The 72,089-nt window shown below is 39.3% G+C and overlaps 4 protein-coding genes across 9 annotated transcripts; 2 read left to right on the forward strand and 2 right to left on the reverse strand.

Annotated features, from left to right (window-relative positions):
* The first annotated feature begins 2,297 nt into the window (after window positions 1-2,297).
* On the forward strand, window positions 2,298-11,225 carry LOC131222368 (plant intracellular Ras-group-related LRR protein 9-like). 2 transcript variants are annotated; one of them, XR_009160016.1, is made up of 4 exons: window positions 2,298-3,133; window positions 6,008-6,174; window positions 6,274-7,067; window positions 11,068-11,225. XR_009160016.1 is itself a non-coding variant. In XM_058217412.1 (3 exons), exons 1-3 carry the CDS (start codon window positions 2,345-2,347, stop codon window positions 6,920-6,922), a joined length of 1,605 nt encoding a protein of 534 aa, XP_058073395.1. In that variant the 5' UTR covers window positions 2,298-2,344; the 3' UTR covers window positions 6,923-7,180. The 2 variants fall into 2 exon arrangements, 1 of the variants encoding a protein (XP_058073395.1); XM_058217412.1 differs by lacking the exon at window positions 11,068-11,225 and having other exon boundaries at window positions 6,274-7,180.
* On the reverse strand, window positions 7,320-10,975 carry LOC131222370 (cysteine protease XCP1-like). Its single transcript, XM_058217413.1, has 4 exons — window positions 10,235-10,975; window positions 8,959-9,194; window positions 8,392-8,532; window positions 7,320-7,596 (listed from the first exon to the last, which is right to left on the reverse strand). The coding sequence occupies exons 1-4, from the start codon at window positions 10,704-10,706 to the stop codon at window positions 7,381-7,383; spliced, it is 1,065 nt and encodes a 354-aa protein (XP_058073396.1). The 5' UTR covers window positions 10,707-10,975; the 3' UTR covers window positions 7,320-7,380.
* Window positions 11,226-14,412: 3,187 nt separating the features above from the next.
* On the reverse strand, window positions 14,413-25,155 carry LOC131222372 (CMP-sialic acid transporter 2-like). Of its 4 annotated transcripts, XR_009160019.1 has the most exons (17): window positions 25,020-25,155; window positions 23,908-23,971; window positions 23,525-23,588; window positions 23,304-23,415; window positions 23,023-23,102; window positions 21,030-21,105; window positions 20,836-20,936; window positions 20,058-20,177; window positions 18,513-18,584; window positions 18,202-18,250; window positions 17,521-17,562; window positions 17,267-17,388; window positions 16,488-16,547; window positions 16,358-16,406; window positions 14,961-15,055; window positions 14,766-14,874; window positions 14,413-14,675 (listed from the first exon to the last, which is right to left on the reverse strand). XR_009160019.1 is itself a non-coding variant. In XM_058217414.1 (16 exons), the coding sequence occupies exons 1-16, from the start codon at window positions 25,044-25,046 to the stop codon at window positions 14,823-14,825; spliced, it is 1,185 nt and encodes a 394-aa protein (XP_058073397.1). In that variant the 5' UTR covers window positions 25,047-25,155; the 3' UTR covers window positions 14,413-14,822. The 4 variants fall into 4 exon arrangements, 3 of the variants coding, with proteins under 3 accessions (XP_058073397.1, XP_058073398.1, XP_058073399.1); XM_058217414.1 differs by having other exon boundaries at window positions 14,413-14,874; XM_058217415.1 differs by lacking the exon at window positions 25,020-25,155 and adding an exon at window positions 24,712-24,847 and having other exon boundaries at window positions 14,413-14,874.
* Window positions 25,156-56,200: 31,045 nt separating this feature from the next.
* On the forward strand, window positions 56,201-60,539 carry LOC131222374 (plant intracellular Ras-group-related LRR protein 4-like). 2 transcript variants are annotated; one of them, XM_058217417.1, is made up of 5 exons: window positions 56,201-56,691; window positions 56,953-57,811; window positions 58,658-59,571; window positions 60,007-60,199; window positions 60,283-60,539. In XM_058217417.1, exons 2-4 carry the CDS (start codon window positions 57,181-57,183, stop codon window positions 60,151-60,153), a joined length of 1,692 nt encoding a protein of 563 aa, XP_058073400.1. In that variant the 5' UTR covers window positions 56,201-56,691; window positions 56,953-57,180; the 3' UTR covers window positions 60,154-60,199; window positions 60,283-60,539. The 2 variants fall into 2 exon arrangements, with proteins under 2 accessions (XP_058073400.1, XP_058073401.1); XM_058217418.1 differs by having other exon boundaries at window positions 56,958-57,811.
* Window positions 60,540-72,089: the final 11,550 nt, after the last annotated feature.

The raw sequence follows: 72,089 nt of genomic DNA on the forward strand, positions 1-72,089 counted from the left end.
GAGACAATGATATTCAAAGAAAACTTCAGGAAAAAAAAAAAAAAAACACATTCATTCATCATTCTTATCTCATACAACCATCATTCTAGTGAAACATGAGTTTAAGAAGAAAAAATAGAATGCAATTTAGTGAAGCACAATTTCAAATTTAAAAAAACTTTTATGAATGAAACTTGGGAGATTCCAAGTTTATCAATGTAACCAAATTGAAGCAATGAATTAAACCCTGAGAAAGATTGTAGATATAAAATGACAATAATTGAAAATGCATATGAAAATTTTAAAAAGAAAAACAAAGAGAATAATATGGGTTTTTAGGTTTTCACTTATTATTTATAGCGGAATGAAAGGAATATAACTTAAAAAACAATAGTATTTTTGTCCAAAAAAGCTGGTCCATATCACATATGTTTAGAAATTGAAAGTAAAGTTTTGAAGGTTTAGTTAGGTTCGCCAGTCAAAAGTGAAATTTACAGATGAAAATTTCTGGTGCTGACCACGGAGAAGGGATTGCATGTGCCTTGAGCATAGAGATGTATGTGTGCCTCAGGCTGTGTGGTCATCAGAGATCCACTCTGCTCATCTATTTTTAAAGGCTATAATAAGAAATGATTCTAAAATCAAGCGTATGTAAAACTCAAGTGAGCCACCAAAACTAAAAGTAGATATAAAATCGTTCACTGAACCTTTGTATTACTGACCATGATGTTTATATCCCATCCAAACCATTCATATGATTATTACTAAGATAAACTGTAGGAACAAATATCATCCCCATACATAACTTCTGTTACCCTAGGCAGTCAATTCCTACTATTTCATGTGGCATGGCCCACAAGAGTTTTGGATATGCCTGATTTTTGGATTCCTATCTTAATGTGGTCTTTAAAAACAAATTAACAGAGTGGATTTGTCACGGACATATATGTGGGCGCCACACAGCCCTACAAAGGTATATCTTTGTGCTCCGCATATGTAATCCGCTCTGATCACAGCGAGGGGTATGCAGATTTGGCGGATTGGAGTGGCTGGATTCATGACGGTGGACCCACCATGATGTATTTATTTTATACTCATGTTGTCCAACTATTTTGTCATTTATTTTAAAGCATGAGCTAAAAAATGAAGTACATCTAAATCTATGATAGACCCATTATAGAAAGTGATTGCATGCCCACCATTAATAACTTTGGACCACAAACTAAAGTTTTGGAGACAAGGGATGCACTTTGTTTTCCCTTCATCCAGGCTTATGTGACTTAATCAATGGATTAGATAGCAAATAAACATTGAGGTGGGCCTCAGCGTCTAGTCACTATTGTTTACGGTGGTGTGGTCCACCTACATTTGGACTTGCTTCATTTTGAGCTTAGCTGACACAATGGATGAACGGCGAGAAGATAAGATACAGCGCGTTGGGCCTACAGCGATGGATCCACCGATCTCGGTGTTCCCAATGTCCACCAAATCCCTCTCCGTGCTAAACACCGGGCATTGAACGCCCACTATACGAAACTGTGGGGTCAGAGAAGTTTTGTATCAGGATGATATTTGTGCCTACAGTTAAGAGTGGTAATAACCTATCAACGGTTTGGATGGAATATAAACACAATGGTCTGTCCTAAGAAAGTTTGGACGGTGGACGTTTCCATTCCCACCTTTTCGTTTGGTGTGGCCCCAATGAATTTTGAATCCACCTGACTTTTGAGTTCTTTTACTATTGTAACGTTGCAAAACTGATGGACGGAGTGGATTTGAAATGGGCATCTCTGTGGCCCCACACAACTTCCGCTACAGGAACTTTCAGTAGTCGCAATCCACGTCCCACTCAAGACAACACAAGCGTTCACAGCCGGCTTTATCACATCCGATTTTGAGAATTATTTTGATACTCTGGCAGAGTGTGATGATACGCGAGCACCTAGAAATAATTCAGAAATTGTTTGTGTGACGTACAATTAGTTTAAATGAGCTGTCCAAATGATGTGTCCCAGTTTAGATGTATTATAAAACAAATATTAACATTGTTCGAGAGTTAACTACTGGATTGTTAAAAATGAAAAAAATCCAATGGTCCTATTTACACGAACAAGTGTCCACGAATCAGAGGCTAGAATTATTCAAACACTCTGATTTCGGGAATGTGAGTCGGAGACACTTGGTTTCACAATTTATCCGGTTTAATTTGAGTTAACATATGCCACGTTTATAATTTTTGGGCGCCAGTGTATCAAGCTTCATACGCTGCCGGAGCACCAAATAACTCCCCTATCATCTTCCTCTCTTCGCCTGCTACATGAACAATACAAAACCCTCTTTCTCTCTCTCTCTCTCTCTCTCTGCAATGGATCCAAACCCTAAAAACTTCCCGATCGTGTCCTACGTCATGTCCCGAATCAATTCCCACCTTCCGTTCATCAAGACAAGATCCACCGTTGATTCATCGCCCTCATCGTCAGAGACCATCGACATTGAGCAGCCGGCACTCGCATCTCCCTCAACGCAACGCCGCCAAGAAGCAGAAGGGGAGCTGGTGAAGCAGATGCCTCATCTGAGCCATCCACGTGTCCTGGCCTCCATGACCAACGCCATCTCCGACGTGGCCCAGACCCGCTCAGTTCTCCAGACCCTCGGGCCCCGGCCTGACCACGAATCCGTCGATAACGCTCGCGCTAGGATCGCTGACATCGAGGCCAAGCTCTCAAAGCAGCTGGAGGAGATCGTGCTGGCGAAGCGGCCCGACGGCGTTGATCGGTTCGAGTGGCGGGCCCAGCAGGCGGAGAGGGAGAGGGAATGCCGGAGGGAGGCGGAGAAGGAGAAGTACCTTTACAAGGCGGTGGTGCAGCTGGACGATATGCATGAGGCGTACGAGAAGCTGTTGCGGGACGCCGAGGAGAGGCTGCTGAAGATCTACGACTCGGCCGCGAAGGCGGCTGACAGAAAGGAGGAAGATTCTGAGAATGTTGCGGAGAAGGAGGAGACAAACGAGGAAGTGGTCGGGATACTGCAAGAAGCGATGGGGAGAGGATTGGAGAGGGTTGAGCTTGCGGGCCGTCAGCTGAGGTTTCTTCCGGAGGCATTCGGGCGGCTTCGTGGGCTGCTGGTGCTCAATCTCTCAAACAATCAGCTAGAGGTCTCTCTCTCTCTCTCTCTCTCACACACACACACACACACACATGTTATCTTTGAAAGGCTTTTGGGTTTGTTTGGATGATTGTAGTTGCATCTTGTTTTCAACACTGCCCATTAGTTAGTTACATGTTCTAGGGTGCTGAATCCAATCCTGAGAATGATTTACTTCTGTAGAGATGATAACTCATCCACCATACACTGTCGTATGTGGATGCCCATTCAGGCTTGGTCAAATTGTGAGCCCTTTCAATAGTACATTTCTAAAGATCGCACTGATCAGACAATCTTGACCTTTGAAATTGGACTACTGACTATTTTGTATCTATATGTCAGTTCGTGACCACTGAATTGGACAGTTAAGATCGTCCTGTCAGGGTAATTTTCAGGCTATTTTCCCTCTACAATGTAGCTTGTGATTTTCATCTGTAGAGATGACAACCCATCCACCATACACATCATATGTGCCTATCCAGACCTGTGTGGATTGTGGGCCTTTGGATGGTACTTAGCCTGATGATCACACTGATCAGAAAAATGTTGACCATTGAATTTGAACTGCTGGCCGTTTTCTTATTAGTTATCCATTTTCCTCCAATTGGACTGTTAAGATCGTCCAGTCCGTGTAATTTGGAGGCTTTGTTTCATATGTAATTTAGCCTGTGACTTGGATGGCCTGGATTGATGTTTCATACATGCCGCATTTAGAAACTGCGGTAGACTAGTTTTGGACCTAGAGACTCTGACCCTTCAACCAGTGCCTAGATGCTATGAGTCATATCTACTATCCAGACTTCACTACCAGACTCAAAATTTTCTAACAGGGGTAATAAACTGTGGCCGTTCCACCGAAGTCTAGCTCTTCTATGATGATGGGCATTGGAATAAGGAGGTTTGCCTCTGTTTATCTTTATCTTTACTTTTATTTTGAGGGTCTGTGTTGAAAATTAACATTCTCAGTCATGATTATCCACCTAAAAGTGGTTAAGATACAAAAGACTGTTTAGGTATCTCAATGAATCTATTATAAGTTTGATGCTTGTTCTGTTTCTTGCACTTGTATTTAGACCTACCTTTTCTTATTAGGAAGGAAGCTTACTTGGTCAATTTATGACTCACAAAGTATATGCCAACTAAAAACTTCCATTTATTTTTTAATATGGGTGGTTAATGTCTCGGGTCTTAAGGATTTTAACCTTTTGTTTTTAGGCTTTTAGCCTTGGTTCTGCTATCTCAGCAGTCCTCTTTTGTATCTCGCACTTTCTTTTTAATATATTCTCGTTGCTTCCAAAAAAAAAAACAAAGTATATGCCAACTAGCATCCACCAATGCTAACTAAGATACACCAATTAAAAACAATGCCAACCGGGATGTGTGCACAAGTTGTGAACCTTTACAGTGAGCATTACACACAAGAGTGTTGTGATGAAATAGAGGGGACCTGCTTCAAGATCAAGAACTTGCTAGTGTATGAAAAGCATAGGGCAAATCAAGGGTTTTAAGTGATCCATGAAAAGAAACAAGAAAAGAAGGGTTTAGAGTGTCGTCCTAGTTTGATGAATCAGTTTTCTTTTCCATGATCTACTTTCTTCAAGAGGTTCAGCCATTGTGTTGTTCTCATTAAATATCCTCACTAATCCTTGTTTTCAGCTGGGAAGTCATGAAATTGAGTCTCCCAAAACCAAATTTTTTCTATGTGTGCAAGCTTTTACCTTCCTCTTTCCAGGGTATTTGACAGATGATTGGTAATTCCTTGTTCTAAGAAATTATATGTGAGGATTGGACCCTTCACACTTATCATATGCTTATACTTAGCTGCTTGTAAGTGGAAGTTATTACTTTTTAGCTTATCATATATTCCTACTGCATCACTTCTAATTAAAGAACACCACCTTATATTCCTATGGTATCACTATCCAAAGCAGGTTGTCATTGTTTTTAGGTCTGTTTGGATGGTGGAGTTGATGAATCTTCTGAGCAGTCAATCCTAGATTTGTGTTAATCTTAGAATTGACAGATCTGTTCCTGGAATTTGAAATTTTGTTGTTTTTAAAAAGAAAGAAGAAATAATCTTCAAAAAAAAAAAAAGAAAAGAAGAAGAAAGAAAAGAGAAATACTATGAGTAATATAAATACTCGAAAATAAAGGGGTGATAGTTGCTCAGAAGGTGGCTAGGTAGCACTCTTACAGTGGTTGGATGGCTGTTGAAGATCAAAGGGAGCGTGGGTGGATGCATTGGTGAGTCTAGTACTGTCAGATGGAAGGATCTGGACAGCCTTGTGGTGTCCGAAATTTTTGTTTATAGCCATCACCATGATCCCTCAAAGAAGTGAAATGAATCATCTTTTAATGCACTGCAGGAGACTTTTGAGGTTAGATATGCTTGTAGTCTCTTGATTGTCAGCATGATATTGCTCAAAAAAAAGAATACATTGCTCGTCTGTCCGGGACTCAGGCGTGCATCCTTCAGTTGGGTTCGAATCTTTGCACATGTTGGCCTCTCATATATTGATGATACTATCTTTCTTTTGCCTCTTTCAATACCTTACTTTGTAACCACAATTTTTATTTTAAAATTAATGCATTATATCAGGTCAGCCTATGAAACTTCAGATTCCATGACTGCAGCTGCACCCCATGTAGCCAACCATATTATATAGTGTGTTTACTTATCCTTTCAAAAAGAATATAGGCTAGTTAGTTAGAGCAGTTCTATTTATTTTTATTTGATACTTGTTTGAGACTTGATATCAAATAGATGGTTGGGAAGAGAATGCATTAACTGGTTGTGATATTGGTAAATTACTGAAATCTTGTTCATTGGGATTCAGCCTCCTGCATCAGTCCTAATTCGCTATGTTTTTGTCCAAGGAAACAGGTGATTCCTGATTCCATAGCAGGGCTAGAAAATCTAGAGGAGCTTCACCTTTCTTCCAACCTTTTGACATCGCTGCCGGACTCCATCGGACTGTTGTTTAATCTGAAGATTCTAGATGTATCGGGTAACAAACTTAAGGCACTACCAGACAGCATCTCCCATTGCAGGTAATTCTATCATTGAGTATTTTTCTTAAAACTCTCTTTCCAAACATTATCAGTTGCATTTTCTGCCAGTACATCTTTATCAGTGTTATTTCAAACCAGGTCATTGGTGGAGTTGGATGCAAGTTTCAATGAACTAACATATTTGCCCACCAACATTGGCTATGAATTGGTGAAACTCCAAAAGCTCTCTGTTCACCTCAATAAGATTCGCTCACTTCCCACCTCCATCTGCGAGATGAAGTCTTTGCTCCATCTGGATGCCCACTTTAATGAGCTCCGTGGCCTGCCGCATGCGATTGGGAGACTGACAAATCTCGAAATCTTGAATCTTAGCAGTAATTTCAGCGACCTGAGAGAGCTTCCTGACACAATCGGTGATTTGATCAATCTAAGGGAGCTTGATCTCAGCAACAATCAGATCCATGCTCTTCCGGATACATTTGGTCGACTTGATAAGCTGGCTAAACTTAACTTGGACCAGAATCCATGGGTCATTCCACCTGTGGAGATTATTAATAAAGGGGTAGAAGCTGTGAAGGAATACATGGCAAAGAGGTGGGTTGACATTCTCATGGAGGAAGAGCACAAGAGCATGCTCGAAGAAAACAACCAAGCTGAAACAGGTTGGCTGAACCGCAGCACGTCATGGTTGAATGGCTGGGTTGCTGGAGTTTCTGAGAGTGTTTCAGGATTCTTGGGGACCAAAGGGCATTCTCAGGGAGACCCATATCTTGATCAGCAATTGTGATTTCTTGATCCCAATGGAAGCTTCTTCGTCTTCGGTTTTCTTAGCAATGTACAGCTGATGATAAGGAACTCTCGGTATAGGCGAGAAAAACTCTTGATGTGGGCGAGACTGTGAGAAACTTGAGAATGCATTATAACAAATGAAGGTAAATAGCTTTTAACAGTTGTCTTGGTTTTACTATTTTCTTTGAAATTTTCATAGAATTTCCATGACTACAAGTGAAATGAGTACTTGCCATTTAAATGTTCTTGTGATTCATTTGTTGTTTCTTCTCTCGAGAGTGTACCGTGTGTGAGTTTTACTATCTTTAGAGATATGTGTCCGAGTATTTTTATTCAAAAGAAATATATGAGCGAGTCACATCATTAGAACTCCCTCAATACAAATTTAAAAAAGTAGAATGCAGAAGGAAACAACACATGAGTGAGATTACTAGGAAGAATCTGTTGCATTGTTCATCACTTCTTTTTGATGGGATAAGAAGCCATTTTGTTAATTCCGCAGAGCCCTTCAGGTATTCCTATGCTTCTTTTCATCCTTACATACCCCTTCTCTCCCCATTTTGGTCCCCACGAGTTCTTTACGATGATGTAATCCACACCCTTGGATGATCCATATCCAACAGCGGTCACTCCATGGTCAAGTTCACTTCCACAATGCCCGTCAAAAACCCCCTGGAGAACAATACTGCCTTAGAAACTACATGTTGTAATGTCATTTTGATAAATATAGGAGGTTGTACATGATGTTTTGCAGTGGTTAAGGGTGCTTCAATCATTTTATGCTAGAGTATTTTGATCATTTGTTTTCTTGGCATAGTACACATATTTCCGGCTTAAGACAGACATACATACACCCAATGCAAGTGTAATATGTCCAGTGCGTCATGCACGTCTATACACAAATAACCAAGCATTTCTGGTGTTTTACGTTGGGGCATGTATCAGTTGGGTGCTAGTAATTTTGTGCATATAAGGTGATTGCATCAGTCAAAAATCTTCAAATATACATGCACACAGGTCATGCATACATAAGCTTGCATGCTCATAATACATGCAGATGGGTGAGCCATGAGTGTACAATGTGCATGTGTATGTCCGCATTCATACATGAGAAACCAATGTAAGCTGCTGGTTTCTTCTCTCTGCCCCTTCACTAGGACGCTTTTACCTGGCCATTTGAAACCAGCTAAGATTCTGGTTTCTAGTGGTGCCCCGCAGCACCAACTAGCATCCAGACTGTTCATATAAGATTTATAAGTTGTGTGCATGCTTTCGTCAATTCAGATTTTTCTTACCTACCAGGCATGCGTGCATGATTCATGTTGGTCATTTTGTCTCAAGTGGTTCATACATGGATGAATGCAACATGCATTCATGATCCACACGGGCCTCGGTACAATATGGCATCCACAACCAACTGCATGTGCCTGATATTTAACATCAGATCTCAGGAAAAGCATAGCATACCCCACTGTAGAATTGGAAGTTTCTACCGGAAGCCTCAATGGCAACACTCAAAGGTTGGTGAGCAAGTGCTTTCAACAGGCTCTGTTCGTTGTTCTCAGGCACATCTTCATAACCGCTAATTGTTACTACTTCCAGTTCTCCCTGAAAAGAGAAAATACCATCCAATTCAGTCCCCAGCATCATCCAATGGGAAGAAGGGACATATACTGTATATGAGAATTGAAGGGACAATTTGCAACACATGTCATTTGTCAATGTGGCTCACATGTGTGAGACCTGGCTGTTCATTAGGTTGGGTTCACCATGAAAAAGCCACGGCCCAAAAATCTGGATTGCCCAACCATCAGGTGCGTCATACGTGTATGAGGGAAGTGGATTCAACGTCTGTGTGTATCCCTCCTGATGAGCGGACCTTGAATTTTTTTTACAGGGACATTCACGGCATGTCCCTACTAATGAGTTGGCCAGATCCTGCAATGTGTACCATGTTGCATGCATGCCGTGAATTCCATTAGATCTCTCTTGTGAACTTTGCGCAGCATTTTTCATTATATTTATATATAATACCTTCTTCTCCTCGCATGTGCTTTCCTCCATGAGATATGGATAGTCGTCTTCGGTGTGGAGACCACCGTTGGAGACAATGAAGGAGAAAGCATAGTCCATGAGTCCTCCATTGCAGCCATTGTTGTAGGGTCTATCACAGTCGATCAGCTCTTGCTCCGAGAGGGAGGTCAGGTTCCCAGTTACAATCTGGTTGATGCCCTCCACAGCAGCAACAGTTGAAAATGCCCAGCAACTGCCTGCATATTTACCACTAGCGTACTTGAACAGTGGAATGTTTGTTTAATCTACTGAACCTACCTTTGTTGACTTCAGTTCATATCAGAAAAATAGGTATTTGTGACCAACTTCCCATCTCAAAAATTTGCCACTTATACTAGCCTACTTCTAAAGGTAACCACAGTTAACTGCTCTGGCTAATTTAATTGACTGCTAAAGAGCATGTGTTCAAGGGAAAAATACATATAGTCAGCTTGTCTCCTCTATTTTTTTCTCTTGTTTCTTCTTCTTCTTCTTCTTCTTCTTCTTTTTTGTGTGTGTGTGTGTGTGTGTGTGTGTGTGTGTGTGTGTTTTTAACCCTCTCATCGTCATCATCTTAGCCTTATCTCAACTAGTTGGGATTGACTACACGAACCTTGTTCCACCATTCCGCTCTATGAAGGGCCATTCCTTTTTTTTTTTTTTTTTTTTTTTGTTCTGATCATTTTCAAATCATCACTGTCAAACTTGACTGAAAATGCAATTACTCACCCTCTCGACTTGCCCTGTACATGTTCATGGGCTGATTGCACAAGCCCAAGTATCTAGTGGAAATGAGCTGTTTCTTCCAGAAAATTATATTCAGCCATTGTACAAACATGCAAGCACTCCAAAATTTGTATTTTCTCGAGCTACTTGTAAAGTAACATTTTGGCAGCAGTCCAATTGGCTACTAAAAAAATTATATCATAATTAGTTGCATGCGTGTGTGCGTGTGTAAATATATGAAGGTTCTCCTAGGAACCAGTTCTCATGAGAACCCTTTGAGATCTCATCCCATTTGATTTGTGCATGACATCCAATCTGTCCATCAGACGTGTCACCTCATGAAAGCCCCTAGGGCTCAGGAATCAGCCTCCTTCAAAAGTCAGGTGGTCCATGGCAAAGTGGGACCCCCCTGCGTGTGTGAGCGTGTATATACATAGACATGCACATATAAAGTCCAATGCATTCCATGCTCATGCGTGTGTTTGGTTTTCTTTTTTTCCTTTTGGAAGGTTTGGAGCTTCTTAGTCCTTACCACAGGCGCCTTGGTCCTTCACATGAGTAACGGCCCCTTTCTTTCTCCAATCCACTGACTTTGGTATGTCAGCTGCATTCCTATACCTGAAAGTTTCATGACACTTAGAAGCTTCTCTCCTCTTTGACAAGTCAGGCTTTAGTCCAAGATACTTCTCCTTGAACTCTTCATGACTCAAGTCAGCAAATTCATTCAATCCAAGCCAATAGCTACTTATCTTCTTGTTCGTCTCATCAATATGCTTGAGATTGTCCTTGAAGACCTCGAATCTCTGAAGCTTCTCTTCTATGCTTGCATATCTCTTGCTGTGTTTTGACGACCATGATTCAAAGAGCTGAATGAGCCAATCTTCTGATTTCAAATCGTCAGGCGAATAGCCCACGATTGAAAAATCTCTTGCGAGGGCAGAACAAACAATGAGAGAGAGGAGGGAGAAGGAGAAGAGGGAGAGCTTAGAAGAGACGGTGGCCATCTTTTGCTGTTGATGGGGTGAGATAGGAGACGGGTATTTATACAAGTTTTTGTTCCTCTCTCTGGTATCTTCAATGTTGCTTCAAAGCAAAGCACTTGAATTGTTTTTCTACGAGAATACTGAGTCTTTAAGCTTGGTTCTTCAAGAGCCTTTAATTTCAAGCTCCTCCTCTAATGATAGTAAAATAGAGATCTCTCCCGAAAGTATTCAACCTAATCGCGTTTTCCGTTTGCATTACTGTGAAAATTCTAACTTAAGCCTCATGCATTGAACCATTTGAATTAGTTCCTTGTTATGAGTATTCAAGTGTATTAGTAGTGCTGTATTGTGTGGCCTAATATGTATTGGTTTCTTGTTACAGAAATTCTAAGGTCACCCTTGTGGGTGAATGATATTGGGTCCCATCTAGATCATTCAATAGATAGGACCACCTCTTGGATTAGCTATAGTCGAAAAATCTTGCTAACAGAGAGATCCCAACCATTCAATTAATTATATAAAAGAAAACCCTTTATAGCATATTAAAATTTAACAACCCATATATAATTGTCATCTTCATGTTTTCCTTTTGGGATAATTGTAAACGCCTCTCTCCCTGTTGTTTTTATTTATTTATTTAAATTATTGCAGATTTCTCCCCTCTGTTACAGATAGAGGAATCTGTACCAAATGACACAAATAGCCTTGAGTTCTTTTTGTGTGTGTGTGTATTTGTGTAGCCCACCGATGTGTACAAATGACATCCAATCCATCTAGCAGGGACACTCCATAAAAATTGGATCATTGCTATGGTGTGAGGACTGTGGAGCTCACCGTGAATTATGTAGTTTCTGTTTTTTCAGCTCCCAAAATCAAACCATATCCAAACCTCAAGTGGACCACACCACGGGAAACAGTGGGGATTATGACAAATCCACCATTTAAACCTTCCTATGGTGTGGTCCACTTGAGCTCCGGATATGCCTCAATTTGTATTTATGCCCTAAAATGAGCTGGCAAAAAGGACGGATGGTGTGGATAAACTATATACATCATGGTGGGCTACAGTCCTGACACCATGTTACTAGGTGGTGTTGGAGTCTCCACGCAATCCGCGTCCAATCCAATCATCAGGGGAAAACAATGGACAACCACCCCCAAAACCACCAAATTCATGTGGTGGGTCAACTGATGGTTGGATCGGACTTGATTTTTGGGAAGTCCAATTCTCATGGTGAGGTTAGTATGCCATGCACGCACTATTGTGGACCCACACGTCTACGCCTAGTTGCCTATGAGATAGGGGTGAAACGATCAATTGAAACAGAAGGGGGAGGTATATGCAATAATCCAAAACATTGCAGGTGAGTCGTTGAATCAATGTTTTAAAACTGGAATGGACTGGGGTGGTCTCACTCGGCTTTAGCCCGCTCCAGTTTAGTTCAACACCAGCTGCTGAAGGGCTTAAAGACCCCACTCAGATCATGTTGAACCTGTCCAAAACCAGCGGTTGAGCTGATTTCAAACCTTTTTTCACGGTCCAGATTGTTTGAACAAATTTGGACTGAACCGTGGAGATCATATTGAATTAGTGGACGGTGGATGGGGCCACACCCCAAAGTTCTCCTTAGAACGGCAACCCACCGTCCTTTTGATTAGTGGCCTGCAAATAAACGGTTAAGAAGAGAAATACAGCAATTAGTGCATTTCATAAATTGGGGTTGTATCTGATGAATTGATACAGCCATAGAGTGCATTCAAACATTTAAAAAATAAAATAAAATAAAATTATAATGGCACGCGAGTGCTGTTATCTGTCAATTAGATTCAGAATTTTGGTTCACTGAGTCGAGATGAACCGAGTGAGTGGAAGAGGTCAGTTCCTCTACATGTCTGGGCCCGGCACGGTATTGAACAGGATCACTCTACACCATCAATCCATTTTGCCACTTCATTTTACGTCATGAGCCCAAAAATGAAGCACATCCAACTCTCAGGTGGACCACACCACAGGAAAAAATGGTGATTGAAAGCCCACCATTAAAAACTTTTTGGGGTCACAAAAGTTTTGGATCAAGCTTATATTTGTGTTTTCACTCCATCCAGGTCTGTGTGACCTAATCAACAGGTTGGATGGCAAATAAGCATTACAGTGGGCCCTAGGAAGTTTTTAATGGTGGGTGCTCAATCGCCACTGTTTTCCTGTGGTGTAATCCAGTCTCATGCCCTAAAATAATTATCCAAAATGTATGGACAGCGTGAATAGAACACATGCATCATGGTGGGGTCCACGGAGAACCTTCCAGTGTGTGGGTATGCAATCCGTGTCGAGTGTATAATAAGCTGGTGAATCAAGAGGTAAGCAAGCAAAAAAGAAGAAGAGGGGCTCTAACCTTCTGTTTGATCCTCTTAACAGCATGGTAAAAGAACCACCATTCTTACCGGAAGAGATTTTTGCTGCTATACTGTAGTGCGGATCTGAGAATGGGACTAAATGGGGGTAAGCCTTGGTCCTGTCAACAAAATACAAAGGCGTCTACACCCCAAAATTCAATCCCTTGCCCACAGCCTCATTTACTCATCAGGATTAACAGCCCATCTATGCATCCTTTAAAAGGACATTTGATGCATAAGTGGCATTATGAGACAATTATGAGACAATAACTCCAGTCTGTGTTGTTCGCTTAGATGCACTTTTGCAAAACCTGTCTCAAATAGTTGCTAAAATGTTGATTCAATGAAAACCCATGGATGCGGTTTTCATCAAGTTGACCTAAAAAGTATGACTGCAACTTTGGGTCAGGTTGCCAAGGCCCTCAGGTCAGGTTCGAGTTAAAAAAAAAAAAAATCCTAACCTGATTTGAATTTGGGTTGGTCTCAAGTTGAGCAAAATCGGGTCGGGTCAGGTTGGGTTGAGGGGAATAGCATTCATTTGAGTCAGGTTAGGTTGAGTATGGAGGAGCTTGGGTTGGAATTCAGGTTGGGTCCACTTGTGGCCAGGTTGGACTCAGGTTGACCACCACCCCAACACACCTGAGTTGCACCCCTACAAAATAGCAAGCGTGAAAATCCTTTCTGCAGAAACTCTATCATGCGGAAGTGTATCCAAATGGTCCCTAAGATCCTTCTAAGCCACAAATGGGGCTGAACATAAGAAGTAATCAGGCTGCAATGGTATCGTTATCAAACCTCTACCAAAGGTCCAAAGCTCAGACCAGACCTGACAACAAAGCTGCTTTAGACTCGAACCCAACAAAGACTAGACCCATACACTAACGGGTCTGTTATGGAGCTGAAACCTAGACCATGTTTTAAGACTCGGGTGAGTCTGATGCTGCTCATGCGAGTCGACTTGGACTTCCAATGAGTTGATCCAACTCACCGAGTCTTTTAACCATGACCTAGGCACAATTACTAAATGGGTTGGGTCTGGAGCTCCCCTCAATCCAGTCCATTTGCAGCTCTAATCATTCCTCTTAATGAATCAATATAACAGGATAGGCTCTAAGAAATCCCAGCAAGATTTCAATGTGCAAGGTGAGCAACAACAGTCTGTGAGCACACTATCTCCCAGCATCAAAAATGCAAAATTTCAGCATCTTATGATTCATGCCGCCATTATTGGATGCTCAATCACACCATGCGTGTGGCATCTTTACCATAGAAGATGCTGACCTCAATGTGCACGGTGAACAATAGGAGTAGCCCTGCACATTATCTCCAATCATTAAAAGATCGTTGGCGGGAATCCAATATTGGTGGTTAACAAAGAAAATACAGCAACAGTTCCATTCAACATCGGGAGTCTAAGGTGAGTCCACCACATCAACGTTTTCGATCACCGAACCATACACCCCACTTGTACGAAAGCCTAGGCCCAAACATACCATACAATCTCTCTGTCCGAGCATTTGTATAATTCCTCAAAGAACAGAGACGCCCTGTGTGTTTTCCTTCTTGTTCTGTGTACCTATGTTTTCATTTCTTGATCTGAGAAAGCCAGTAATTTCACCCACTGATCCTGATATTAGCAAATCAATGAAAAGTAAAATACAAGAACAGAGAAAAACTCTGTACAACCCTTCTGCACTGAAAGTTCAAAGTGCGGGAAAAGAAACCAGCAGGTCATGACCAAAATTATCTTTGTGGCTTCCCGATGGAATGTAAGTAAATCGAGACGGAAACAACCCTGAAAACATGCCACAAACTTCAACTTCAATATAGTACTGTAGAGAATATGAAGCCGACAGAAGCTAGAACTTGTGGGGTACTTACGTTGAGCCAAGGAAGAAAGCGAGGGAAAGATGAAACCCAAAGAGAAACACGGACACAACCGCTGTTAGAAGCATTGCCACCGAAGTAGAATAAACCTATACATTGATGAAGAACCAAGTGAGTTTCTCAAGAGATTGATTTACAATGCATTTGGATTCTCGATTCTCGATTGAGTTGAATTGTGATTCATTCAATTGAATATAGAGGAAAAGACTGAAGCAGGGGCATCGTTGTTTCAATTCATGATGCCAATCAAACCCCTTATTGCAATTCTGCACACTTGAAAAGTAATTGCAATTTGGGGGTTAGTTCCCCATCATGAATGGGGTGGGACTAGAGTCGGGTAATTTTCTCTTTTATTGAATTTAATTAGAGCATTTCAGTTCAGTTAAAATCCAAACAAAGCCTTATATTTTGAGCAGAGAGCAAGCTTATGAGCACCATGACTGTGTCTGACAAGTGATACCCACACGTGGCCACATCTAAGTTAACATAGTTCTCAACAGAACTGTGAAAGTGACGGTAGGTACTGTGGATGGAGATTCAAATATTCACTCTTTCAGTTGTTATTCTTAACGAACTGCTGAAAGTCGCATTCTCTCACTGTTATGTATTGTTTCTGCTCTATTCTTGGTTGTATTAGAATATCAGTTGGAGAAGCTTTGCCGATGACTTCTGGAGTAAGACACCCTCAGTTGTTATACGGATTGCTCCCCCACCCAGTAGTTGAAGTTTAATAATGATGGGTGGGTGGGGTATTAAGAGATGGTGGAAGTTAGTCTGCTTTGCTTTCTCCAGGTTGGTGGGAGTCTGAAGATTAAATGGGGTAGAGTTGTTTGCTTTGAAGGTTGGATTTGAATTCATGTTAATTGGGTGGGAGGGACAGTGATCGTAGAGGGTGACTCTTGCAATGTGATTGTTCAGGATGGATGCATACTGTTGATTTCAATAGGGGCCCCACTGTGTAATGCAGCTAAAATCCAGGCCATTCAGACCCTTTGTCTGGCCTGGATGAAGGGTCAGGTCCAAACTCAGTCTGTTTCGGTACTCAGGTGTGCCCCAGTGCAAATCAAGGGTGGGTATTCCTTCCATATTTTTCCTTGTGCCGTGGCCCACCTAAGTGTAGTATTGGGCTGATTTTTCGTATCTTGGGTTAACATAAGCTCATGCATCTGTTGGACAGGTTGGATGTCCTGCATACATAACGTGAGACCCATATTTGCCCAGTACCACCATAAGCTTACGGTGGTATCAGTACCACTGGAGTCTTCAGAAAATGGGGTACATTTTGAAATTCTGTAAAAGCTACATGGCACTTTTGTCATTAAAACAGTACGTGAAAACCGTAGACATGATTCTATATGAGGAAATGCAAACTGGCTATTTCCATGACTTACCTTGACAATATTATCAGCATATTTCATTACCATTGATACGGCAATTCCACTGTAGATATAACCATCAGAAATATTAGATAATTGACACATAGAGAAAATGTAGAACAAATAGACTTTGGATGTAAAATACCTGAGAGCATGATTGAGAATCATACAAGTTGTAATCAAAGAATAGCCATGAAAGAAACCCCTGAAGATTACCAAGCCGCACTTAGTAACTAGAAGAATGCTGGGTTAAATGTTTATCTGTTGTCGTCCTTGAGGATAGTATGTATAAGCTAACACCATTTCTCAAAGGATTTTAAAGTTAACGCATTTCTATTTATGTTATTATTATTATTTTTCTCTTCGTCCATTTTTACTTAGTTACCGTCATGTGTCTTATGGGTTTTCGAATTTAGAATTTAGAATTTTTTTTTTTTTTCACAACTAACAATTGCTATGGACCACAGTTTAAAAACTTGAAAAACGAGACCTGACTCTGCTGAGTTGACTCAACTTAATCAGATTCATTAAGACTTGAGAAGATTGGCAACGACTTGATGAAGACTTGAAAAAAAGAAAGAAAGAAAGAAAGAAGAAGATGAAGAAAAACACTCGACTCGACAAAACTCAAAAAAGACTTTATGAAACTAGCAAAAATCGACTTGCTTGGTCAAGAATGAACAATATTTGCATTTTATTATATTTTAAATATTTAAATATTGTCGAGGAAACTCGACCAAGCTCAATAACCTTCTAATCAAGTTTTCAACTTTTTAAAACCATTCAGTGGACAGTCAGTATGTAGAGTCGGGTTTTCATGGTCTTACGCCTAAATAATTCTGTCCATGAACTGACATCATCAATAACTGTGTTCAAGTTAAAAGAACTTGAAGAAATGGCATTGGAAGAGTAGAATAATCTTACTTATTCATCACTGCATCGAAATCCTGAATGAATATCGCAACAGCATTGAAGGCCATCCCAAAGACATACAACCAGAAATTCTGCACATTGATATTTCTTGAAGGACGTTTTTTTATAATAGCCTGCAGAATGCAGTGGTAATGATTACAGAAAATTGTGAAAGCAAATCACCATAAAAGTCATCAAAGACAAATGATGCAGCATACAATGTGTCACAACCAGCATTCAGCACCAAACTGCATTTACCACCATACCTCGGTGTAAACCCCCGCAAAGCCACTTAGTAGTGCCATGATCTGCAATAGAACTTATAATCAATTCAAAAATTTATAATGGCCACAAGTATCATCTTACAAAATTCCTTTTTTTTTTTTTCTTCTTTGAGGTTTTGACATACAACATGCTCCCTTTTGGCCCAAAGACAAATAAGACCCTTATGCGTTTCTCCATATAACACCTTCCATTTTCCAAATAAGGTAAAAAACCACCTTGCCATTAATTTTTTGGATGAAAAAACTAACTGAGGTTTGGTTAGTAAAATCTTTTTAAAAAACAGCAATATTACCTTCTCCCAAATCTCTCAGACCCCAACCCTATCCCTAACCTCTCTTCTCCCTCTTCTCCCAAACCCTTAAGCCTAACCCTGCCCTCTGCCAGAACCCGGATCCTAAATGTAAACCAGTGTTAAAAAGGTTTTTTCCTTCCTCAACAGTCAACTATAACGGCTATGAAATGGTTCCATCATGTTTTTCTGATGGATGTTACCACAGGCTTATTTATGACTGAAATTGGAATGCAGGAGTTATTTGAGAATAATGCATACGGGAGGCTACTATTTGTCCTTGGGCCAAAAGGGAGAGCGCGCCTATATGTCAAAGCCCCCTTTTTATTTCCAACTACTTGAATGCCAGATATTGAAGATGCTCAGCACTCACAATGGCCATCATCAAACCTTGAAAAGGAGTTTGAAGAACATGATCCGAACTGTACAAAAAAGGCTTTTATAAGACATCATAAATGTAAAAGGCCCAAAATAAATTGGAACAAAAGAAATATTGGAGAAGCTGGTTTACAAAACGGTGAGGACAAAGTTGTGGTTGCTTTCTCATACAAAATGAAAGAAAAAAAAACTTACGCTATTAATTAGTGATTATCTGATGTTTAAGTATCATATATTGAGTTCAAAGTGTTCTCATCTTCATCTTTCATTTATTTTCTATGCTCAAGGATGGTGAATTGTGCTTACGAAGAATTAAGCTGTGCCGTAGTGCACCCCATGCACAACAAAATAAAAGCTGCCCATTGGATTTCGCTCAACCTGAAAGAAAATAATTAGTACATGATGCATCATTTATAAATTAGAACACTACCTGAACTTCAGTTTAAACAGTTAAGTTCTTGATCAGCAAAACATTCTTACATACATGCATATGCATGTGTATGTGTATATATATGCATGTGTGCATGTGTGTGTGTGTGTGTGTGTGTGTGTGTGTGTGTATGTACATATGTATTTATGTATGTACAGAAGGTCACCAGTCCAATGGTTTGAACTATAAGTTACAGTCCACCCAGTGTATAACTTCCAACCTTTCATATGCATGTGACATACAACCTGTCCAATACGTTGGCTATATATGAGGATCAACTCGTGCAAAAATCACCAAAATCCACTCATGGAGTGGACCACACTTGTATTTTGCTATTTATTAATGGCTAGACATTGTTTTCTGTGGTGTGGTCCACCTGATGTGTAGATAGGGTTGATTTTTTGCATTAGGTGATGCTCATAATGGAGCCAACCTGATGTCACATGCACTAAGTCGTAAGTTATCTACTGAGTGGACCGTACCTTCCAACCAGTTGGACTTGACACCTATACACACATGCGCGGGCATTGGAATAAGGTTTAGATGATGTGATGATGATGATGAGTGCACGCGTGTGCGCGCCAAAAGAATATCAGCGTGTGCGCGCGAAAAGAATATCATTTCCAAGATTTCCTGTCCCATTTTGGCATGTGGATAGCTGAAAAAGATCACGAACTTACAAAACTCATCCAATAAAATAGGAAGAATACAGAGCAAAACACGTGTCTTGAACGCAAAAAAAAAAAAAAAAAAAAAAAAAAAGCAATACATTAATTCATGGAAGCATTTTACATGAAGGGGAAATTTAAAATGCATGGAAATTGTATTTAGGTCCTTTGAACTCATATTTTATTCAGATTAATCATTTTTGTAAAGAAAATATGGGTCATTTTTGTCCGCACCTCTTCACCTTTTAATGCTTTCTCCTGGCAAAGCAATGGCAACTCTTTACAGTTGTAACTTCCACACCAGATGCTCAAAGTATCAAAGCCTGAACTCAGGTATCAAGCTATGAGAACACTGCTGTTATGATTATCTTTCCAAAATTTCTTGAAACTTTCTGATAACTTGGAACTTGGCTGGGGCAATCTGGTCTAGTTAGACTCCCAGTACTCAGTCCAAGATCCTTTTTTCTAAAGGTCCAACAACACTGTACACCGGATTAAAACGAGTATTCAAGAAAAGAGTTCATTAGAGATGTTGTAAGATGAACCTCTTCACTGCCCAATAATTTACAGACTGAAACGTGGTTCAAAGTTGTTTTTGCATTAAAGCACAGGAAGCTGATGATAAAACATACTGATCATCTTATGCTCTAGAGAATATGGATGGCTTTTCTCAAAACTGGTTACCTTATCAGTTCAAGCATACCTCTATTGCCGATATTATCAAAACTAGTAGGCATGACACATGCAACTCACGTGGAGAGAGGAAGGGAGAGTGAGAAATTGGGAGAGAGAGATAGGAGGAAAAGGATGCAGCTACATGCAGATAGAGGGAGCAGGCCGCATGCAGGAGAGGGTGAGAATGGGTGCCAGCTCCTTGCATAAAAAAAATCCAAAATTCAAATTCCCTAAATACCCTCACCTACATCGGAAATGTGTTCTAACATCTTTTTAAATCCCAAAGTTCATGATCCTCTCAAGAATAATTGCATGAGCAAAATTGTCCATCGCTACTGCGTTATATATGGTAGAGATTAGGAAGTAGAGGAAAGAAAAATTGGCATCAAAGTGCAGTGCCACAAGTTAAAATATGATGCGTGCTTCATAGGGGTTATATGAAGTCTTGTCCTCACCATACAAGTGGCAATCATGATGATCCGGACTGTCAATTGTCTAGGCCACAACATGGGTGGACAATGTGTCAAAAGTCATATTTATTGAACAAATACAACCTTCCAATTGTTGAGTTTTGCAGTTGAATGAGAACCTTTGCTCATCTTTTGTGTTAATTGTCAAGGCCACTGATGGGCTGTCTACCAGAGTTTCTGTCCTTGAATATGGCCCATCTTCATGGTGGCACGCGGAATAAATGTCCTGATTATACACAAGTGCCACGTGTATTATAGAGATATTTTGCTGCACACTTCTTGAGGCTCAATCATGCACACAAGCCATAGTAGCATTCCTTAAAATATGTTCGTGGTAGTTAAATGACACAGATGTTCTATATGAATGCTCATAGCACAGGCCTTACTTTTTCTTTAGAATGATACGATATAACACACCAGTGCTGATAATATTCAGGTTCTTCAGTATTTGGTAACCCGGTGCGTCCACATAGGCAAAGATGTAATACTGCCACCAAATCAAATTCAATCTACTCAATTTTTAAAGGAAAGCAAGTTCAATACTCTTATCATTATTAAAAGTAACACAGGCATGAATTACCTGTAATAAGTTCTTAACAAGGTAGAGTGCCGCAGGAATAGGATAAACAATCACTTCATCCAAAGACGTATACAACCTGAGAAGTGACAGGATGACATGCATAAGAACAGCATTACCAAACATTACTTTCAATTGATGAAACACTAACCCAAATGACTTAAAAAAAAAAAAGAAAGAAAGAAAAAAAAAGAAGCTTCGATCTGTCACGGATCTGATAATTGAGCAAGTTGTCATATTGTATCAGACCAGTCCTACCTATTCTACTGGCATGGTAAGGAAACTACTTATCTGAGCAACATGTAGACAAGAGTCGAAACCATAAGCTTCATGCTTATGTGACATCTAGCATATACGTACTGGCATACATCAATTGCATAGAAACGAATGATTTGCATGCTAGCGGCAAATATTCTTACAGACATGTTATGAGCTACAATTGTACGGAGAACGATGGGCAGAAGCAATGTCAGCTAAATCGCAACCCCCCTACATTTTACATTCTGAATTATTGGTCATTTGCAATCTCAATCACTATTTTTACCAATCTGAAATTATGGTTCTACAATCCTAGCATAGATTTAACTTATAACGTCAATCTATATTTAGAACGTAGAGATTAATACTTTGATTTATGCAACAGCATAGATACATATAATATTATGCATGTGGGACCTATAATTAGAATATTCATCATTTCATAAATAAATTACGACATCAATTCACATATAAAACTATATCATATATGCATGGTATATATATACTGGAGCGATCCACATGATCCTACCCCCAGAATACCACTCATTGGAGGAAGTAACGCACTGTGTACCTCTCCCGTACCATTTACTGGAGTGACCCGAGATCCACATAACGTTGGGCAGAAGGTAAGGTAAGTCGAAACTCAAAACCAAAGATTTTAAAGGAGGACGTAAAGGCAAGGCATCTGCCAAGAGCCGAAAGATGCTTGGTCTGAATGTTGTGATTTTTAGTCATTCCATAAGTAGGAAAGGAATCAGAGAATTGTGGAAAAAACAAAAAATAAAAATAAAAATTGTTTACAAATAAAGAGAGAAAAAAGCAGTCTACTGAATAGGGAAAAAATGTGAGGATGAAATCATTGTATCAAAATAAACTTATCAGAAAAGTCTTTACTGACAATATCATCGGTTGAGAACATTGACCCACCTTGTATAACTGAAGAAGTCACTCCCTGCGAGACCACAAAGCCAATACCAACATCGTATACCAGAGCTACATAGAGCCTTAGTACTTCTCACGATAGGTGTAATATAGACACTGTTGTTTCCACAAAAGCAGCCTCTTACATCCAAGAAGAGCAAGACTTGCACTAAGACTGTTTTGATTGATGTTCTACAATGACTATTCTGATTGGTGATGAATTGGATCACATGTTGGAGGAGGGTGGTAAGACCTACTTCGCATGGCTGTGCAAAATGGTTGCCATGTGGTGCTACCAGAGTGCAAAATCTCATTCAATCATGAAGCAAAGATCCTCCCATATATGGGCTAAACGACGTTATGACTATCCTAAGTTTGGTAAACAACTTGGGCAAACTAACTTAGGGGCTGTTTGTCTAGGGGGGACCAAAAAAAAAAAAGAAAAAGAAAATGAAGCACTTCTCCTTGTTTGCGACAATCTGGTATGTTTTTGGCAAAGGAAATAGTGTATTCCACCAAGCAATCATTATACAAACATCATAGTCATTTTTCACAGGCACAAGATATAGGGTGTTTTTGTGAGAGGAAAATGAGATTTCCACCTGCTATCCAAACAAGACCTCAAAAAATGGAATCTATGTTTCAGTATTGCTCATGCAATCCATGGGAATGCATCATTGGATAATCACTGCACTTTTCTTTTCCTTTCCCACTATCCAAACACCACATTATGTATTGTCCACTAAAGAATGATTAGGAAGAAACACGTGCAACAACAAATGATTGCCACTAAATTGTTGGTGGGCAAAAAGATTACCTGTTATCTTCTGTAACACCCTCATTTTTCCAAATTCTCCCAAGGGCAGCAAGTGATAGTGCACATTTCAAAGCCTCCACCTAAGTCCAAAAGGAGAAAGAAAAGATCAAAGTTCCAAATAGACTGTGGACATTCATGTTATATTATATCGCAAGCTCATATCTCAAAAAGAATCATTTTATTTTATACATCTGATTCTGTTCAAGAAAATAACAGAGTGGAAGCTGTGTAATTAAGGAACTTCAAATAAACTCATCTATTGGGGACTATTATTTTCTCACCGAAAAATTTGCAGTTGTCACGCTATAGTCATACTTTCCAGCCCTTTTGGACCACACAATAAGAATTGCCTGTGAACTTGTCAGCAATGTCAAAGCCATTGTAACAATTGACCTACACAAATAAGAAGTGGCAATTAGAAAACCATAGGCTTGTTTTCTTTCTCTTGATTGGATATCATGCAAAATGCTATTGAAATTTCTCTCCCGTCAACTGTTCTTACTTGAGCTTCCACTTGGACCCAACAATCGAGCTTCCCCCAAAGCTGGCCATGCTATTTACAGGAACTGCATGATCAATGGTAACCATTATAACTAGTGGGAGAAAGACAAGGACTCATGTTTCTAAGACTTGGATGAGGATGAGTCTGATATGACTCATCTGAGTTGGCTCAGATCCGATAGTGCCTGATCTGATTTGATACCACGAGTCACCCATGACTTGGGCAACCTGACTCCAGTGAGTCATGAGTTGACACAAGACCAAATGAGTCGACCCAAGTCACCGTCTGAAAACCATGTGAGGACTGTCAAGCCAGAAACAGCAAAGATGGTTGCCCATCAGGTCCTGCTTCAAATTCAAGCTTGAGCTTTAGTGAAAACATACCGCCTGATGGAGGCTTCCCATGTAGGCCCTCTAAATCATCTTCACCCACATTCCCATCTTTCTCCTACAGTTGCATACCATAGAACAAATTCAATATATATCAAGAGAAAAACATTAGTGTGTGTGTGTGTGTGTGTGTGAGAGAGATTGTTACTTGAGCCAGAATTGCACATGTAGCAAACTTGGATGAGTTCCAGACTGTTCATGAGATGAGCCCCACCATGATTGCCTATCAATACTATCACATGAACGGGCTTTTGCCCGTTGAATGTGGACTGTTAGTTGATTGGACCCTTTTTTGTGTAAACAGTCCATATATTTATGTGATGCTTGCGTGGTATCACAGGAAATGTGCACTGACCTAATGAACGGTCTAGATCAATGGATTGGACTGCATAAGTGTCCCAAAGCAACTAGGAGCACTATAATTGATAGTGCTCTGAGAGCAACGGTGCATTTCTCTTTATCCATCAAGGAGATTTTCGGAGCATGGTCCATCCACAGTAGTACAAAACATAACAACAGTCTAGATCACTGAACCATGGGGCCCACCTGTCAGAGAAAATCTTTGACACTCTGGCAGAGTGTGATGGTTGATAAACAGGCATTGGGGGCATCGTACACTTGGTGAAGTAGTAACTAAATCTGAACGGTCCAAATTGCAGGCCCCCATGTTGATGCATCTAGAAAAAGCTACACTGATCCGACTATTCAACTGGAAGATTAGTGAGCATTTAATGGACGGTTGAGATTAAAAAGAAGCAGTAATCAAATGGGCATTAATCGAATTCTATAAATGGACACCTTGAGGAGATAACATATCCATGGTAGTTCCCCCAATTTGAACGGTTTGATTTGACTCAATGCACTCAACGTTTACAATATCAGAGTGTATCAACCATCACAGTCCGCCAGAGTATCAAAGAACTCAATTCCTCAGCTGTAAAAGGAATTTCCTAATTTCAACTAAACGGCATTTACAAGATTTCAAATCAATTGACAGAAATCGATAAAAGGGAAGCTATGGAAACTCAGATGCAAAAAAGGAATCAGATGAGTAGAAAACCCCAACGAGAGAGAGAGAGAGAGAGAGAGAGAGAGAGAGAGAGAACCTGATCTTTGATTTTTCGGTATTCCATCGGTGGTAGCGACTGATATCGAAGAGAAGCCCCGATCTGTCGAGAGGCAGCGTGGTTTTAAACAGGAGTTATTTATGATGTACTCTGGCAGAGTATGTTTGTTCATAGGCATGTACTTGGTAATTGCACATGGAATGCAATCAAATCAGAAGTGACCATCCAAATTGTAGGTCCCACTCTAGATAGATCATAAATCTAACCAGATCTAGGTTGGTTAGGATACCAATGTAGTTTTTTGTTATCTTAATTTCTTACTTAGATGTTATGCACTGCATCTTTTATACAAAGAGAGGATGAAAAAAGTGCAGCTATACATAGGAAGATCATGCACGATACATGTAAGGGGAAAGATAGATCTGCCATGTATGTCTCAAACTCCATCCTACAATTTCATTATAAGAAAGATACTGCGTCTATTTTGGGGACCAATTTGATCAGAGGTGGATAGGAACGACTCGACCAGCCTAACTCAGCTTGTCGGATTCGATTGGACCCAAGTCAACCTGCATCGAATTGATGAGTCGATCCGAACCAAGTAGGCTTCTATCAATCCGAACTCATATAAGGTAGAGTTCGAGTTACCCAATAACTCAACCCAACTCAACCCAAAACTCGATCCAGGTAGACTCAACTCAATCTGAAACCGACTCAACTCGGATTTGGATATATATATATATAAAATAAAAAAAAACTCCAACCCGAAATCTCTCTTCTTTCCTCATCCTCCTCTTTCAATCCTGGCAACTACCCACCTCCATCACCACCCTCTTCTCTCTCTCCCTCTCCTCTCCACTCCCTCCCACCCTCCTCTTCCACGCCCACCACCATCACCACCACCCTCCTCTTCCACGCCCATGCCCACCACCATCACCACCACCCTCCTCTCTCTCTCTCTCTCTCTCTCTCTCTCTCTCTCTCAATCGAAATTGGATCCGAATCGGTGCCAAACTCAAATTGACTCTGCACTTTTTACTAGGTCAGACTCAGTCCGAATTAGTTCGGGCTAGACCTGGATTTGGATCGGTTTAGGTACACTAGACTTGATACCGAGTCGAGTCGAGTTCGGGTCAGGCCTATTTCAAAACCGGATGAAGTCGGGTCAGCCCTAACTCGGTCTGACTCGACTGGATGCCCAGCTCTATATTTGATACTCTAGTTGACTATGATGCCTTCTATACACACGCTCAGAAACTGCATTCGTAAAGTTAAACTACCTAAATTGTTTCTCCCACTGCAACTAATTTACATTTCCAAAAATCAACCGGTTAATCGTGACCGCTGGTTCTCGGAGCTTGTTCGCTGTGATGGGACGGTTGAATATTTTTCGTTTTGGCTGACTAATAAATGGCCACCTATCAGGTAGTCATATGATCAAAAAAGTGTAATTTTTATTTATGATACATCTAAATTTTCATTTGTTACACCCAGTTAGAGTATTAATGTTTTATAAGAAATGATCACATACAACCCTTGTATATGAACTCTCACATCCATCCATTATTTTACATCCAACATACTGAACCTGTACAATACCCCATGATAATCATCTGGGACTAAAACAAGGTTGATCTGAGCCACACCACAAATATGAGTCATGCCATTGACTAATTTTATCATTGTGTCCCACTCAATGAGTGGGTCAGATCTTACTTTCTGATCATGCAATATTCATATGCAGCGTACATTTTACATGAACCTGATATCTTATGTATGTGGCACTTGTAGAGAAGAAAAGGCTTTATGTTGTATGTGGAGTTCATGTACAGCCATTGTATTATGACCATTTCTCTCTATGTTTCATTTTTTTTCTTTTTACCGGAGGAAGGGGCGTCAATGGGCCGGTTTGGCCTGTCTTGGGCGGTAGTAGTAGACGGTTCGATGCAACGCTTACATGGTGGGTCCCACTTCTACGTTTGCAGAATAAGCTTATGCTACAATGAATTATGTGGGTCCCACCTTGATTTCTAAACCACATCCAGTCCGTCCATAAAGTGAGACTCTCATGTCACACGTAAGGAATAGTTGGGATGCGGAGGACCACTATGATGAACAAACCATCCAAAAATCAAAGCATTTTGAAGCTCATGTGGGCCACACCACATGATTTTAAAGGTTTTATGGATTGTATTATAGGTGTGGCCCACCTGAACTTAGATCATCCATATTTTTGGGCTACAAGGAGATTGGGAGAGTGTCCACATGATGGATGGGTTGGATTTCATTTAATATTTCTTGAATCAAAATATGCCCACTGCACGTGCAAGGCTTAAGTTCTTTGGTCAATCAGTACCATTGATCAGTTAGCCACCAAAGTCCAATCCCCTTGGTTTTTGACATATGCTTAGATGCTTATCCATGTACTGGCCCAATACATCAACGGTCCGGATCACCAGGATGATGCTTCTGGGCACGCGTGGCCCATTGCCATCCCTCAAAAAATCATAGTGATTAGACAATCGTGACCATTGATCGTTGGGGCCCTACCTACTGAATGTGAACGATCGGTACATGCTGAATTTTAACTGTCTAAAGGCCCACAACATGCCATGTCATCGCTGGTGCAGCACAGAAGTGCCCCATGTAAACCGAAGTGGGAGATGCATGTGAGATCTGGACCATTCATGATCAAGAGTTCAAAGTTCACAGGCAAAATCGTGCGGTTTTAATCATCCGATCAGCTTGAGCTTGGGGGTATGATCCACCAATGATGAGGCTTATAATATGGACGGTCCAAATTACTATGCACACATGCCACACGTATTACTGACATTCACCCATGCCACACGTACGCTATCGTGATGGTCTCCATGTGCAACTGCACGTGCTTTTAACTGGTAACAATGATAAAAGCTCGGCTTTGGACTCAGTAGTGAGGAATCATGGGCCTGACACGACTTTAATTGGGCCAAAAAAATGGAGCCTTTGATTGGCCCATTTAAAAATCGGGCTTGGGCGAACGGTCGGGTTGGGTCGTAATAGAAAATTCTGAAAAACCAAGACCAGGCTCGCCCCATTTATTAATCGGGCTTCAAAATCGGGCATGTACATGGCCCACAGGCCACCAATATGGTCCCGGCCTGATGTGGGATCAGATCATTTTAATCCAATCCACCAACTCGACCCGATGTCATATGTACTTGTTTTCTATCCTACAAAGATATCATTCCAATGCTGGGTTAGACAACACATGGATCTTGCATGTAGACCGTTGGTTTCATTCATCGAATTGTCTAATTTTTTGTGCACGTGTGGCCCACAACCCAGGAGTGGGTTAGGAACCTTCAATGAAAAATAGGGATTTGATCAAATTCCTTTGTGCATGGCATGTGCCACGAGCCCATCCGGAGATTGGGCCTTGGCCCTTACAGATGTTTGGGCTAGGAGTTGCCTGGCCCGTCCAAACCCAGCCCATTGACAGCCCTGAATCAAGACAGTTGCACTGAAAAATTGAACATGTGACGCGTGAAGCTGCCCAAGTTGATCGTAACTCTAAAATCAGATTAATTGGACGATCTTAACCTTTGATTAATGAATATTTGTTTTTTGAATGTGGACCACTAACTAATTGCCATTTGGAGGTGCCACGTGTACATTTCTGAGGGACGCGGTGTGGCTAGTGACGCTGCAACCAGCCACGTGGTTAGCGGTCGGTGCTACATGGACCCCACCATGATGTATTTGTTTCATCCACTCCGTCCATACATTCCTAAAGATAATTTTATGGCTTTAACCCAAAAATGAGATAGAACTAAATATCATTCGGACCACACCGTGTGAAAACAGTAGTGATCGAATGTCCACCATTAAAAACCTCCTGGGGTCAACTGTAGTGGTTATTTGACATCTAACCTGTTGATTAGGTCATAAAGACTTGGATTAAGGGAAAAATATATATCATCTTGATCCAAAACTTTTGTGGCCCCAAGAAGTTTTTAATGGTGGGCGTTCAATCAACACTGTGCGGTTCACTTGAGATTTTAATCAACCTAATTTTTGGTCTCGTACCATAAAATGATCTAGAAGAATGTGTGGACGGCATGGATGAAACAAATACATTATGGTGGGGCCCACAGAGCACCGACCACTATCCATTGGCCAGTGGCAGGGTCAGTAGCCAATCCGTTTCTATTTATGAGGGCACGGCCGGAAATCGTAGGTTTTTTGGTCTCTCTAACACAGTAACGCACCATTTCTTAAAGAAAGCTGATTAGTGATTAAGCTCACACCAACCGAGTGGCACATGGGGGTGAGCGTGCATGAGATCCACGGAAGGGGATTTGGCTGATGTACCTCACACCAGCTATATACCTGCTGTAGGTACGTGTCGTGCGAAGACGAGCAGTGACGGTCCTCGAGCTCCCAGTTGTACCAACGGTTCAAAGGAGTTCAAAGTTTTACGGGCCCCACAGTGATATATTTATTATATCTACACCGTTCATCTATTTTTAGAGGTCATTTTAGGGAATATCCAAAAAACAAATCATATTCAAAGATCATCTGGACCACACCATAAATAGCAGCGGAGATAATGATTTTCACCGTTAAAAAATTTGTAGGGTCCACCATAACGTTTATTTTCCATCCAATTTGCTCATAAGGTCACAAATACTTCTTCAAATAACTGAATGAAGAGGAAAAACAAATTTCACAATTATTCAAAACTTTTGTGACCCCAAAAAGGGTTTCAATGGTAGACATTCACTCCTCCACTGCTTTTTGCAAAGTGGTCCACTTTATAATTAGATCTGTCTCATTTTTTGTCTCAAATCGTAAGACGAGCTCTCCAAATGGATGGACAGTTTGGATATAACAGATACCTCGTGATCAGACCCACGGAACTTGCTGACATCAATACAGCAGCTACACAGCAGGTGTGAGGTACACCAGCCAATACGCTTCCGAGATCCACACCGTCCATCAGGTGCTTTGCCTCGAGTTCACCTAGGAGACCAAAAATCAGACCCGTCCAAAACTAACGTAAGCCATACCATACTTGGGGATATGTTGCGACGGACTTCCACTACTAGTTGAGTGTTGGGTACACATTAGCTTAGATGCTATCCAATCCGTTCATTACGAGGGACATTTCAAAAATCAAACTGCTCTGAAACTCAGGTAGCTACACCAGGTTTTAGGTATGATTTTACACTGTTACCTATGGCGAGGCCCACCTGAGTTTTAGATTGGTGTGATGTTCGAGATTAAGGCTAAACATGAGGTGGCACACCTGATGGATGGTGTGGATCTCATCCACATGAAGTCGTTCGCCTCAGTATGTCTACGTCTGGTCACCCAGGCAGTTTCCGATTGGTGTGATTCATACACTGTATAATTGGTGTAAATCTACGTGGATTTGAACCATCTAAATCAGGGGCCTTTCGAAATAGCATACCCCAAAAGTTACACTAACGGGATAATCCCAACCATCCAATCTGTGTCCATCAAACGGAGGGTTAAAAAAAAATAATCAAAATGGGCATTCACATCCAATATTCACCTTCCTGATCTTCGTTTGCCTATCATCTACTTATACCGTATTGCCTGTATGGAGCTTTATTTTTTGTAAAACACACGCACACACACCCCACACACTCACGCTGGTGGAATTTCACCTCCTATGGGTACTCGAACCCTGGACCGGGAGTTGAAACTCCAAAGAGTCTACCACCCGAGCAAGAGTAAGGACCCCCTGTACGGAGCTCACCGTGTCGTGAGTATGCCATCCAACCGTGCATTTAAGTGACCCCACTGTGATGATGGGATGCCTTAAAAAATCAGGCCTATCCAATCACTGGTGGGCCACACCATATAAAATAATTGACAACCACCCAAAAACTTTCAAATTCATGCGTGGTCCAATTGATGGTTGGATCAACCTTATTTTTGGGGCTTTCAGCTTTCACAGCCGTGCGATCCTGGTGGACGGATTGGATGATATACACACACCACGACGGCCCCACGTGAAACTCTTGTAGAAGAAGCTTATTCTACAACGACCTGTAGAAGAACCGGCCTCGGGCAAGGCATCTTAGCCGCTTGATTTTTTTGGTAAACTATATGCAGAATGGGGCCCATGACTTGATGGAATGTCTGAGTATTACGCTGTGGATGAGTCACCACCAGCTATGGAAAGAAGGAGACCACAAAACAGTAGTCCATCCCATCCAATCTTAAACATGTGGGCCGGGCTTTGCTTCATTCATTCATTCACAAGCTTTGCTCAACCCACACGCGTGTACAAGTTAGTTACTGCACACACCACACGTATCTCGTAATGGAATCCAGGCCATCCATCAGGTGGACCTTGCCATCGAGATGTTACTCCCATAGATAAAGGTGGTCCATTCAGTAACTATACCATGAATAAGCAATAAGTTAACCGGTTCTAAAACTTCAGCTGATTTACCACAACCGTACATGTATTTAGCTAGCAATCAACCTGAGTTTTGCTATAGGAAATCTAAATAGTGGGACCCTTCTTATAGATGGTTTGGATGTTACACAAGTCTGCCAGACTCAGAATTTATAGTGGTCGTGTGCATTAGATGAATTGTACACGTGTGTAGACTTAATAAAGCTCTTCATTTATTTCTACATCACCTCAATCAACCATGCACATGACATGTTACAAATTAGGTATGCATGAACTAAAATCATGCACGTTCACATGTTTTAATCGGAAGTATCTTGTGTGACCCGTCCTTTACCTATAATTAAGGTAATGTGCCCATCACTTTATATGATCATGGCCCACCACACATTGCTCTTTATGGAAGTGTGAGGAGATTTGTGAGAGTACATCCCGATGTATGGTAACCTTTGGATCTAATCATCTTTAATCTATTGGGTAAAAAATCAGGCATGATAAAAATAAATAAATGAATCTTAAACTTTTATTTTAACCTTTTGATCACATGGCTTTTTTTGGATGGCTGGCTTCACCTTTCAATAATTAAAGTAATCAAAGTGTTCAAATATATAGATTTAAATTTATTATTATTATTATTATTTTAACTCCTTTAAAAAAAAAAAAAAATAAACATACCCCGTTGAGGATGAGGCCCATCACATAAATGGCTTTGGTCATTGAGATGGGACTTACCCTTTTGCAGTATACAAGAATGCATTCTAGCAAGAGAAATGACACAATACATCATGTTGTATCTTAACAGGGCAAGGCACCAGTGGCAGAATGGCTTGTCGGGTCTTAAAAGCACTCCGGGCCTCTTTAGTTTGGCATAAATATTAATAACGAGCGGCAAAATTATAATTATGATAAATTCTTACCGTTTGAATTTCATCTTGAAAATCAAGAAAAACTCAACCTCGTGATAAGTGGGCCCCACCATAATGTATTCATTTGTAAAAATTTTTTTTAAAAAATAATTTTAAAGCATGAGCTGAATAATTAAGACAAATTCAAAACTCGAGTAAACCATATGTTGATGCAAAAAATTAGCTAGCCTTCCCAAGACCCTTGAACACTTGCACAAAAAACTAATAAAGGAGACCCTGGCTTGAGCAGGGACCCTCTGATGCCAAATTCAGGCTAAAGAATCTAGGTTTAATTGAGAATAGGGTTTCAGGTTTAGAATTGTGCGTACCTTTGTTTGTGGAAGGAGCGTGTATATATAGATTTCTCAGAGGCGGTGTCGTTTATAGCAATGAATTTGCCACTTGATGTTGTATCATACTAGGAAGCTGATTTGGAGGGAGTGTGTGTGTTCTTTCAGGATTCTTGGAGAAAATGTAGGAGATATTTTGGTAGATCCTAGGTGGTGGACGGTCCACTAGAGTGGGGTGTAGGGCCAACCTCGACTTTAAACTTGTGTCGAGCTCGACCTTGAACTTGGGCGAACTGAAGTTGAGATTGAGCTCGAGATCGGACGGGCTAAGCTCGAGGTTAGTCTCAAATTAGGGCTGTAGTTGATGATGGCTAGATCCAATTCGACTTTAAGGTCAAGTGGGCCATGGCTTAGCAATCCTTTAGATGGAAACCATCCTCGCATCCCAAGTCATCCTGGTCGATCCATTTTTACCCACAACACACACCGTAGAAAATACATATATATGAATTGGATGCCTATCATCCTAAACTTCTCAAGGGTTGTCGAGGAAAACTTTGGATAGAGCTGGGCACCGGACGACTCGACTCCCCTTACTCGACTTGTCTGACTCGTTCAAACTTGACTTGACCCAAACCGAATGGGTGAGTTGGTCCAAACCGAGGAGGCTTCGCCCAATCCGAACTCAAATTGAGTTGAGTTCGAGTTACCTAGTAACTCGGCCCGACTCAACCTAAAACTCGATCCGGTCAGCCTCGACTCATATTCAGGTATATATTTAATAATAACAGTAATAATTTTTAAGTATTTCTAACCCTATACGCCGATCCCGACCTCTCTCCCTCCCTCATCCTCCTCCTCTTCTAAACCTGGCAACCACCCACCGCCATCACTGCCCTCCTCCTCCTCCTCCTCCTCTCTCTCTCTCTCTCTCATCTCTCTCTCTCTCTCTCTCTCTCTCTCAAGAAGCATCGACTGGGATCAAATCTCCATCCCTACTGAAGCTCTAGACCTCCTCACATCCGAGAATTGACAGAGAATTACGAACCAGATCAGTGGACTTTGTGTGTTGTTCACATAAGACCTAGTTTTAGAGGACCAAGTAAAGTCGAGTCAACCCTAACTTGGTCCGACTCGACTCGATGCCTAGCTCTAATTTCGGATCCAACTTATTTTTGAGCTCATGCCCTAAAATGATGAGATCAAATGAGTGGATAGTGTGAATAAAATACATACGTATAAAGTTTACCTAACACAATATGAGTCTCTCTTCTAAATCCGGACTTAAGAACATTTTTACTAGCTGAAAATATTGCAGTCATTATAACTTATTTACCCTTATTTACATGCATTTACAACTAACCAAACAAACTCTTGGTTAAAAAAATGTAAAATGTTTTCAAAATTGATATGCCACTTGTCCCTTGCTGGTTGGTTTCTTACCTATTATGGTACCAATACTAAAGTCATTTAAATTTATTCAAAAAAGAAGAGATTAAACTAAGGGCGGCAAAAGAAAAGTTGGAATTAGATTGCTATCTAATCATGGGGTTAGCTTTTATGATTAGACTAGCTATTGCATGGTAATGCCGCTGAAATTTGCTTATTGGCGTTCGTGTAATTGTGGGAGCTCTAGTTTTTGTTGAAATAAGATAAGAACATCAAATTATTTTTTTTTCTAGACATCACTTACTATAAAGACCAACAAATGTAATTCAATTAGGTTGAATGGTTCATCCAAACACAACTAAAACCATGCGAGTAGTTAAGTGCCCAAGGCCATCCAAAGGCAACAAGAAAACCGTACCTAACAAGGGTTGCCCAAAAAGGGAAAATAAAGAAAAATGAATAGGCTCTAGATTAGTTAGTGTTCCTCTTTTTAGTAATTTATTATTAATGTTGCTAACGTGCCAGTGGCCAACTGATCGAAAACAATATTATCCAGTGGCCTACGTCATTTGAAATCATGAAATCATGGACTACCTAATCCAGTGGCCCAGATTATATCGTTCTTGTTTCCTACTGGAGTCTACTACTGGTGCATTTTAGACTATTCCCTTTAATTCTTTTGTAATTGATACATTCAAACTTCTATTTTTTAAAATCAAGCTTAACCTTCATGTGGGGCCCATCATGGGGCGTGCATGACACTAATCCGTCCATCATGCGGGTTCCCTCATGTTCTCTTTGATGCCCAATAATCAGGCTGATTCGAAATTCATGTGGGCCACACCAGAGGGAGAAGTTGAGATGGCCTGGAACACACCATTAAAAACCTTCTGGTTGTTTGTGGGGCCCACTGTGTTTTTATATGCCATCCAATCCATTCAGAAGATGATACCCACCATCATGAGTAGACATACGAAAAACCAGGCCATTTCAAAGCTCATGAGGGCTACACTACGTGATTTCAGAGATTTTAGGCATGGTTTTTTCTGGTTCGGCCCCAGGTTCTACACCATCTGGAATGTCCGAGTCAATGGTCTGTTGAGTTCCACCATGGATTGATCGTGCCCCACAAAAATCTCTCAGATGGGAAGATCTGAGCAGCTAACATTGGGGCATTTTCAGTTGGATGTGTACAGTTTCTTTACCGTTTATCTGTATTCCACAAGATGAAAGTTTAATGTTGTTTTACCGAAGATAGCTTTTAGGCGTGGTCCATCCAGAGTAGGATGCAATAGTTCAACGGTCTAGATTACTAAAAAATGGGCCCCACTTGCCAGAACTGAAAGCAAGTGTATCTGTGCAAAGATGCAGACTGCATCTCAAATGACTCCTTTGCATTAGATAATTGGTGGGTGTGAAGTGTGAAGTGTGAACAGTGGCTCCCATTTATTTCATTCTTCCATTTGGTGATTATAAATGGCAAAATTCGGAATGCTAGATGCACGTCTCCTGAAAAATGTTTCTAGTGATCAAGACCGTTGATCTGGTGAGCGACTATTTAGATCGGCCATGGTCCAAAACATGCAGTGATTAGATATCTATGACCATCCAATTATTAAGATTTTTACTAGTTTAGTAGGGACTGCTGTTCTAACCGTTTAAATAAGCCCATTTATTGGATGGTTGCGGCAGTCCAATCTGTTGTTCTTTTTGCGAAACTGCCTATCCAGGTGGTGCCTTACCAGATCAACGGTTCTGATCACCGGACATATTGGCCACATGCACGGTGTAGATTAAACTGCATGGACATGCATGGTAGCATTCCTCAAATGGATATCGCCAATGGGACCATTGGGAATGCTTGGATAATGAAGATAATGTATGGGGGAGGTTTGCTAGAATACAGCCAACTTATTGCAACAGCACATGTGAGGAGTTTAGCCGTTGGATAAGGGTCTTTTTCATCCGTTTATATGATGGCCCATCAGATTGAAATATTTCAATCATTTTGTTACAAAAAAAGAAGGAACTATTTCAATCATGTGTTTATTCAATAGTTTAGAGGATTGTCAAACGATCAAAGGGTTGCAACATTTCACTGAAAAAATTCTACTTTTGGTCTGCACCCATCTAATGTGGGGCCCATCAAATGAACGGTTCGGATCATTGAAATATGACCCAGATCGAAAGCCCAATGTTGAGATGTATTATACAGCAATATATCGGGAAGCAAATCTGATGCATGGATTGCCTTTCCATGCTTCTCAATGCAAATCCAAAAAAGGCGTTTTATGGCCTGTGATCATGCAATCCTGTTCTTGTCATCTCATTTCCATTTGAAAACCTTTCCACATCATTTCCATCCAAGATTAAGAACATAAACGCCTTTTATTTTGCATAATAAAATTCAATAATGAACACTACATGAAAATGGCATGCACATATTACCAAATGTATAAATTTGTAGAGACCGGAAAGTGGGCCCCACCGTGAAGATCACATGGTGAAAATTCAGGCCAGTCCACTCATTAGATGGATTACACCGGTGGATGGAATGAAAAAAAAGAAGGAGAGGGGATGCAATTATGGTAATTAGACTTTAATGGTGTTTTAATTTAAAATTAAAAAAGATACCCCGTTTCAACACCGAGGTCTTGGTATCGATTCCCCAGTGGGGGTGGCTAATAGTGAAGTGTGAACTGACAGTGGGTATACTAACAAGCTAACAAAAAAATATATATATATATATATATATATAGATAGAGAGAGAGAGGAATGATCACCTGCACACCTTCTTACGTGTGTGAGAGAGAGAGAGAGAGAGATAGAGGGGAATGAGCACTCATGAGCACCTTTGCACATGTGTCATGGGCATGGAATCTAAACAGTCCACATGATGCAGCATCTCTTGAAACTCTATGAACCCAATTTCTAGCCTGATCCAAAACTCTAATGGGACATAGTAAAGATAAATGCAAATCAAGGGGGGAAATTATTTTTTTACCATTGCCAACCAAAGTTTTGTATTAGACTGAAAGTTAGTTTGGTGAGATTTCAAAGGGTATCGCATCACCTGTACCCTTTAGATTTTGTGCCTAAGATACATGTGCAAAGGTGTGCACGGATGCTCAAGTAAGAAGGTGCACAAGTGAGCATTAAGCATTCATATATATATATATATATATATATATATATATATATATAAGCTAGTTGTCCAATGACATCAAGCTAGCTGTCAGATGATGAAACTTTCAAACCACTGGTAGAGCGCATAGTACTTTTTTTCATATATATATATATATATATATGGTACTATGTGGAGCTCTACAGGCCCATTGTGATGTGTTGTGGACATCATACTTTGCATTAGGTAAATCCCCTCTATATCATGGGATGTGCTAAAAATCAGCCAATTTAAAACTCAGGTGGTCATGAAAAATCTTGTATAAAATATTTAGAAAGTATTTGTTAAGGCCACTTGAATTTAAAAATGGCCTAAATTTTAGTATGACCCCTCATTCAAGTCCGACACATAATGGGATGGATTTCTAAATTACATCTTACTAAACTATATATACAATTAGGAAAGTTTCAATGGGCAACATCCACTCCCAACTGTTATCTTTGGTCTAATCCACCTAAGTCATGGATTAACCTAATTTTTAGGCCCATGACTTACTATGAAAAGATGCATTTGATTAATGGAATGGAGTTAATCACACCTCATGGTGGGGCCCACAAAGCTCAGCCTCATAGGAAGCTTCCCATGAGATCGACCGCAGGCATAGTACATTTTCCCATATATTTTTGTCAGGGATACGACAACATTGAGCTGAAAGAACCCAAATATGATAAAGCCATCTCTCTACAGTACACTATATAACAATCCTATTAATCTAAACTATAGCCATTAAAATGATGGTGGAAAAAAAAATGAATATGATCGTTTCTTGGGTTTATTTTTAAAACATAAGATATCCATGGGGGACCAATCTATACATCACTTTACCACGTGTCCTGCATAGAGATGCCTCCACATTTCTATTATTTGCCTCTACCAGTTTCCCTTTTATTACATTTAAGAAAAGGTTAGCTATAGATATATGAATGGCTATGTTTATAGCTGTTAGATCTAGGGTCATGTTGTAATAGTCCAAAAACATTTATAGGATAGGCTGCATTGTAGATGGGGATACCTTGGAAAAAAAAAAATAAAAATAAATATTAGATTTAAATATTTCAACCTTGGATTATTTAAATCTTTTCCTTTGAATTTAAATCCATCTTTGTGAGTCACTGATGGGCTCTTCATTTTTTATTTTTTAGTATTGAGGCCCACCATACAAATGGCTTGGAAAAGTTCTGATGTTGTGTACTGTAGCAAACCTCTTTGGGAAAAAAAGGTTAAGTGCCCATGTGTGATCATTGGGGTTTTGGAAGGTGCAATCAGTTGCTATTTTTTTCTACTCTCCTTTTTCTTTATCTTGGTCGGATTCACGTTCCAACTTAACTTTTTCTATGATAGTTACCTCAATCTCATAAAATATACAAAAGGCCAATCCTCTACAATCTTTGCAGAGAGAGTTTATTCTACAACTTGGTGGGAGCCATGGTGATTTGCATGTAGAATCTAACCTGTATAGAAGGGCTGCCCCACCAAGAGAGAAGGATTCCCTAAAAATAAGGCTAATCAAACCATTACATGAGCCACCACGTGCATTTTGAAGTTTTGAGATGATGTTTATTGTTTTCTATAGTGTATATCCACCTAATAATTGTACGGACCTGAATTTTGGGCCATCCAATTGTCTTGGTTAGATTCACTTCATGCATGGGTTTGATGTCATACACACAACATGATTAACATTTATATGTGGGGGAATAAGTTCCATGCACTTTAATGGGTTTAAGTGCTTTCCTCGGTGGTAGACTATCCGGAGTTTCAACAAGAGGTTTTGAGTTCGAGTTCCTATAGGTGGTGAATTCCTACTTCAGCGTGAGTGCATGGGGTGTGTGTAAAAAAAAGTTTTATGCCAATAAAATTTGGTCGGGCTTGGTTAGATTAGGTCATAGTTTTTTTAACACACACCTCACTTGGGCACTCGAACCCACGACCTCAGTGTGTCAAGCCATGGGTTCAACCAACTTGATGTTGGGTTGAGCTCAGATTGCCAGCCAACCTGACTCTACCTGCCCAAGTTACACCCCTAGCTTGGACCTATTTCTCAGGTTTTCTTTTCACAACATTTCCAGCAAGGCCTAGTCCATTACTTGCCTTCCACGTATCTTTGACTTAAAGGGTCAATTTTCAATAGTAGAAGTGTGATACATGAGGCTCATCACTTACAAATTATATAAAAATTGCATACATGGAATTTAAGGTCATCAACCAAACATTACACTTATTTTATTAGTTCACTGTCTGATTGACATATTTTAATCGAACGGTTAGAATAGAAAATATTCAAACCATCATTTTTCAACAAACAAACGCCTGCAAATCAGAGGTTAGAAATATTTGTGAGTGCTCGTGTATAAAGTGTCATGCACAGCTAAAAATGTATCAGATGACCCATCTGATCTATCGATTGGCTGGACATTGGTCGTAATGAGCATTCAACATGGGGCCCACCTGATGAATTTCTCAGATCTTGATGCGTGAATCCCGTGATAGGGCAGATGCACATGGGCAGCTGCAAATGGCATGTCCACATGCTTAAAGAGGGGCTTGATTAGATGCTCATGTCATGGCTGGTAAATGAATATGGAATGATATGATACTATAGAAAGAACAGGAATATGGTATAGCCATCTCTCCAGGCTATGGAAAATAAGGCCAAATCAAGGATTATTTGGATAATCCAATGAGTGAAATTGTTTTTCATTGTGGACATGAAATATTTTATGGACTTAATGGAAGGTTCAGATCAATCAATTGGACTGTAGATGTGAACCAATACAACTAGGAGCACTGTAATTTCTTCTGCTCTAGGAGCACTGAAGCATTTCTCATGTTCTAGCATGGCACGATAGGTCTGAGATCCAATCCATCCATTAGAAGGAATCTACTATATTGATGCTCTAGCATAAGAATCAGGTTGATCCACCGGTCAAGTTGTCACGCCCCAAAATTTGGGTACAGAGTATGCACCCTCAGACTCGAGTTTTAGTTTGTCAATCGTACACAAAGTGTACTAATTTAATTCCTTAATCGGTTTAATCAGAGATAATAATTATATTCAATATAAGGTCCACCATAATCTCAATCACAAATACATAATACTTAGCACCAATCAATTAAACATATATAAATCTTGACGACCCTTAAAATAAAATGAACCTTAAAATCATTCACTTATTATATCATTATACTATCATGATATTTATTTCATGCTAACATTATTTCAAAGAAATAAATCTAAATAATTGCTTAAAGTCTCAAAATAAATACTAGTATGCATTATCAAACTATGCTAACAAAATAAAATATATAATAAAAAATTGTCTAATGCTGCCACTTCATCTTCAGATAAGTATGCCCATGTTTTAGGTGGGTCTTGTTCAGGTACAGTAAATTCTTCTGGTTCTTGCGTCACATCATTTGCTAATAGCTCGTCTGTATGATTTTTCCATCAATAAAAATGTAAGCTGACCAGGCTTAGTGATATAACCCAGTATGGTTCATAACCATAGTAATTAAAATAATATATAAATACATGTACAATGATATGAATGTAAAATGATGTATGAATGCATCAGATGAGATGATCGTCCATCTGCTTGGGTTGAAGGTCGTCAACCCGCATCCACCCGTTGAGTAGGTTTTCAGCTTTCAGTAGGCTTGAGCATAGTCCGCATCTGGTAACGCTCTACCAGGATCGACATTTCTTACAGGGAGGGCTCCTAGGATCGACCAAGTATTATGCAATGGAATGAATGAGGGATGATATGTAAATGCATATTTTTCATATTTGGCATAGTTGTCTCGATTAAAATATTCACATATAAATTTATTGTACAATTATCATATTAAAATATTCAAATCAGTAAATCAATCAAACAATCACAATGATTTATTTTAATTTTAATGAATTATGAGACAAGTTGGGTTACTCACATGAGTTTAGTAGTATTGACTCTGCAATGTAATTAGGTTGATTTGAATTCTGGGGTCCTATCAATTTTATCAATGATATTATTATTCATTTATTTGTATTATATGGTGGGGTCCACCTTTGATTAACATTCTAAGTGGCCAAATTTAAAATAATCAAATAATTAAAATTATATATTTACGTAAATTTAATTATCAAGATTTAGATTTTCTTTTTAAGATCCTCAAATTGAATGTCAAATAATTAATTGGGGTGGCCCACCGGATGATTGGATCATCCGGATTCTTGAAGTATTATCATTTTTATCTCTACACATTAGATGGATGGTGTGGATCTAACCACACATACACCGATGGCCCATCTCGACCTTCTACGCCAAGTGATACTAACACTTGCGCAAAAATCTAAGATTCCTATATTAAACACTTTTAGATCTGACTAATGTGGCCTATCTGATTGTTAGATTGATCTAAAAATTATAGCCCTTGTATATTTGGCCTTAAGGATTATATGATCCGTACAGATCTATCTTAGCACAATCAAATTCCATCCATTTAATTTATTCCTAAAATATTATTAATTAGACCGAAATCATAAAAAACATCACTTTATTACAATTGACTCTACACACCTATACAATGATGGTGTGGATGATCCACGCCATCCATTGTATATATCAAGAAGAAATTAATAACATAATAAAAAGTTAAAAAGATTTAACGATTAGAACTTACCTGATCAATCCTTCTTCGAATTTTCTCTTCCTTTTACTTTAGGGCTTCCTATCTCTTTTTTTTTTTAAATTCTCATAAGATAGGATGAGCACATCCTCCCTTATCCTGAATTTGAATTTTTTTATGATATTTAATAAAAAAAATTATTATTACTACTTCAAGAATCGATCCCTAAACCTCTCTCTGAATTAAGAATTTCGCTACCAACTCAACTATTGACTTGTTTTTATTTTTTATTTTAAAATAAAATCTTTAAATATTTAATTTAATTTTTTTATAATGTACCAAAATTTAGGATTGTTACACAGGTGGTCCATACTTAGGAAATAAATGTACAACTATGAAAAACTTGTTGAAATTTCCAATACGGGGCCTAGAGCTAAGTGGAACAGATTTACTTTTACGAAAGCACGTGGAAAATCGGACCAAACTGATGGATGTATTGGATCTTGTACCTATATGCCATAGTGTCACACGTGTGACATGTACATGTGATCTATTCACACACGTGTGTGCTTAGCAAAGTGGGTTGTGTGGGTCCATATAGATGTCCATGACAAATCCAGTCCACATGTACCAAAGTAGAATAGGATTCTAAAATCGGGCATATATATATCCAAAACTCGGTGCCACACCAATAAAACAAAACAGTGGGAGCAGCACGGTCCACGGACCACCGCTGAAACCTTCTTGGAATTGATCATGATATTTATAGGCCATCCAAACTGTTTATAGAATTATTACCATTCAGATAAACGGTAGGAATAAATGTTATCTTGATACAAAACTTTTGTCACCCAATCCCCACTGTTTCGTGAGGTATGGCCCACATAAATTTTTGTTGAAAATCAATGTTTTTTAAAAATAAAAAGAAAATTTCAAAATTTCAAAATTTCGAGAATTTCTTGCCAAAACGTTTTTTGAAAATTTTGAATTAAAAAGTGCTGTGTATGTGCTTTGTCCCACATCGGAAATGCAAAGAAGGGTTGTGTGATTTATATGAGATATTGTAAAGAGTATTCTTACTTGCAGTTTTTGGAGGAGGTGATACTACGCACTGGAACACAAGCATGCGCGCTCGCGCTCACGCTCGGGCATGGGCAAGGGCGTGGGCAGTGAGGTAGTGTGGCTGTAGTTCCTAAGGGTTTCCGACAGAAAGAAGGAATCGATTATTTTGACACTTATTCACCAGTATATCGAATAACATCAATTAGGATCTTATTCGCTCTAACATCCATACATCATCTTCATATCTATAAAATGGACGTGAAGATAACATTCCTGAATGGTAATCTCGATGAGCAGGTTTACATGGAACAACCAGAAGGGTTTATTTTACCAGGAAATAAAAGAAAAGTGTGTAAATTTGTTAAGTTTTTGTATGGATGAAAGCAAGCACCAAAACAGTGGCATGATAAATTTGATTCTAAAGTTTTATCTTTTGGTTTTGAAAATAATATTGCTGATAAATGTATATATTCAAAAGTATGTAATGATTATGTTGTAATCATATGCTTGTATGTAGATGATATGTTAATAATTAGTAATAAAATAGAAGGTGTAACTGAAACAAAAAAGTTTCTCTCTTCAGTTTTCAAAATGAAGGATTTTGGACAAGTGGATACCACATTAGATATTAAAGTTAAAAAATATAGTGGGGGTTTTGTATTATGCTAGCCTCATTACATTGAGAAAATAATAAACAAGTTTAATCACTTGAAAATTAAAGAGACAAAGATCCATTTTGATCCAAGTATCAAGTTAAAAGAAAACAGTAGAAGAGCAGTTGCACAACTAGAGTATGCTAGTGCTATAGGCAGTCTTATGTATGCAATGCAATGCACAAGATCGGATATAGCATACGCTGTGAGTAAACTAAGTAGATTTACGAGTAATCCAAGTGTTAAAACTGGAAAGCAGTAAATAAAGTTATAGGTTATCTTAAAGAAACCAAAGAACTAGGGCTATTTTATTTAGAATTTTCAGCATGGAAGGATATACCGATGCAAGTTAAATATCGAGTGTAGGGGACAACGTGTCCACTACAGGGTGGATATTCACCCTAAGAGCTGCAGCTGTATCATAGGGATCCAAGAAACAAACTTGCATAACACATTCAACTATGGAATTTGAGTTCATAACTTTGACTGCTATTGGCGAAGAGGCTGAGTGTTCAAGGAATCTTTTATTAGAAATCTCATTCTATGTGAAGCCTATACCGGCTGTTTCACTTCATTGTGGTAATGAAGTCATTCTAGCGAGAGCCTATAGCGGTACCTATAATGGGAAGTCCAGACACATAAGTTTGACACATAACTATATAAGGCAATTGATTCAAGATGAAATCATTGCGATCTTATATGTAAAGTCGAGTAATAACTTAGCTGATCCTTTTACTAAACCTCTGACGAGAGATGTAATAAGGACAACATTTAGAGGGATGAAGCTGAAACTCTTTACTCAAAGTTTCACCAGTGAAAGAAACCCAACCCGAAATTAGAAAATCTCTAAATATTGAGTTTAATGGGTAACAACAATTCACTGATAAGTGAAAAATTTCAGCATTAAATAAAATTAAATAATCTCATCCAGGATGATAGTGCTGGCCGTTATAAAAGATGGATGAATATTAAACTCTTAATGAAGTCCAGTCAACAGGTCAAGTGTTTTAACGGAAACACTGGAAGGATTTCACCTATATGAACGTAGAAGTGGTGCTACTTCTCATGAGAGTTAGAGTTATCTCGGGATCGTTTATAAAACAGGATAATCACATAACCATTAAAAGTGCTACGCGAGATTATGAATGAACACATAACGCAGGAGCTATTATGTGTGTGGTATTTTTGGTTATATCATATAGAAATAAATAGTTCAATACTGCGGCAACCAGAAATTTTGAGATAACTTTAAAATACTTACACTAAGGAAAGATTTAAATCGCAAGATATCTTTCTTTATGCATAATAACTGTTATTATTTTGACAGAGTTTTCTTTGTTTTAAAAAACCAGTGGGGGATTGTTGAAAATCAGTGGTTTTTAAAAATAAAAAAGAAAATTTGAATTTTTCAAAATTTCAAGAATTTCTTGCTAAAACGTTTATTGAAAATTTTGAATTAAAAAGTGCGGTGTGTGTGCTTTGTCCCACATCAAAAATGCAAAGAAGGGTTGTGTGGTTTATATGAGATGTTGTGAAGAGTATTCTTACTTAGAGTTTTTGGAGGAGGTGATACTCGGGTTGGGTGTTCCAGTGTGTATCCAGTGCTACGCACCGGAACACACGCACGTGCACGCTCAGGCACGGGCATGGGCGTGGGCAGTGAGGCAGTGTGGTTGTAGTGGTGTTAAATGGTGCGCTTTGCACTTCGCACGTGCGCGTTGTGTAGTAGAGTGGTCGCTCCCTCGCGACCTTATGCGAGACGGTGCGATAGGTCTGGTCTGTGCCTGTGTGCGGTGGGGTCTGAAATGGTCTGAGTTTTATACAAGACTGAGAACAGTCGGATCATAAATTCGAAATGTTCAGTAGTTTCTGAAAACGACTCTCTGCTTTGAAAGCCAAATGGTCCGAAAACAGACAGACCATGATGATCCCACGGTTAGATCCTTTGATCCAACGACGAGAAACGGCTGGAGTTAATGATCAACGGTCAGAAATGTAATCCAAACGTTCTGAACCATTAATAGTCGTCTGGCAATAGTCCACTACCTGATGCCTATATAAAGTGGACTATTCCAGTCCGATTTCATCATCTCAACACACCATTTCTCTCATCAAATCAGATACAATCTAAATCTCAATTATAGAATGCTTTGATCATCTCTACTGTCTAAGTCTGTCAGAAGAGATCTGCTATGTTAAAATTGTTCTACAGTGGACCTATCGTGATTGCTGCATACTAGATCCAGATAAGACTTGTTTTATCCTGGAAATAATTCGCCTGTAACCCATCAGCAGTTGATAAGGGGACGAATCACGCTTTAAGGACAACATATTTTATATGTGATTCAGCCTAGTGAAATAATTTTTCAATTTATTTTTTTATTTTCGGTGTATCCAAACAACGATTGCTAATACTTTTGGATCTGTGTGAATTCTAGAATCCTACCCTGTTGTGATCTTTCAAAATAAATGACGAAGTGTGTTTGTCATGGACATCTCTGAGGGCCCCACACAGTTCCAGGCATGGAGATATTTTCGTGCACATGGTCACGGGCAATCCACACCATGGCAAAGCTTATTTACTTGCCTCGAACATAAAAAAAAACTTATTTATTTCGAAGTGATTGAGCCTAACAAACTGCATTTAATGTAGCAGCGTCGACGATGTCAAAGATAATGTGGACCCGTCACAATAGTAAAAATAGCAAAAATTTATTTGTTTGTGACAAGGAAAGGATCCAAATTAATTTAGTTGTTTATGACAAGGAAAGGATCCAAATTCAACAACTAACACATGCTGAAAACAACAGAAGATAACTGACATACGGATGCAAAAAACCAATGCATGGCTGCATGTAAGGGCCGTGATTCAACAAACTACCAGTCACGTGGGGTTGAGGAAAACGTGTCTCAGAGATGTAAATGGCACACGTACCAGAGATTCTGACCATTCATTAGATAGGAATGCTGAAAACATCACGCACCGGATGCAGGGCCGCGCCCATAAGTGATCCACACGTATTATTGGACATTGAATGGGCAAGTAAGCCACGCGCGAATAATTTTTTGTAAAAGAAAATTACAATCAAACACCTAAATTTATATATTATTATAGTTATCTACCTATTAATTGTTTAATTATATTTTATCCTAATGTTTTTATAAGATTTTCTTTCTAAACTTAGTCAAAAAGTCAACAAAATTGTTTATTTTAAATGACCTAAATACCTTTTAATAAATCTATTATTATTATTTTTCAATACAACCTTTTCAGCGTGCCTGCTACTTTAAGAGCAACATGTGTGGGACTTAAATCATGAGATCCACCCCGTTCATCAGCTGTGCCGCCATATTTTCACCGTAGATCCTAAAATTCAGTCCAATCCAAGTCTTCCCTTGCCCATGATGTAATGAACGGTGTGAAATCATACTCAGAACCTCTAACTTTATGTTTCCTGGCCCACGTGATTGTTGAAGTGTCTTAATTTTTGGGTCTTGGCCTGAGCCCGGCCCATTGACACCCCTACCGGAATGGCATATAACACCGGTTTTACACGGCAAAACACCCAAGCTCCATGTAGATTATCATACTCTGCATATGTGAAATCTACTCCGTCCATTAGGTGAGAAAGATTATCTGCACTGCACATGAAAAATATCAAGTATATAAAAGTTCTTATGTGCTTATACCAATAAGAACAACGTAACCTTTCTTTCAAAACCTCTTAAGTTCACTCAGTGTGGTCTGCATGAGTTTTTATTAGGCTGAAATTTTTTTCATCTTATATTCATCTTGGTTAGTTACACCTTATTAATGGGTTTGATGAAAGATACACACTATGTTGGCCCCACACAAAACATGTGGTTGGCATCCCATCTCATTGTTTCCTACTGTGTAGCCTATTTAAAATGTGTATGTGGAAGATTTTTGTCCCCAAGGTCTTGAATCAAGGATAGAAGTCGATGAACGGAGTGGATTTCACATATACAACATGGCGGCCGAGAGGCTAGGGCGTTTTATGTGCTGTGTAAAAGAGGGGCTGAATCGGCTCCGGTAGTAGACTCTCAGGAGTTTCAACACACGTCGAGGGTTTGAATATCCATAGGGGTGAAATCCCACTATGGCGTGAGTGGGGGGGGGGTTGTGAGTGTGTACAAGCTCGTACGGGCGAGCCTACAACTGACAGGGCACCACATGGGAGAATTCCATGGAACTAGGCCTGGAAATGTGTTAGGTTCGAACCCGGTTAGGGCCAACTCAAGCTTGACTCATTTATTAGGGGGTGTTTGGTGTAATGGATTAGATGGTATTAGGTGCAATGGAATGGAATTGCTTTTTTTCAATAAATGCACTTGTCGTTGTATTGTCTATTAATGCCATGGAGTGAGCCCATTCACTTTGGTGTTTGGGTCATTTAGGAGATATGATTTGAATGCATGTTTTGATTTCCTATAGTGTTTGACTGTTCCTGTAAAACAACTTTGTAATCTCGAAAACTATGTTTGAAAATTCAGGTTGAGAAAGAAGATGGGGCCACCTTGATGTTTGTGAGGAATCTACCCCATTTATCTGTTTTGCAAGATCATTTTAAACATGATACTAAAATTCAGGTGAATCCAAAATTCAAGTGGGCCATACAAGAGGAAACAGTGGGGGAAAGAAATGAAATTCCTACCGTTGAAACCTTCCTGAGCTCAACCTTGATGTTTATATGTCATACCAACCGTTTATAAGGTCATTATTGCCGGGATGAACTAACAACATAGATAACCTTAATGTGATACAAAAATTTTGTGGTTATATGAATCTTTCAATGGTGGTCACTCAATCCCCACTGCTTTCTCTCGTGTGGCCCAATTGAGTTTTGAATCCACCTCAGTTTTTGTCGCCTATACAATGATCTCGCAAAACGGATGGATGGGTGGATTCTTCACAAACATCAAGGTGGTCCCTCCTCCCTTCCTAGTGCAGGAAATTTGAAGAATTCCAAAAATCCGCTCTTGCAGAGAAGGGATCGTAGAAAGCTTACCTTACTCTATCATGCGAACTAGTGCAGAACCCTACTTTGGAAACCCTAACTTTGCAATGACGAACCAAACAAGGGATAGTTTTTCTTACTAGGGATTTAAAGTTACATCCCACTTAATACCAGCTAATCCCTTGCACCAAATAACTCTTAATAAATAGGTCAATAAATTTAGCGCGAACTCAACTCACTAACCATTACACGATAGCTCAAATTTTTTTTTTTTTTTTTTTTTTTGTTAGGTCATTAGTACACCCCACTGTCAGTGCACACTCCACTCTTAGCCACCCTCACTAGGGAATTGATACCAAAACCTCAGTATTGAAATGAGGTATCTTTCACTCAGTCTACCACCTGAGCTAACTAGTTTAAAAGTTCTGGAGTTTGAACTTGACCGACTGGACCAATTTAATTGCAGTCAAGTCGGGCTCAACCGGGCCGCCCAACCTAACCCAACCCGTATACTAAATGTAACATCTCATGTTAGACTTACAGGCTCTTCTTAACTCTTCTTATCTTCTTGGTAATTATACACTCATAATCCATCTAAGGTGAATCCAACAAACCAAAGGTTTAGATTCCTAAACCATGGGTGGGCCCACTTGAATTCTTAAACATTCATTAGTAATTTTTAATCAAATGAAAGAAAATAGATTAAAAAAAAAAAGATAATAACTTTTTGCTTTAGGTTATAGATAAGGTGGGGTCGTTCCTCATGCTCCAGTGGTAGACCTTCCAAAAATTTAAACATAGAGGTCATGGGCTCCAATTCCTATTGTGGTGAAGATCTACTATGGTGTGAGTGCTTGGGTGTGTTTGGGAATATGAAGAAGGAAGTCATCGATGAGGGTCAGATGGAAGCCTTGCTTAGATAGGACACCGTGAAAAGAGTTGGATTGAAACGCCTACTGCAGTTACTTGTATACGGAGCCCACTGTGGTTTATATATGCCAACAAATTCATTCATATGACGATTTTTACCGATATGAAAGTACTCCCCAAAAGTCCTGCTATTCTGAAACTCAAGTGGACCATACCACATGAATTTATAAGTTTTAGGTAGATTTTATATAGTTTCATATGGTGGGGCCAACTCCACGTCAGCATACAACTATTAGTAATTAGAAATTTAGTAATTTGGCTTAAAATGACATCACTAATTATATTTTATTGAAAAGGTATTTTGATCATTTAACTAAACTACCTTTGTTGACATTTTTAGGGTATAACTGTAATTTGACTAATATGGATAACTCTAATTATAAGGTGCTTGACTGTGATTTTTCTTTTCTTTTTTTTCGTACGTGGCATGTTCAGTGTACATGATGGATGGCTCAAATCTCTGACACGTTTGCCGTTGACAAGTGTTCAACTCACATGAAGAGCCACTCAATAAATCATCCTGGTCGTCCAAATGTTGGCTTTAAATGGTTAATATTCCAAATCTAATGGTTATTATTGTTGGACCATTATAATATATAGCCCGTGTCCCGCCCACGACGGGAATCGTGGGTTCAACGGTCGTGATGTAATTTAATCTTTTGCCACGTGTACTGTGTGCAGATGTATGATTTACCATACTCTAGCAGAGTATGGTATAATAGTGCCTCTTAAAATAATGATATAGTGACCGAAATCTACGGCTGGTGAGAAGCTGTTCGGCAACTGGTTGAACGGTTATGAGCTGAGTAGAGCACCAGCTGGACGTGGCCGTCCGGCTTTGGACAGGGTTCACGAGGAAATGACACGTGTCTTCCATCTGACGCGTATGTGGCTCCTGTTGCTTGAACCGCAACCAGCACGAAAATGGAAAAAGAAAAACTTCGATACTCTGGTAGGATACGAAGGTTGATACATGCAAATCAGTTAAAAGTTGCATACGCAGCATTCAAGTCAGTCAGTTTAGTTCCAAGGTTAGATGCAACGACTTGCATATTTTACCATACTCGACTCGAGTACATACTCGCGTGTTATTACTACAAAAATTATGCTAATTAAATTAAAACATACATAAGATATTAATAAATGTTCCAATGCCTTAATCCTGTACTTAAACATGTGAGCTGTAAACCTAGTGCCAGAGATCAACGGAATTCAATTCCCTAAATTACCATAAATGTGACCAAAACATGTAAACAAGTTCTAGACCATCCGTTAGTGGACCAACGATCGTATATAGATCAGATATCCGAAACACGTTCACCTTGGCAGGCTTCACATCACATATAATTCGGACAGCCGAAACCATTTAATTGTGGAATCATACAACTTGAAATCCGAACCCGAGAACTTGTGTTGGTGTGAAGCACCCAACTTTTCTAAAGAAGTTTATATATAGCAAATTTCATTTGTATTAGGTTTAGAAAGAGTTAGAAATTCAAAATTTTCGGATTTTCTTATAGCTAGAGAGAGTTTTGTTAGAATTCATCTATCCTTGTTGCCGAATTGTCCATCCAATCAACATTTGCCTAGAATTGGAGGCAAATCTTTATCCTACATTATAAATTAGGAATCAAATCAGAATCATTCGATCTTAATTGGGTTTTGTTTGAAAATTCATATAAAAAATTAGGGTGTTCTTGAATCTCGAACCCTAGGCACTTTTAGTACGTGAAATCACTATGAAGGTGATGATTATTATCTTAAGTTAACCTATATTGGCCATTGACGGTTTCAGGTAGTGAGTCTTTAGATTTTTATTTTAATTATCTATGTTTGAATGTGATGATTACTGATTATAATTTATATGCTAATTGTTGCTAAGATGATGAAATGCTTGATGATTTGTATGAATTTATGGCTATATGATTCATCTAGTTTTGATATGTTGTGAATTCATGAAATTGTTTTGTATACCAAGTGTTTGGTTACATGCCAAGTGATGATTTTGATGTTAAATCAATACGTTGTGCTAGTAATCACGTTTAGGATATTATGTATCTGTATCGCGTTGGATTAATCTCTGAGAATTGTTGAATAGTGGATCGCCTACCTTGGGTTGGTTGTCATAGACCACTTCAACCGACTGAGACGGAACACGGCTTGATGACATTAGCTAGGGCCACTTGGGATGTTTTACACCCTAGGCCGATCTTGCCAAAATTCCCTTGGTCCGCCAGATTAGTTCCATTTCGAAGTTAATCATTGGTTACGTTTGATTGTTACCAAACATCTTATTGAATCTAGGGTAACTTGATCTCTATTATTGTGCCGTCACAACTTATAATTGTTTGTGATTAATATAAATCATACTTGCCGAATCTCATGACCCAGGCATAGTGGCATGAGATATTATATTTGAGCTGTCGGCCTATGCTAGCTGTGAGCCTCCCATAGTGACCATGGAGCAGTGAAGGAGGTGACGACCTTACCCTGCACTTATTGATCTTGAGTGACAAACCCTTACCGTGTTGATGTCGTGATGGAGGTGACGAGCCTGCCATTCACTAGATGATATTGGGCATTGAGACCTAACTATCGGTTACATTATTTTTATGTGATATGGGGTGACAAATCTAAATTTGGATTCCGGGACACTGGTGATAGACTGGGTTTATGCCCTTGAAAAAAGACTATGATACCCGTGACATATGCCACCCATATGCTCTTAGTGAATGGTTTGCTTTTATATCATAAGAAAGACAAGTTAGTCTTTAAATTTTTTCTTAGAAAAAAAGTGTGCTACAAAAAATTTCACAATTTAATCATTCATTTTTAAAAATACAAATAACTAATAGACAAATCAACTTGTTTCCAACTATAGAGTCAGGTATTGAATTTTTGTTACAACTTGATGGATGATAATTAAATTGAAAGCTATATATTTGAATTTTTTTTTGTGCCAAAGCACCGTACTCACTGTTCTAAATTCCAATGACCTAGTAATAATACTCCAAGGTCTGCATGCACATGCAAATTGCCCACTAGATTACATGAAAGTCAAGTGAAATTGTACAAATAGTGGGCCCCATGCATAAGTTACACTAGCTAGACATATGACACTAACTGAATGATTTGTGCACATATGTTGAATGGCAAAGATAAAAGGTAGTGAATGGTCCAACTTCAGCATACAAGTTAGTATCATAAACCACTCAGTAGTGAATGGTCCAAATTCAGCATACAAGCGTTCATTCAACACATTGGATCCTATGATTTCGTCAGAGTATTCTCAAACTTAAATGGCATGTGTCATCATGAAAAATGAGTCTGAAACACTCAAGTTCTACATCAGGTTGGACCTCTGGTTTAGATGGTCTAGTCCACATATTAGCTTGGCTAACCTTTTATAAAACCACCTGCTTTTAATATTATGGCTCATCTAATGAATGGCACAACTTGATTGTTTTGGGCATGCAACACATCTAGAACCAAATGGACCATCTACACCGAATGGTCGGATTGGATCCCTGAGCCTAGTGCCATATAGGCATAAGTTTTGTCAGCAGATGGATTTTACCTTACATGCCACTTTGGGTAGAGAAAAACTTATTTTTTTAATTCTTTTTTTATTAATCCCTTTTATATATAGCTCCACATCAACTATTCAAAGACAGTGACAATCTATCAATCTTTTCAAAAAGTAAAATTTCAAAATTTCTTTTGAAATGCATATTAAAATTCAGCCACAATTATTTGATGTTGACTAACATCAAATACAAAGCATTTTCCTAATATCAAACACTATGATTACTTAAATAAACCTTAACGAAAAAAAAAAAAAGAAAAAGAAAAAGAACAAGAACAAGAAGAAGGTATGGGCATGAATAATATGCATAGAGATTCGGTGGGCACATACTCATTCCATCCAATAACCAAAGATTCTTAGTATATTTTTCTAAGTGGGCTTTTGAAAAAATAAAATAAAATCACATATGAAATGGTGGCTAGTTTCTTTTTAGCCATCTTTCAAATGATGGGATATAGGTTGACTTGGTTCTTTGAACGTAGTATGCACGTTAATATACAAAAGTATGGCATGGTAATGTCTTCTTTTGCAAGGGTTGTTATGAAAAAAATCCTTAAAAATGAAGATTTTCTTAAAAGAAAAATCTTGAATTTACCAAAATTTCTAAATACATTACAGTGATGTTTTTTTTATTTATTTATTTCAACATATCCTTTTGTTCATCATGCAATCAATGGGTAATCGATCTCTCGAAGAAAACCTTTTACTCGACTACCTCTGCAACCTCCAAAACTCACCATCTCTCTCTCTCTCTCTCTCTCTCTCTCTCTCTCTCTCTCTCTCTCTCTGTTGTTCTCTTTATATCTCTCTTCATTAATCTCTTTGAATCAAAATAAATTCTCCATCAAAAACTGAAATTTCTACCTCTCTATCATGATAATGATGAAAATGATGGTAGTGTTGTTGATAACAATGATGAATGTCTTGATGATGATGATGATGATGATTGGAAAAAATAAATGAATAAAACTTATTTCTACTAATAGTTTTTGAAATTTTATAAACATATGGGTAACAATATCTTAATAAATTTATAAACTTATATGCGTTGGTTCTATTAGCATAGAGATATAGAGAAAAAAATTTAAGAAACACAAATTAATAGAAATAATATATAGAGAGCCAAGACACGTTATAATCAATGTTAAAGATAGATTTGTCTCAATAAAGAAGATCATTGATACAATGGGTCTCAATAACTTTGCTCCCAGAATATAACAACTCTCCTCTAAGATGTATAACTTTGATCAGGTGTACATGCCATCTTGGCTACATGAACTTAAGCTTGCTAGTACAAATTTGTTTAAGGAAAGATAAAGAGACACGGAAAAAACCTTTGAAAGAGAAATAAAGAAAATGGATTTTTTGGGTAGATGCCCAAAGGAGGCGAGAAGCCTTTGTGTGTGTGTGTGTGTGTGTGTGTGTATATATAAAGAGATGACCAATGGAGTTCGAGGCTTATGAAATATTGTGTGAGTGCATGTGGGCATTTTGTACAAATGTGCAAAAGAGTGACTTTACTTGTGCATAAAAAACAAAATGTGTCCGATCAAAGACACACCATGCCATGCCACAACTACGATTGTGGCATGTGCACACATGCATGTGTGAAGTTGCACTCATGATATACACTTGATTTTCAATATACAAAATTAATTAGGAGTTTTAAAATAAATGTTTATTTTTTCGAAACCGTATTTAATGTGGAACTAAAAAAAAAAAAAAAGCAAAAACAAAAAACTTCAAAATATACTTTATTGCCTAACAATAGATACTGAAATGTTATTTTTAAAATGCAAATGAGGGATAAAACAAAATTTCACCCCTTGTTTATGGAATCAACAATTAAGTTAGCCATTTAAAGCTCGCTCCATTGCTATATAAGATTAGTCCTGGATAGGCTTGTTTGAAATGCTAACTTATTTCTAATTTATTGAATGCTAACTTGGACAAAATTTATTTAAAACGTGAATAATTTGTTTTTCTTAAAAGCATCATAAATGTGACACCTTTAATCTTAAAATACCTTTATGCAATTGTCCGATCTTACATCTTCAAATATCTCACATAAGTCATTATATATCTTTAAACTTTCTTTACTTGCCACATGTGTTAGTATACATTTTAAAATGTCATGCATGTGGCAAAAGTATGGAATTATCAATATATACATGCACCATGTAATTCTTTTTTATTTATGAATGCTTGACAAATAACAAGAAATTAAGTTAAGATAATCTTGTCCAAAGTGAGTAGGACTGAAGTGTTATTTAATGTAGAGGCAAGAGGCATGCCGCAACATTATTAAAATGCTGTTTTAGTCAATGTAATTTGCAAATCTCTCTTGGGCTGAATTGTAATTACAAGACTTCCAAGGATAGTTTGGTAAATTCATATATTGGATTTGCACTAAGACAACAGTCGCATTCCATCATCCGAGAGAGAGAAAAAATTAGATGCTCTGGCGGAGCAAAATGGATAATACGCAGGCATTTAAAAATTACTTAAAATATGCACACGTGGCATACGAGAGTCAAATTAAGCCGTCCAGCTTATGATACCCAATGTAGATGTATCACAAAACAAAAATTAACCATATTCAATCCATTCAATATCTGATTGGTGGACATCTATTGGACGGTTAAAAATGAAAAAAAAATCCTACTGTCGTATTTTCACAAACAAACGAGCATCCTCGAATCACACGTTAGGATCGTTTAAACCAATACAAAAATTAAGGATTTTCAACGGTGGGCTGCACCGTTTTCTTTGATATTTTTACAGAGCGTAATGGATGGTACACATGCATTTTGAGTCTATACACGTGTCATGCATGTAGTAAATTAAACCGTCCAAATTATCATACCCAGAGCAGATGTATCACGAAAAAATAATCAAGCTTATTCGGTCATCTCAATATTAGATTGTTTAACATCTATTGGACGGTTAAAAATGAAAAATATCCAACAGTTCAATTTCCACAAACAAGCACACACGAATTACAGATTAGGATTGTTAAACCAATACCATCTGTGATTGTGAATTTCCTACAGTGGGATGCAAAATATGATCGGTTCATTTGAGTTAATGTATGCCACGTGTACAATTTCTGAGTGCCTGCGTATCAAATGGTATAGGCAGCCAGAGTACCATATAACTCCATCCGAAAACCGGTTGCATTTACGGTTTTAAGATCGAAACAAATCCCAGGAAGAGAGAGAGGGAGAGAGGAAAAAGACCCAAATCCCCAAATCTGCCAACACAAGCTGCAGAGCATATAAATAGCTGGAATTCTCAGGAAAAAAAGAAAAGAAAAGAAAAATTACGCAGGATTTGAGGAAGAAAGAGAAGATTCCAGCTGTTTCATTTATAAAAATATCAGAAAAGATCGTTTCTCTCGCCGTTGTTGTTCTCATGGTTCATCAGCACCTCTTTAAACCCACCCGTCTCGATTTCCAGGAAATTTCGTGAGTAACAGTGGAATCCGATGAAAGGAGTTGATGCGAGCTTTCTTATCCTTTTGGGACCTTTTCATGATCTGGGTCTTTTGTAATTCTATGGGAAAAGTCAGGTTTCCTTTGTGTTTTTTCTCTTTTGATTGATGGGCTTGTTCTTGTTTTTGTTTTTTTGGTTTTGGTGTTCTGATTCTGGAGGTTCAGATGGTGTTTCTTGAAGGATGGAGTCAGGTTTTTGGATTTCATTGGATTTCTTATCTGGATTTTTGGGTTTGAATGGATAAATGGGGTTTTCTTGAGAATTTCTCTTTCTGTAGTGTAGCTTTCCGGAATGTTCTTGAAAAAAAAACAGAGCAATTGAAGGAAGTAGGCTGGAAAATGCATTAGAGTAGTTTTCTGATCTGGGTTTCTTGTTTTTAGTGATTTGGATATTTGTTCTGATCTGGGTTTTTGTTTTTGTGTGGAAAAACCGCACTTTTTAACTCTCTGAAGTGTAGGCTTGCTGGAAAGCTCTAGAGAGGGAAAAAAAAAAAAAACACGGAGGAATTCATGGGAGAAGGTTGGAGAATACATTGGAGTAGTTTGCCTGATCTGGATTTCTTTTTTGGTGTCTAAAAAATTGCGGTTCTTCAGAATAGATTCGCAGACCCTTTTTTTTTTTTTTTTTTTCCAAAAAACATTTCTGCATTTTCTTGATCTGGGTATCTGGTTTTAGAAAAGATGGGTCTTTGTCTGCAATCGGTTGACGAGGTTGTTGAAGAGATAATGAGAATTCACAGATCTCTACCTGCTCGGCCGGTGCTTGAGGACGTCGAAGCTGCAAAGGTGTTGATCCGGAATGTTGAGAAAGAAGAGCTGTCTAGAATTGATGCGATATCGAAGCAGAAAAAGGGTGTCTATGTCCCAGAGGAGCTGTTCTTTGTGCTGCAAGAAATGCAGAAGAATCTGGTCTATTTCCAGAGCACAGATCAGAAGAGGGAAGCTCTGAAACTGCTCAATCTCGAGAACATCCATGCCCTGTTTGACGAATTCGTTCAGAGAGCATCGAGATGCCTCTCTTCTTCAGAGAATTATAGTCAGGGAGACTATTCAAATGGCTCAGTTTCAACAGTTTCAGGGAGTTTTTCTACTAGCACTGCTGGCACTTCAAGTACTCTTTTTGATTCTGTTACTACCTCATCTGTATTTTATTCTGAGAAAGAGATTGGAAAGAGTTCTGAGTTGTTTACTAGAGATGACAGCTACTTGAAGAAACCAAAGTCGACAATGTATGCGGACGGAATTGGCGTTGGCCCAGATTCGTCACGAGGGGTGTTGATGAATTCTTCCATCAAATTGACAATTGCTTCTGGTGAGTTTTGTCTTTGATTCGAATTTTCTATCCTTTTTCAGTTTCTTTGTTGTCTGTTCTGCATTAATACAACAGTTAAATCTAACAATTCGGGCAGGGGCGTGTCTTTCTTTCATCAGTTTGAAATGGGAACCTGAAGTTTTGTTAGATCTACCTGCATCTTTTGAAGTTGGTTTTTGTTTGGGAATGGAATCTATTGTTATCTGATTAAGATTAATGCTATTTATTTATTGGTTGATTTGTATATTGTCATTAGTTATAAGTGTTCTTAGAAATGGAAATGTCCACCAATATCAGGGTGCGCTTCACTTGATCCACTAGAAGAATAATCCCTAATTTTCAGGTTTCCTACTTGTAAAATCATGAACATTGGATGTGAATGAGTTCTCTCTTTCCAATACAGCACGAAAGAGCCCTGTTTTGCAAGTTATGGTGATCCTTTTAAGGTTATAAATTCCAAAATTTGTGAATTATTTTTCTCCATTTTCGTAATGGTGATGAGGTGAATGTAGCCACAATTGAGGGATCTTCTCAAGCTTGTGGCTGTTTTCTTCCAGTGTGCTTATCTAACATGAGATTGAATAATTATCAGTAGTCTTAGCGCCTGTTTGAGGGTGCCACATAAAAATGAGTTCATCCCATTTTATTTAATCGTAATTGTTCATTAGAGATCATGATTGTTGGTTATTGATATTCTTTTCAATCCTTCTCAAAAAGAAATATGAGCTCAAATACATAATTGTTATTAACTAAAATGAGATGAACTCATTTTTAAGTGGCACCTGATCAGGTCTGTAGAAATCAAGATTGGTTTTCTAATCATTTTTCAAATCATGGATTGTGTAGGAGAAGATGGTGATAAATTGAGTCCTTTAAAACTGGCGAGTTTGATTGAAGTCTCCGTGAAGAAAGGTACCCGAGATCTTGATCTGCATAATAAGTTGATGGAGCAAATTGATTGGCTACCCGACTCGATAGGGAAGCTGTCCTGTCTGATTAATCTCGATTTGTCCGAGAACCGGATCATTGCCCTCCCTGCAACGATCGGGGGCCTTTCGTCCTTAACAAAACTAGACCTACATTCAAACCGGCTATCCGAACTTCCGAATTCCATTGGGGATCTTTTCAGCTTGGTCTATCTAGACTTGAGGGGCAACCAGCTAACATCATTACCTGCTACAATCGGCAAATTGGTGCGCCTTGAGGACCTTGATCTTAGTTCGAACCAGCTGTCCTCGATTTCGGAAACGATTGGGACTCTTATCAGCCTGAAGAGGTTAAATGTCGAAACAAATGATATCGAGGAGCTCCCACATACTATCGGCCAATGTTCTTCACTTGTTGAGCTCAGAGCGGATTACAATCGCTTGAAAGCCTTGCCGGAGGCTATTGGCAGGATCCAATCTTTGGAGATCCTTTCCGTACGCTACAACAACATTAAAGGACTGCCCACTACGATGGCATCAATGTCGAGCTTGAAGGAACTTGATGTCAGCTTCAATGAGCTTGAGTCAGTGCCAGAGAGCTTGTGTTTTGCCACCTCACTTGTGAAGATGAACCTAGGAAATAACTTTTCTGATCTACGGTTGCTACCACGGTCCATTGGAAACCTTGACATGCTTGAAGAGTTGGATATCAGCAATAATCAGATAAGGGTCCTACCAGACTCTTTTGGGATGCTGTCAAAGCTGCGGGTGCTTCGTGCTGAGGAAAACCCTTTGGAGGTGCCACCGAGGCATGTAGCTGAAATTGGTGCAGAGGTAATTCTTTCCCCTTGTGCTTTTAACTTGAGAAATGCCTTGTTGACACACTCTTCATGGAAGTTCTGTGCAGTGTCTGTTGCACACCTACAGTACACATGGCAAATTATAACTATTTATCTGGTGGGTCACCAAAAAAGGGGGTAATTGATGGCTCTGATCATCTGATCGTTGTGAATTTTGCTTGTTGAATTGTGGACAGTCCCCTTTTTTGCTACTGATCAAATGGCTACCATAGTTCTTTCACATTTCTTTTTAACATGTTGCTCATCCCCCTGGTGGCCTCCCAAATAAACTGTCTTGATCATCAGCTCAAATGCCATGCTTACAATAGAATGCTTTGGTTGCTTCATGGATTTCCATTAAGCGTTCACATCATGCTAGCACTTCTCTTTTTTACTTATTCCTGTAGCTCATTGGAGACATACTTTTCAGGCTGTCGTTCGCTACATGGCAGAGCTCATTGCAAAGAGAGAGGCCAAGACACAACCAACCAAGGCGAAGGAGACGTGGGCCCAGTTTTGCTTCTTCTCCAGGCCCAACAAAAGGAAGCACGATGGCGTGGACTATGTAAAAACCTGATTTTTAAGGTTTGGACGAGAGACTTAACACGTCCTGCCTGGGTTGGGTATGTAATCTCTGATCATTGACTGTGGCAGTGACCTATCATTTCTTTTCTAGATCTTATTTTCATGCTCACTAAATTTGCAGGGGAACCCATCTGTTGGTAGAACCCGAACGACCCACCAGATCTCAGTATACGATGGAGTTGGAAGATATGGCTCAGATCACCACATCCATATTGGTGCCTGTAAAATCCTCCTTCCATGTTATAATCTGTTGCTTTACTTGTATCTCTAATGTTCTTTGGCTAGAATGAGATGTACAATTGACTTCAAGCGGCAAAAAGAGTATGTGCTCTAAACCTGGCTTTGCTAAATGAAATATGAGGTTATCGTTGCCAGCCATTCCTCTCTTTGAGATTTTCCCTGTTTCATGGAAATTCTATGTTATTTCTTCTCGTATACTATGCTTCTGTTAGCCTGCATTTGGGCACCCAAACTGCAAATAGACTTAAATGTGAGGAATTACAGTTCAGGTTTTGTTTATCATTATGAATTAAGATGATGTTAACCCCTAGGCGTCTTTCCGCCAATAATGAAGTGAATTTATTTCGATTCAGTTCGTAACTGAGCATCCAAATGCTCCCTCATGATCAGTACATTTGGTTTGCACAAACAGATCGACTGTGACTTCAGACACAACAATCACATGCAATCCTACATGCCAACATGTCTGTATGATGGATGATATTTTTGAGTGATTTTATTCTAATTATCAGTTCATACCAGTACTTTGAGAGCGTGTTTGGGTGCATGATTGAATCGAATTGCAATAGTAGTCTAATAAGGTGCTAATGGTCAAATTGCAATAACCTTCCTGGCATTGATACCAAGGACCAGTCTCTAAACTGCAGCGATGCTGTGTACCTGCAATTTGAGGGATACTTTCATCATGAATGCTACAGAAAACGTCACTAAGTTCCATAAAATTTTATTTTATTATTTTTTTGGATAGAACTGAATATTTGCAATTCAATTCAGTTGTGCATCCAAACACACTGAAATCATATATGTAGTACAATAACTAATTAAAATCCCCCAAAGGAAAAAAGAAGAAGAAGTGATGATGAGGCCGTCTCACCTCAGTTGCAACTTAGGCTAGAGACTCAGCTGCCAATCACTAACCATTGGATTGATACAAGTACTTAAAGGGTGTGTTTGGGTGCACATGACTAAATCGAATTGCATTATTAGTCTAATAAGGTGCAAATGAACAGATTGGAATTACCTTCCTGGCATTGATACTGAGGACTAGTCTCCAAATCGCAGTTACACTGAGTAGCTGCAATTCGAGGGATACTATCATCATGAAATGCCATAGGAAACATCATTAAGTTCAGTCATTTCTTTGCTGGTAGAGCTGACCATTTGGAATTCAATTCAGTATCATGAACCAATGCTTGAACCCAGATGCCTTTCAGCAGGAACGACTTCAAGAATGGGAAGCAGGTGAGCTGCCCGGATAGAACAGGCAGAAAGGCTGTCTCACATCAGTCTTGATTTAGGCTACAACCTCAGTCACCAATTACTGACCATTGGGAGGGTGTGTTTGGGTGCATGATTGAATCAAATTGCAATATTAAAGGTGCAAATGGCCAAATTGGTATTACCTTCCTGGCATTGATGCCGAGGACTTGTCTCTAAATTGCGGTTACACTGCGGAGAACTGAATATCAGCAATTCGATTCAGTTTGCATCCCATCTTCGTGTTAGATTCCACCTCATGCGTGCTGCGTGTGAAGGTACGGCCACCCGTGCAAGAAGGAAATGGGGACTGGGCTAGCCTAAATTGCATAGGGACATAGACGGCCTGATTTATGATCATCATCGCTGCAGAGGTCGAATATACATCAGATCCACCCCGTCCATCAGATGAGCTGTCACATTTTCACCATTGATCCTAAAATTCAGTGAAATGGGAGATTTACATGGGCTTCAACATAGGGAATGGTGTCAAAATCATGCCTAAAAACTTTAAAATTCACATGATTTGGCCACGTGGACAATTTTAATTGTAGCACTTCCCATTCAACTGTTTCCCACCGTTGGATCAACTTGATTTTTGGGCTCTAGTCCAAACACAGGATGGTGCATCAGATGGATGGAGTGAATCTCTTCGATACCAAGTCGATCTGTCCACGTCAATCAGAGTAGAACCCCCTTTAGTGTTGAAATTCACACTTAACAACGGATGATCGTGACCTTCACTAATTTTAGATGAATTTAGAAAACTTTCAATGGCTAAGATTCAATCCAGAATATGGGTGGTTCAAATTATCCAACTGTCTCAGCATGTGGACCCTGGGTCCTGATTCTTGAGAGCTGCCATGGACGCAAAAAGAACTGGAATCAAATATCATCCGTTTTGTGAAAACCCCATACCAATAATTCGACTTTTCTAATCCCCACACGCACCCTTTACACGTGACAAGGGGTGAGAGATAAATTAGCCATTCATCAGCTGGGCCCACATGGTAGATGGCGTCGCCCAGAAGTCAGGTCAGTTGGACAATATGGTTCAGGAACTATTGCCGACGGCTCACATTCAGCAAACACACAGTCCTTGTGATGAACGGTCCAGCCTGCTTTATAGACCAGGCCTTCGTACATGGTGGAGCCAACATGATGCATGGTTCTCAGATGTCGCAACGGCTGCTGATTTGAAAAAAAACCCTTGTCAGGAGCAGCTGGAGCCCACCTGAACCCAACGGGCCTCTTTTTAAGGCCAAATACAAAAAGCCAACTTTTGAATAGGACTGGGCCCCAGCCCGTCCAGTTTCAAAATTTGAGCCGAAGCAAACACGGACGGCTAGAATTTGCCAGCGATTATCGGACTCGACCCAGACTTGGTATTTAAATGGTCCGATTTGGTTCATACCAAACTGGTCAAACCCAACATAGACCTGTTTCAGACTTACGAAAAAGTAGTTAATTAATATATATATATATATATATTCTTTTTTTTTTTCTTTCTAAAACATGGTGATCCATGCACTGCTAGTGGCGATCTGGACTGTGCAAGATGGAGAATATATTAGAAAGGACACTGATGGAACTATCCTGACCATTTGATTTCAGCCATTGTATTTTGACACTTACCATTTTATTTTTCATCATCAAAATTTATAGCCACTGACGAATGGTCATTATTTATGCTTAAGTGCACAGTTGTGATTTCTATATAATGGGTTGGCTGTTTTTATTTGGACCTGACACAGATCCAACCTGATTGAGAATTTTAATGGGTCTAATTTTTACAAATAGAGGAAATTAATTACGCAGGTAATGTACCGTGCAAAGTGGGCATTCACACATGTCTACCTTTTCACACGTGCACAAGTCCTGCTCAAAAGATTAGATTGGATGATCATTGCCGTTCAATCTGTTACCTATGTTTCATATAATAAGCATATATATATATATATATATATATATATATATATATATATATATATATATATATATCTTGGATGATCACGTATACTTATAGCTTGCTTAGCTTAACAAGATGCCTGTAATCCCTGTGTAAGACATCCTGGCTGTTAAAAAGGTTGGCCCCATCACAAAGATCATCATCATCATTTAAGCCCTATCCCAATTAATTGGACTCAATTGTATAAATCCTGTTCGGCCATTCTACTCTATCAAGGGCTAGATCTTCATTGGTTCATTGGTCCCAAAAGCTAACTGATCTGCTTACCAGGTGAGCTGCATCATCCAAATTAATGGATGGACAAGGATTGGACCAAACGAAAGGTGTGGATTGGCCTGATTTTTGGAGGTTGGTCCTCAGGTGGGGCCCACTTTTGTCATGGCGTACATGTCCTACATACGTGACAGGTTAACACAGAAAAATCGTCAACGGTAGCAGAGTAAGACTGGCGTGAAATGGTTGTATGTCATCATTCTTCTTCCTAAAATGGATTAATGTCCAGATCTGTAAGAGGCCAACAAGAGTCAAAGACGAAAACGTGCTACCCATCTAATTATTTTTATTTTGTGAAATCCTTGGATGGACCCATCGAATGATTATTTATTTATTTATTATGATTCCTTTCTTTTCCCAAAACTCTCTTTCACTTTTACATGTACTATTAAGACCCACTAATAGTTTATTTTATTTAATTTGGACTTTGTGACCCGCTAAAATCAGGTAAATCAGCCCAATTCTCCAAGGTGGGGAGTGATTTAGGGGTATCCTAGTATTATATAGGAATGAACTCCTAGTATTAGAATTGTTGAAAACTTGCATAAGACTATGAGAGATGAACTTCTCTCATCCTTCTTCCCTATTTATACACGTCCACTTTACTCTTCTCCATGTTGGGGTAGATTTGAGAGAGAACTTTTACTTTCTAAGTGTAACATTAATAAATGAAACAATTTCGGCAATAGCAGTCAAAAGGTAAATATTAACTTATAATTTTTTGTTCTTATTATTATTATTTTTTTTGTAGAAACTTATTAATATATAGATAGCAATTGTTAGGGCTCAATCAATTAATTGAGATTTGTTTTTAAAAAAAAATAATTTTTCAATACATTTTTGAAACTCATAACACAATCTTAAATTTTCAATACATTTTTAAAACTCTTAAGCTAATCAACATATATAGGATTGTCTACTTTCTTGGCCATTAATTGAATTATTCCTTCATTCAATTAAAGTGATTTTTCTAGAGTGATTGGCAATTAAAAGGTATATTCACATGTTGAGCAGTCTAAATCAATAATCACACCGGTTTTTAAATAATAAATATGAGTCATCCATTTCCTTAGCCATTAATTCAATTGACCGGATAATCTACCCAAGGTGATCTTATAGAAAGGTTGAATGCTCAATGGTTTGACTGACAATATGATCTAGATCACCTTTTCAATATAATAAAAATGAATTTATTTTTTATCATTATTATTTTTCATTTCCTTAGTCTTGTTTAGATTGCTAGCATCAACTGACCAAAGTGAATTTTTTGGCGTGGAAGGTGGGCCCACCATGTGATGGATGATCTAGATGAATGATCCAATCATCTCTAGTATAATTAATTTTGATAATCCATTTTCTTACGATTTGATTCGCTCGTTGTGATCACATGAACAAGGCATTTTTTTGGGGGAGGGATGGACAATCATGTTTGATTCATGACCATTGATGATACCATTTCTAGCATAATCAACACCATCCATCTCTCTAGTTATTGATCATCGGATCAAATTAAGTTGAGAGGTTGGAAATCAAAGAGGGGAATTACATGACGGTGGGAACCAGGAAGATTTCAATGATCAGCCTTTCCATCCCCCATCCCCACTGGTTCCTGTGATGTGACCCACTGGAGTTTTGAAGCTTCCCCAGATTTGGGCTCACTCACTAAAATGATCCGTAGAAACTAACGGACGGAGTAGATGTTACACGGACGCCTCGGTGGTTTACAGAACTCTAGGTTACGGAAGCGGATTGCCCACTGAGTGACTCAGTACGCTACGAGTACTGAGTAAACACTTTGGGGTCCATCATGATTTATGTATTTTATCCACTCCGTCCATCCGTTTTACAAGATAATTTTAGAGCTTCAATAAAAAAATGAAACATATCCAAATCTCAAATGGACCACACTACAGGAAACAGTTTAAATTGAACTTTTACCGTTGAAAATTTCTTGGGGGCCACCGAATTTTTGGATCAAGCTGATATTTGTTTTTTCCCTTCATCCATGTCTTTATAATCTTATGAACAGTTTGGATGATAAATCAACATCAATGTGGGCCCTAAAAGGTTTCAATGGTGAATATCATTATTTCCACTGTTTCCTGTGGTATGGTCCATTTGAGCTTTGGATATGATTAAAATTTGGATTCAACCGTTAAAATGATCTGAAAAAACCGATGAACGGCGTGGATAAACTACATACATTCACGGTGGACCTAATATAGTTTACCCACTACGATAATAGCGTGCTGAGTAATTCAGCACGCAATCCGATTTATTGGGCCTCCGTGTAACGGCGGTTACAAGTGAATGGACGCCGATTAGTTACTGATTGTGATTGAGGAGCGAGACTCGCTATTGAAGTTACGTCACCGGGTTGAGTAGTGAGACTCGCTACTGAAATTATGTGAACCCACTATGATGCAAGTGTTGTATCCACACCGTTCATCCATTTGGAGTTATCATTTTAGCCTATGATCCAAAGAATGAGTAAGATTTAAATATGGAGTGGACCCACCGTAGAAAACGGTGGGAAGAGTGACGTCCACTGTTGAAGCCTTCCTGAGGTCCACCATGATGTTTATTTGAGATACGTTCATGTATTAAAGCGGAAAAGAAAGAAGGGAAAACACAAATATCAGCTTGATTGAAAACTTCCGTGGCCTTTAGAAGTTTTTAATTGTGGGCGTCACTCTCCCCACTGTTTTTCTGTGGTGGGTCTACTTGAGCTTTGGATATGACTTATTCTTTGTATCTTGTCGTAATATGATCTCTCCAGACGGATGAACGGTGTGAACTTGCTTACGTCACTTCGACAGCGAGTCTCGCTACTCAACCTGTAAGCAGCTAATCCGCGTCCCACGTAAATGGGGTCCAAAACTCCCGCCAACCTGAAAACGAAATTACGATAGTACCCTTCCCACCCCGTCAGTTGCAGGGGCAATTTCGTCATCTCGAGACATCCACCCACCTCGGATTCCCTCTGAGAAAGTAGTGGGGAGAAAGAGATTCGCAGCCGTTGGGAAAAAAGATAAAATAAAAACGCTTTTCAAATATAGAATTCCGAAAGCAACAAGAATTCGCAAACCTTCGCTGGAGAAATTAAAAACGTTTTCAGATTCTTTTTCTTTCTCTGCCCAAATACATTCTATTCCCATTTTGCCCTCTCTACACAAATATCTCTATATAAGAAGACAACCCAAATAACGAGAGAGAGAAGATAACAGAGATGAGAAACGGCAGTAGCTACGGCCGGAATTCCTACCACCAGATGCCGGAAAACCGCCGGAAAAGGGGTTTTCCGGCCAAGATTTGGATCTCCCTCAAAAGGGTCGCCGCGAAATCAATCGGGTTCTACGTCGGGAGGCGTCGGTTCCTGGCCGGGATCGTGAAAAGGGTGGTTTGGATTTCGCTGGATTTGAAGAGGAGAGTGATGGGAAGGGTGGCACGAGCGAGGCGGGGCCGGCACGTGCCTACGACTTACGACTCGTTCAGTTACTCGCAGAACTTCGATGATGGGCGGTGGCAGCAGGAGGAGGTGGAGTTTTATCGGAGCCGTTCGTTCGCGTTTCGGTTCGGGCAGTCTGGTGTTTTGGGGTTTTGATTGGCGGCAGTTTCGGAAAAGTGTTTATTTTCTTTTCTTCTTCTGTTTTAAATCTTCTTCTTCTTCTTCTTTTTTTTTTTTCGTGTGTGTGTGTTTTTATTAATCTAGAAATTGTATAAAACAATTTTATTTCCTTTTTTTTTTTTTTTGTGATTGTTTTCTATATTTTATTAGTAAACTGATTGTATTTTTATTTCGTCTGTATCGTCTCTCTCCCACCCATGAACACAACTCAATCTAACCGTCCAAATCATGGGTCCTACTGTGGATTGGCTAAGATTTGGAAAAAAATTCATATTGATTGGATAATCCTAACCGTTCTGATTACGGGTATCTCTCTGCTGTCTTGGAGCTGTTGACTGTATTTGTCTTTTTAACCGTCGATTTGATGCTCCTGAACAGATGGTTAGGATTATCCTTCCAATGTGGTTTATGGGTTAGCCCCATCCACAATAGGGCAACCGTTAGAAATCCTGTACGGCTTGCATTGAGGCACATGCACACGTGTAAAGCTTAGGTGTGCACACTCATGATGTTGACATATCCTGTTGAATTTGCAGATTCCGGCAATTTAAGGAAAAAAGAGGCTTTTTCTTTATTGAGGAAAACTCGACACGCCGACTGATTGTGATGTGTGATGTGCAGGCACTCAGAAATTACTCATGGGTCCTAGTTACGGAAGCGGATTTCCTGTGACCTGGGGACAGATATTCTTAGTTTGTGTGGGGCCCACAGAGATGTCCCTGACAAATCCAATCTGTTCATCTGTTTCACAAGACTACGATAGGACAGTAATCTAGAAATTAGGCAAATCCAAAACTCGTGTGGGCGATACCACACCAAACGGTAGGAATCGAATGACTGGGAGTGACAGAAGTTTTGTATCAGGATGATATTTGTGCCTACAGTTTATGTGGGTGGTAATAACCCTATGAATGGTTTGGATGGCATGTAAACATCATGATCAGCTCCAAAATGGTTTCAACGGTGGATGTTTCCGTTCCCATTGTTTCGTTATGTGTAGCCCACCTGAGTTTTGGATCTTACTGTCCATTGATCTTTCAGTTTTTGGATCTTCCCATCCTACTGTGGTCTTTCAAAACAGATGGATGGAGAGGATTTCTCAGGGACATCTATGTGGGCCCCACACAGCCTTGGGTCACGGGTAATCCCCTCCCACCGGGTACGAAGGATTGCTGGACATTTATTAAAGGGTGTCGACATTTATTTAAGGGTGTAAAATGAAAAATATCATGTCCTATTATTTCAACGAACAAGTGTCCATGAATGGAAGGCTAGGATTACTCAACCAATCGGTGAGATCGTATTCCAAAATTTAGTTGCTTTAATTTGACTTGACGCATGTTGTATTTACCGTTTCAAAGTTCCCGCGTATCAAGCATCAAACTCTGCCAGAGTATCAAATAGCACAATTCTCTTTTTCTTGTAGTTGGTTGATAGATAACATCTGATACTCGTTAGCACTGTGGCCCAGGATTTCGCAAGTGGGAAATCTAATCGTTAGATATGGATTCTACAATGGACAATCCAAACCGTACAATGTAAATGGTTGAAGAAACACTTATTTGATAAACGCTCCCCCACCATGGATTTCCTATGCTTCCAAAACAGTAATTTGGTTAGATGATACTAACCATCAAATGAATGTACGGTTTAGATTGACGATTGGGTCCTTTAAAAGCCCTGGACAAAAATTAAAATTTGAGCAGGCTAGAGTCCTGTACCTCTTTGTGGTCATTTAAGAAGTGAAAATTTCTTATAACCCTTCTTTTCTGACACTTGTAATACCTGAACTTCCATGCTGTCAGCCAACTTTAACACGTGGCGCCATCCCATATGAGCAGATGGCATATGTGCTAGAAATCCGTGCCCATGACGCCCACCAGAGATCTGAGTCACTTATATAAGATAGGATACTTGAAACGCCCTTCCATATCAGAGATCTGAGGTACACTAGCCAATCCGCTCCCCATCCGTGGCTCTGAAGTGTGGACTGACAGTGTTGTGTACTAACAAGCTAACAAAGAAGAAAAAAAAAAAACAGTTGAAAATGGAAATTTCCAATGGTCTTAACTTATCAAATAAGTGTCCATGGATTAGAGGTCAGGATTGCTCAACCGATCTGACTTTTCGATTGTAACTAATTGACAGTAGGTCCCACATTGTAATCAGTTAACTTGAGATCACTCTACCTTGTGTAGCACGTGTAAATTCCTACTTATCAAGTATCATACCAAGTCCGAGTATCAAATACAAGTTGATTTCAGAGAGAGACTGGATTAGGTGAGAACTCCCAGACGGTGCGACCCTTACCGTGGAGAAAACCTGGATGTATCTATTCTTTATCTACACCGTCCATCCTTTTTTAAAGATCATTATAGCTCGTGATTAAAAAAAATTGAAAATGATCCAATTATCAGGTGGACCATACCATAGGAAACAGTGGTTATTGACCATTGCTAGGCCATAAAGTTTTGGATCAAGCTGATATTTATTTTTTAAACTAAATCCAGGATCATGTGACGTTATAAACGGATTGGATGGAAAATAAAAACTATGTCAGTTTTAAGGTGTCCCTTAAGAAATTTTTAACGGTAGGACCTTCAATCGTCACTATTTTCTAGATTATGATCCACCTGAGATTTTTATTCTTCTTATTTTTACATATCATACAATAAAATGATCTTTAAAAACAGATGGACGGAATGGATAGATAATTGATATATCGAGGTGGGGTCCACGGGAAGGGTCGCACGGTCTTGGGTAAGGGCCAGGTCTCACCTAAACGTTCTCAAAAGTAACAGCTGGTACTGGACTGGTGACTGGTTCGTGGGTACGATTGTCAGAAAAAAGTTAGGAATGGTGAAAACTAATGTTAGAATAGGAAGGTGGAATCAGGAAATGTCAAAAACAGTGTGAGGGGAGTAATGGGAGTTTTTTCTTTAAAAAACGGTGGTGACCGATCCTCCTCACGTGTGGCACTGGTGTGGAGCTATCCAGTCCATCCAAAATGAAGTTACTGTCATGGATCGTCCATATCTTCAGGAACCACAATGACCAAGCAATCCCAACCATCCAATTAATGGCTATCAACGGTTAAAAGAAGAATAGTGAGTGGTCCAAATTTTAAGGGAAAATTAGATGGTTATATTATCTTCTTAGTACAATCTTTAAGTTATGCTCCATCAGCAATTGGTTGGGCCATGTGAACGGTTAAGAGAGTCATCGCTATTTCACTAGACTGGAGATGGACGATGGATTGAGGAGGAAAGTCGTAGGTGGCAAGCGGATGGCATGCACCACCTGTCTCCGGGAATATCGCTGAAGCAAGGCGGGGCCCAAGCTTGTGGGGCCCACCGTGATGAATGTGTTTTATCCACACCTTTCATCCGTTTTTCAAGTTCATTTTGGAATATGTATTTGTAGCAGATCCAAAGTTAAAGTGGACCACACACCAAAAACAGTGGGACTTGAACACCCACCGTTAGAAACTTCTTGGCGACCACGGAAGTTTTGGATTAAGCTTATGTTAGTGTTTTCCCTTCATACATGCGTTTGCAGGTTATATGAAAAATAAACATCACGGTCAGCCCTAGAAAGGTTTCAACAGTGGGCATCATTATACCCACCGTTCCCTGAGGTGTGGTAAGCTTTGGATTTTCGTCCTAAAATGAGCTGGAAAAACGGATGGAGGGCGTGGATAATTCCTAGAGACAGGCGCTGCAGGCAATCCGCTTCTGCATGCAGGGTCCGGTTACCTGACACGTGGCTGGTTGAGCAGTTAATCCAGGCCATGCATGTAATCAGCTCGGTATGTGGGTGGGCCAACAATGAAACCACACTAACAAAAACCGTTCACAGAAATAACTGATGGCTAGGATCCTAATTTGTGGTGTGTTTTCGATCAACCTGGCCCACCAAAGTTAGAAGTTATGATCATGCGGATCCATCAATTAAAAATTCTAGGACCTGATCCATTGACAATCCATATCTAAGTTACACGTGGTTCTCTGCCAGCAATAATAGAAGATGGATGGTTTGAATCTACCGATCTAGCTGTCATTATTGCAGTGGGCCACAATATAGTTTCTTCGTTCTTACCCTTAATTATACAATCGTTATTGTTATTATTTGTTATAATAAAGCTTGCAAAGGAAGCTACGGACAATTATGGCTAAGGTGGCGGCTCAACGGACTAGATTGGTACGAACCTACCTAAGTCTAGCCCCACATTCTGCCGGCAAGCATGGATGTATGTACTTATCTATGTATGAACGAATGTAAGAATACATGTATACGCACGTTTTATGTTTTAGATTTCTGGGCGGATGGATGAAATGCTTGTGTAATGAATGAACGCATGCATATATGTTGGGGCCACTGTCATGTGTCGAAGAAATCTAGGGGTGTATGCGAACCGAGTTAGCTCGGTTAACTGGCTTGACTCAACTAAAAAAAGTTTGATTTGACTTAGTTTGAAGCTGAGTTTGAGCTGAGTCGAACTGACTTTTTTAGGCTAGGAAAAATTTTGAACTAAGTTTAAGCTTGCCTAAGCTCAACTCAA

Source organism: Magnolia sinica, chromosome 13 (assembly GCF_029962835.1).
Source record: "Magnolia sinica isolate HGM2019 chromosome 13, MsV1, whole genome shotgun sequence".
In the NCBI taxonomy this organism is placed as follows: domain Eukaryota; kingdom Viridiplantae; phylum Streptophyta; class Magnoliopsida; order Magnoliales; family Magnoliaceae; genus Magnolia; species Magnolia sinica.

Bases quoted from the DNA above. Each gene is read 5' to 3' on its own strand.
- LOC131222368 (XM_058217412.1), top strand. From the start codon at position 2,345: ATGGATCCAAACCCTAAAAACTTCCCGATCGTGTCCTACGTCATGTCC. The intron at 3,134-6,007 runs GTCTCTCTCTCT...CCAAGGAAACAG, and splicing joins TCTCAAACAATCAGCTAGAG to GTGATTCCTGATTCCATAGC. The intron at 6,175-6,273 runs GTAATTCTATCA...ATTTCAAACCAG, and splicing joins GACAGCATCTCCCATTGCAG to GTCATTGGTGGAGTTGGATG.
- LOC131222370 (XM_058217413.1), bottom strand. From the start codon at position 10,706: ATGGCCACCGTCTCTTCTAAGCTCTCCCTCTTCTCCTTCTCCCTCCTC. The intron at 9,195-10,234 runs GTAAGGACTAAG...GTAAATATGCAG, and splicing joins GAAGGACCAAGGCGCCTGTG to GCAGTTGCTGGGCATTTTCA. The intron at 8,533-8,958 runs GTATTATATATA...TTCTCTTTTCAG, and splicing joins GCACATGCGAGGAGAAGAAG to GGAGAACTGGAAGTAGTAAC.
- LOC131222372 (XM_058217414.1), bottom strand. From the start codon at position 25,046: ATGGAATACCGAAAAATCAAAGATCAG. The intron at 15,056-16,357 runs GTAAGTCATGGA...ATCAATGTATAG, and splicing joins ATGCTGATAATATTGTCAAG to GTTTATTCTACTTCGGTGGC. The intron at 14,875-14,960 runs GTAAGTACCCCA...GCATGTTTTCAG, and splicing joins GCTTTCTTCCTTGGCTCAAC to GGTTGTTTCCGTCTCGATTT.
- LOC131222374 (XM_058217417.1), top strand. From the start codon at position 57,181: ATGGGTCTTTGTCTGCAATCGGTTGACGAGGTTGTTGAAGAGATAATG. The intron at 57,812-58,657 runs GTGAGTTTTGTC...TGGATTGTGTAG, and splicing joins CAAATTGACAATTGCTTCTG to GAGAAGATGGTGATAAATTG. The intron at 59,572-60,006 runs GTAATTCTTTCC...CATACTTTTCAG, and splicing joins TAGCTGAAATTGGTGCAGAG to GCTGTCGTTCGCTACATGGC.